At 42.3% G+C, this 72,089-nt stretch overlaps 5 non-coding genes across 5 annotated transcripts; all 5 read right to left on the bottom strand.

Moving 5' to 3' along the window:
• Positions 1-7,070: 7,070 nt before the first annotated feature.
• trnan-guu (transfer RNA asparagine (anticodon GUU)) lies at positions 7,071-7,144 on the bottom strand. Its single transcript has one exon. It is a non-coding gene; the product is annotated as a tRNA-Asn (tRNA).
• Positions 7,145-24,797: 17,653 nt separating this feature from the next.
• On the bottom strand, positions 24,798-24,871 carry trnan-guu (transfer RNA asparagine (anticodon GUU)). The gene has a single exon. It is a non-coding gene; the product is annotated as a tRNA-Asn (tRNA).
• Positions 24,872-28,262: 3,391 nt separating this feature from the next.
• Positions 28,263-28,336, bottom strand: trnan-guu (transfer RNA asparagine (anticodon GUU)). Its single transcript has one exon. It is a non-coding gene; the product is annotated as a tRNA-Asn (tRNA).
• A 26,106-nt stretch (positions 28,337-54,442) lies between these two features.
• On the bottom strand, positions 54,443-54,516 carry trnan-guu (transfer RNA asparagine (anticodon GUU)). The gene has a single exon. It is a non-coding gene; the product is annotated as a tRNA-Asn (tRNA).
• Positions 54,517-57,834: 3,318 nt separating this feature from the next.
• Positions 57,835-57,908, bottom strand: trnan-guu (transfer RNA asparagine (anticodon GUU)). Its single transcript has one exon. It is a non-coding gene; the product is annotated as a tRNA-Asn (tRNA).
• Positions 57,909-72,089: the final 14,181 nt, after the last annotated feature.

The raw sequence follows: 72,089 nt of genomic DNA, 5'->3' as shown, positions 1-72,089 counted from the left end.
CAGCAGCTTAGTCCTGACAATATCCATCCGATGGTATAAATAGTTGATCTTGTCCTTATTATGTTGGTAAGATTCCTGTAATTTTTCTGATCCATAATCTTCGTCGGCAGCAGAGGCATTAGAGGGAATCTCCTCGCTTTGTGAAATTGGAAACTTCCACGTGACGCGACGAACTTTGGAGGCCTGGGGATGATCCTGCACAAGCTGGACGTCCTCGGAATGAGGAGTCACAGCCGCAGCAGAGACCTGGGATTGTTCCTTTTCCAACACGTCCAACATTTCTGATCTGTTGGTGGGTTCCTCCAAACTTTCATTACTGCCAAAAGTAATGTTATATTTGTAGGACGCCTGAGATTGTTCTGTTTCAAACAGGTCATTTTCTAGGCTTGATGTTAAAATTTCTCGCCTGTTGGTGGGTTCCTTATAACTTTCATTACTGCCAAAAGTAATGTTATATTTGTTGGAGGCCTTGGCTTGTTTGTCGGTTTGTGAATTTGGAAACTTCCACGTGACGCGACGTACTTTGGAGGCCTGGGGATGATCCTGCACCAGCTGGACGTCCTCGGAATGAGGAGTCACAGCCAAAGCAGAGACCTGGGATGGTTCTTTTTCCTCTTCGTCATTTACTGTTTGAGGAGATGTGGAGTCCTCAGAGGCCTGGCATTGTTCTTTTTCCAACAGGTCATTTTCTGACCTGTTGATGGGTTCCTCATAACTTTCATTATCGCCAAAAGTAATGGTATATGTGTAGAAATCCTCAGGTAAATCGTCCTCTACCATGTCACACCACTGAAGTGGAGCAGATGATATCTTGGTTTGACTCATTTTGCTTGTTGTTTTTAAGAGTTTGTCAAAATTACTATTTAAGATAGTAATTAAGTGTTGATTTTTTTGACGATGTGAAAACCGTTTGCTGAGACTTTCAAATTTGCTTTGAAAACTGGACGTGTTTCTTCAGATAAACTCCTGTCGAACTGTGAAAAAGGAGTGAAAATGTCTGGCCTATATAACATTTGTGATGTCAAACAACATCAGTGGTGACATCAATTGTGATGTCAAACAACATCAGTGGTGACATCAATTGTGATGTCATCATCAGTGATGACCAGAAGACCAGAAGAGAGATTGTGATGTCATCAGTGATGACATCACAATTTAGTGATAAGACTAAAAAAGAGCAATGGCGTTCCGTTCTCAGCCACCATCTTGTGTGTTGTTTTGCTCTCTTGTTCAGTTTTATGATTATACATTTTTAAACTTTTTTCTGTGAAATCTCAAAATATTATTGTCCAGGTCAGTTTTAATGCATTCATTGTATGTTATGGTACTCACGACTGCTTTCTTCATGCCTCCACTGGAAAATTGGACCTCATTCTGTGATGATCTGCAGGTTTGAAGGCCTCTGTTCTGTCTCTCTTCTGGTCTGTGATTCCAACCACAGATTCTGAATGGAATTGAAGTCCGGATTCCAGAATGTTGATTTTTGTTCTCTGTTAATCACTTGACGACTTCAGCTGAATACTTCATGTCACTGTCACGTTGGAAGGTCCACTTCTGCCAGTTTTCAGCAACCAGTGTAATGTTTCCCACTAGCAGTGTTTTCCAAGACAGAATAATGTCAGTTTTTAAAATGTTTCCAAAATAAACCTTTTTCCACATTCAAACTGAAGCAGACACCCTTTCCACTTTTGAGATTAGGCTTAAAACTTTCCTTTTTGATAAAGCTTATAGTTAGGGATGGTTCAGGTGATCCTGAAACATCCCATAGTTAAGCTGCTGTAGGATTAGACTGCTGGGGTTCATCTGTCCCACCTTTCCTCACTTTGCTCTCTTTTTCCCCATTTAGAAAAGCCTCAAAATAAAAGTAATTTTTAGGTGGCTACAATAGAATAGAATAGAATAGAAAAATACTTTCATCCCCAATGAGGGAAATTGAAATTAGTCAAGAAGCTCATTAAAATATAAATACACAATGATTGTACATTAGACAACAACAACAATAATAATAATAATCATAATTATATTATAAATAATAATCAATCATAATAATAATCAATTAAATAAATTTGAGAAGAACATGTCAGCAGTCGCTGTTAAAAAGCCTTATGGCTGTGGGGACAAAGGACCTCCTGAACCTCTCAGTCCTGCAGCTCAGTGAGATGAGTCTCTCACTGCAGCTGCTCCTCTGTCCTGCCAGGATGCTGTGGAGAGGATGTTTATTGTTCTCCAAAACAGAATATGATTTCCTCCTCATCCTTTGCTCCACCACAGCACCGAGAGGGTCGAGCCTTCTGCCTACCACAGAACAAGCCTTTTTCACCAGTTTGTCCAGGCACCTACAGTTTTGTCTTAAGTGCAACTCCCCCAGCAGACAACAGCATTGAACAGTGCATTGGAGTGATCAAACATGCATATCATATCTCTACAGACATGAGCCGTCTCAGGAAGAAGAGACGGCTCAGGCCCATCTGAACACTGAACGCTAAGGACAAACTTTTTCCTTTGCGCCTTTGATTATGAGCGAATATATCCAACTAATGTGTGAGTCATTTTGTCATTATCACCCGTCTTGCATAGGTACTGTACTTTTCAGCAGCATTATATTTTTAAGATAATGCGTCATTTGGCAGGTCAGACTTGATAGTTTGTAGTATATTGGGTCCAAACTCTCTATCAAGGCAGACAGCATGAAGGTATGTTTACAGACTGTGTTTGGATCTAAATGTGTCTTTATTCTGTATGAACCTGCCATTGTCTCACTGCTCTTTGTATCAATAATGCAGATCAGGACCACTGAGCTCCTGCACGGAATCCCTGATTGTTCAGCAAACATTTAAAGTCAGAGTGAACATTCTCGGTTTCCCCAGTTGTCACTGTCAAGTACAGTCAAATGTGCTAAAGTTGATGTTTTCTTGGCACATTTACTTTTCACCAGGGGAGAAGTGCTGCTGAGCAGAATTTTTACTTCCATAAAGATTCAAGTTACATACACATAATTAATCTCTTGGTGACTGAATGATTAATAGAGGTCCATAATTCATGCATTACTTCAGAAAATTCCTAAGATTGCTGCAGAGCAGCATGATTCTCCAGAGAAACCTCATCTGAGCTGCACTGTCACCACTCCTGCAGCACTCTCTCCAGAAGATGGAGACCTTGTGCCAGTGTAGAGATTCCTGCCCGAGCACCAGAGATATCACAGTTAAAAGTCTCAGATGATAAGGAGTTGTTGGTGAAAATATAATGAAGCATCTCAAAAATGTTTTAACCACATTTTCACATTTTTCTGTGTAAAGGTTCGTTATAAAAGAAGAGTCCACAAAGCCTGAGTAACAGACCTGTGCTTCATCTTGACTTGAGGCATTTCAGGAGAAACTGTCTTGCAATTACAACCCCAGGGAGCTTCCCGCAGAATAAATCTGGTTTTAATTACTGTCAAAACACTTTCTTTCACTTCAAGAGACCACTGTAATATACACAGTCTCATGGAATACTAATAACCATTTGAATGATAAAGAATCAATGTAAGTAACTAAGATGACTTTATTAAGATTACTTTATTGTCATGTAGTCACACGAAATGACTCTCCGCATCAGACTCATCCAGGTTGGCACCTGTTGAACACACACATGCACGGGGTGACACACTCATGGAGACAGATGCCATACACTGGAGCGGTGGGGCAGCCAATTACAGCGCCCGGGGATAATGAAAATCATTATCCTCCCGAGACCCGGCAATTCATTTTTGTCCTCTGTGCAGGACATGAGTCTGAGACCTCTAAGTCAGGCATAACTTATAAAATCTATCTGAGTCCTACTGTCCCTCTCAGAGGACATCCTGGGCTCTGTTTTGATGCCCCAGTTGTGGGGATGTGGCCAACATATCACATGCACTGTGTTTTGAAAATGGCGGGAATTTCAACGTCCATGTTTTACAGAAACAAGAGAGGTTAGTTGACAATGTTTTGCAGATATCATGTTTCTATTGTTAAAAATCTATTTTTTCTTTAATATCAAAGTCTTTACTTCAATTTAGTAACAATTTTATGAAGACACAGTATTTTTAACCCTTTCAAAACATAACTTCTATGTAATGTCCTTTGTAGTGGACATCAGGACTTACTAACCCCCATTTCTAATACATCAGGGAGCAGAGGGCTAAGTGAGGCAGAGAAGATTTTGCTAAGAGTTGTGGAGGGAGATTCAGATTTGATGAGATGGATGAGGCCAAGAGAGAGGAGGAAGATGAAAGTTCAGAGGAGGATACTGCAGCTGTTGAGGAGCCTGAGCCTGAGCCTGAGCCGAGAAACACCCATTGTGTTTTGAAGTTTATTACAGTGTGTAGCAATGGAAATGAGAGCAGTTTTAGTTCACACTCTTGTTCTAACACACACACAGGCACAGTGCACAATCAGTTAAAAACTTGATATGGCAAACTACTGACCATATTGATTTAAATATTCAATAATACATCTGCTGAAAGAGCATTGAACTTATACCTCTCCTTTCTTTATCACTTAAGTTTCAACTCTATTGTGGAAGACAGTAATTCTAATGACAACACTGGACACATCCATCAGAACTGGAAGCCCTCTGACTACTTCCAACAGCACATCGATGACCAAGTTTTTAAAGAAATGTCAGAACGAACAAACAATCGGGAGATGTTGATCACTGGAGGAAGTCTAAAAACCACACCAGAGGAGCTGAAAACCTTCTTTGGCATGTCTATGTACATGGCATGCCTCGGATACCCTAGGATCCGGATGTACTGGGCGGCAAAGACAAGGGTCCCAGTTATAGCTGATGCAATGAGTCGAGACAGATTCTTCAAGATCAGGCAGTCCATCAAAGTCACAAATGATCTTGATGTCTCTGATGAGGAGAAGAAGCGCGATCCCCTCTGGAAGGTGAGACCTCTCTTAAACAGAGTGTCTGTTTAATCTGCCTAGGCCAGGGAAGGCATTTGTAGATGAGCAGATAATTCCATTCACAGGCCGGTGTCCTGTACGACAGTTTTTGCCCGGAAAACCAAACCCCACAGGACTGAAAGTATTTCTCCTTGCCAGTCCCAATGGTCTGGTACTGGAGTTCGAAGTGTACAAAGGCAAGAATACGTTTACTGTTGACCAACAACTTGGAATCAGAGGGAATGCAGTCTCCAGGTTGGCACAGTCTCTTTCAACAGGAACACACCTGTATTTTGACAGGTATTTCACCTCCATCAAGCTACAGGATAGCTTGAAAACAAATGGTCTCCTGGGTACGGGGACCGTTATGAAGAATTGAATCTCTGCACCATGCAAATCAAAGATGTCAGATGACACCAAACGAAACAACAAAAAACAAGGAAGAGGTAAATCTGAAATGGTTGTTAAAAAACCATCTGAGGTTGCCGTGACAAAGTGGCAGGATAACAAGGCAGTCTTGATGGCCTCCACTGTCCGTGGGATAGAGCCCCAGGACAGTTGCATGAGATGGTCAGCAAAAGAGAAGCTCCATGTTACTGTGCCTCGACCAGCTGTTGTAGCTGAATACAACAAAAACATGGGCGGCTACGATTTGTGCGACCGCATGATCAGCTTCTATCCTATGTCAAGCCGCACAAGAAAATGGATCCGTACAGTCCTGCATTTTGTTGACCTGGCAGCTGGATCGAGTACAGGTCAGACCACCAAGTCTCTGGAAAACCAGAGAAAGAGAGGCTGCAGTATTTCGACTTCAAGCTGCTGCTGGCTGAGGAGATGATTGCTCAGGCACAGGGAGATCACAAGGCTGACAATGTGGCCAGTGACGATGAAGAGATGAGTACTGATGAAGAGTACATTCCAACAAAGAAGAGGAGGCCTGTTGAACCTCAGCCCAATGCCAATGTCCAAAAATACGGGGCAGTCCACTTGCCAAAGATGGAGGAGGCTGCTCATTCATCACGGTGCAGAAGAGAGGGATGCAAAGGAAAAACATCTGTCAAGTGCATCAAGCATAACATGTTTCTGTGTGTTTCAAAGGCCAAAAACTGTTTCCTGTTGTACCATTCATGATACGCTGTGATTTGGAGCTGTATGTGATGCCGTAAATTTGAGTATTCAAACATTGTTGGGTGTTCTGCTAAGTTTAAATTCTTGTTCAAATGTTTATTGTGGGGAGTACCAGTAAGGATATTCCAGTAAATATGTGTTTATTTTGGTGCCATGTTTAACTAACCCTGTTTGGTAGTTTGAAGAGTTGACAGTGAGAAATTGCGATAGTATAGGTCAGACAGAAATGTGCTGATTTCCTCCCTCATGTAAAATAGCCTGATCATTCAGATGTCTTCATCTATTTTAATGTTTATGAAATAAGAAGATTTTTTAAAAGAAATCCACATGAAAATGAATTACATCATTACATTTTATATCAAACATTTTATATCAAACAAGACCCGATGTCCACCACAAGGGACAGTCCAGAAAAAATAAATAGACAATGTTTTTGAAAAAAAATTGTTGCAGTATGTTTCTTTCAACCACAATACTTAAATTATCATTAAAATATCAACAAAGCAAAATTGTTTTCCTCTTAGTCTCTCATGGCATACTAATAACCATTTGAATGATAAAGAATCAATGTAAGTACCTAAGATGACTTTATTAAGATTACTTTATTGTCATGTAGTCACACGAAATGACTCTCCGCATCTGACTCATCCAGGTTGGCACCTGTTGAACACACACATGCACGGGGTGACACACTCATGGAGACAGATGCCATACACTGGAGCGGTGGGGCAGCCACTTTCAGCGCCCGGGGAGCATGGGGGGTACGGAGCGGTGAGAGTAGGAATGGAAGTTATTGGAGGACCCACTCTAACCACAGAGCCTGATAGGTTGTGGGTACAGTGGGACACGTTACACCGGCGGCTTTGGATTTGCTACCAAACATACAACTGGTTGCTGATAGCAAAAATGTCAAGTTTGGTTGTGAAGGACGAGGCCGCAGCCCGTAGAAAGAGATATATACGCAGACAATGTTCTGAAGACATGGCAGCAGTATATCTGAGTTACCAACGATCTGTTGGTAAACACACTCGTCCCTGGGTGGGGTCGATCCACCAACCTTTCGGTTAACAGCCGAACGCGCTGGCCGATTGCGCCACAGAGACTCTGTCAGCAACTCACTGAACAATGCATAATATTAAAACATATCACCGAATTGTCATCACCACAGAGACCATTTCCGTTCATGGCTTCCAGCTGTGTGAGGAGCATTACTGCCATCTACTGGACTGACTATTAAGCTGCTGGAGTTTTTCCTGCCGCAGCCTCTCAGGCACTGATAATGGTGCCTTTTTCTCTTCTTCTGTGATTATATTTGCAGAATACTTTACAGAGTCCTCTTAGTCTCTATTCAGGTGTTGGTCCTCTCTATCTTTCATCCAGTTTGTTTGTCTCAGTACATGAAGACAGTCTGAGAGGTGAAAAGGTCAGAGGTCAGTCTGGATGTGCAGGAAAAGCAGCCTCATGGAGATTCAGGGTTCTGTTAAATAACTACTGAAGTTTGCCCTCCTGTTATTGGATTATGTTAAATAAAGACAAGTGAGTATAACCAGCAGAGCTACTGCATGTACTACTACTCCTATCACTTCCATTGCAGCGTAGAGTCCGATCCCTCCTGAAATGTCTGGCTGTGGACTCTCAGTCGGTCTCTGAGGTTGGGAGTGATCAGCAGCTGCTGTAAAGGACAAAACATGAAGGTGATTTATGGAAATAGAAAACATTTCCCTCATCATTAGTAGCTGTTAGTAATTCTTCATGTGCTGTCAGAGAAACTGTTGTTCTGCTGCATTTTGTCTGTTTTCTCTTCATTTGCTTTGAGTTTTGGATTTTGTGTTAACAGCTGACAGAATAAAATGTTGTGGATACTGTTCATATGTATGAGTCTATATGAACAACAAAACAACACAAACAGAGACAGTTGGTTCTCAGCTACTTTAAACTCTGAGCTGGATAAACTGTGTTAGTTCTGTAGTGGTTCTTCATGGCTAACTACTGGAACATCTGAGCTTTAAATCTCATGTTAACTCTCAGCAGGAAAAAACTCCAAATGAACAAGAACCAGCAGTAAAAATCTTAAGGAGATTAAATCTACGATGTGAACTCACCAGTGACGCTGAGTCGACATCTTCCAAAGCTGAAGACACAATCAGTCTTCACTTCATACACATACAGACCAGAGTCCTCAGTCCTGAGCCTGGACACATGAAGTCTGATTCGTCCTTCTCTGAGGGCGTCTTTGTCACTCTGGACTCGTCCTGCAAACTGTTCATCCTGAGACTCTGACACCTCAACACCTTCATGAACATGATACAGGAATAAGACTCTGTGATCAGTTATCAGGTTCCAGATGATATACAGGGAGCTCCAGGAGCTGTCAGCTTTGGTTGTGAACATCCACTCCAGAGTGATGTTGTGCTTCTCCTCTGCCTGATAGGAGCTCTGTGGCACATTCACTTCAAATGTTGCTGCTGAGGAGACAGAGAGGGAAAGAGAGGAGCAGACACTCTTTCACATGTGATAGCAATAATCTGCATTATCTAAGCAAACACAGAAGATGATCAAAGCAAGGCCGTAACTACCATAGAGGACACCAAGGTCGTGTCCTCGGTATTTAAAAAAAAATTGTTTTGCTTAAATTGTGGTGATTTTATATTTGAATAGCCAAGAGTAGCACGACTGTTTAATAGAACAGTGGCCCAGTTTGGGCATATGTGCTGCGCGTCATCAACATCATATGGTCTATATGGTAACTACCACACACATGTCGGACTTCAGTCACTGGAAGAGGAGCTCATTAAACTAAAAATGTAGGTGGAGAGCAGTTTAAGTTGTAGATGACTGTGAGAAAAAAATGCATTTTAATGTGGAGATATTTTTTTTGCAGCCCAGCGTACTACTCAGATAGGAAGGACACATCAAATCAAAGTTTAATTTTGGATAACTCAGTCAGTACCGGTCGTCGATCAATTTCCACCGGTTGAGTCAACATTCATTTTGCGACTGATTGAAAATTAAAAGTTTATTCAGTGTTGATTTCCCAATGTTGGATGCTGAACCTGTTATATATTTCTGCCGGATGCCGGAGCACAACGCAGGAACACTGCACAGAGCAGGTCGTGCCGGACAGGAACTCGTATGCAGAAACAAAATAAAACATCCGGTTAATTTTCAAAATAATAATAATAATATAATAATAAATACTTTTCTGTGGTAACTTGCCCTTACTTCATGAGTCACCATCATGGTCCTTCAAAAAGCCTAATTTTTACCTCAAATTTCAAAAGCTCCGCACTGCCCAAGGTTTTTTAAGATTTCTGACACATCTGAAAATATGATGATGAAATGGCGTCTTGTTTTTTATTTCTATCAGTTTAGTATTTGACTGTGTTTATAGATTCAAGAGTTTTATTTGTCACATACATAATCATACATAATACAATGTGCAGTGAAATTTTCTTTTTACCTGCTACCAAGAATTAAGGATAAGAATTTAAATAGAAATATGTCGAATAAAAAAAAAAACGTGGCACAGTAATTCCACACAAAACAATAAAATAAGAAAAATGCTTCAGTAAAAGTGTAGGATATTAAAATAAAAGTGTAAAAATTTACAATATTAACAAAATTATTGATGTAAGCATTACGGTGCAGGTGAGTGAGATAGTCGAGTTTTTTATATTCTTCACTAAAGGGAAAACAGGATAGGGAGGAAAAGGCTGAGCCAAACCAAGCTCATCTTTGGGCCAAGCAGCAAGAAGAGGAGCAGAGATAGAGGGAGAGCAGCTACTATAAAAGGAAGAGACTATGCCAGACCTGTATACGTTTTAAAAGTCAGCTGTTTAATGCATGATAATTGAAGTATTGTGTAAGATTCACAGATTAGGCACTATCATCAACATGATAGTGTAATAGGGCTTGGGTATCTATTTTAAATACTGAAGGAAGTATGAAGCATTTGTTTACAGTATATTATCCCTCTGTCCCAGGACAATTCATTTCTTTTTATTCCTAATCCATGACTTGATGAAATTCATTCTCCAGTTTTAAATCATTTAGGATGAGGCTGATGTTCTCTGATAACAAACAAAACAAATAAACCTAAAGGTCATTATGATGTTGTTATTGTTCCTTTAAGACTCTGATGGCCAGATTTAAATTAAGGAAAATAAAAAAACTTCCAGGGGAGCCGGCCCCTGAACCCGAATAGAAGTTCTGACTTATGACCTCAGTATTTTTTGGGCCCTGGTGGTAGTCCACTTCCAGCTCCACCTCCACCTCCACGGCCCTTGAAGAAGGCTCCGTACCCCCCATGCTCCCCGGGCGCTGTAATTGGCTGCCCCACCGCTCCAGTGTATGGCATCTGTCTCCATGAGTGTGTGACCCTGTGGATGTGTGTGTTCAACAGGTGCCAACCTGGATGGGTCAAATGCGGAGGAGTAATATTAAATTAAATAATTTTAGTTATTTACATTGATCCTCTATCATTCAAATGGTTATTAATATGCCATGAGACTAAAGTGAAAGAAAGTTTACCAGTTTTGACAATAATTAAAACCAGATTCATTCTGCGGGAGGCTCCCTGGGGTTATAATTGCAAGACAGTTTCTCCTGAAATGGCTCAAGTCAAAATGAAGCACAGGTCTGCTCCTCAGGCTTTGTGGACTCTTCTTTTATAACAAACCTTTACACAGAAAACTGTGAAAATGTGGTTCCTCCTCTCCAGTACCCCCGAATAGACCTTACCAGGGAGGCTGAGGAGTGTGATCCCGTTATTCCTGTCTGACACACATATTCTTACAATTTGGATTTATTGAAGTCTGTTAAAAATGAGAAATGTGTTTTTATGTCCAACAACGTTCTTTTAAATATTTGATGCTAATGATAAAAGCTCCATGATGTCAGATTTTATGTTCAAAGCAGAACATGTGAAACAGCATAAAAAGTCAACGTTGACTTAACAGCATACATGTGTAACTGTGCTGTCGACACAGTGATGTAAACACCAGATAAAGAGAGAGAATGAGCTTTTTACTGTCGGACTGTGTTGACTAAAGTGAGGACAGAAAACAACAGACTGAGCGAACAAGGAGAAAATCAGGAGCCTGCAGGGAAATCTTGCCCCACAGCTGAAAGTTTCTCCTTTAAACAGAGAAGTTTCAGTATTTTTCTGTTTTCACCACACTGCTGAATGAGTTCAGGTGTTGATGCTGATCAGTGTTTCCTGAATCTTTCTGTTCTGTTGAAGAGTACTTTTTGTTGTAAATGATGTTGTCAGATTGATGAATAAAATCTACTCTTTGTTCCACCGTCTTTATGTAGAAAGTCCAAGATCTTTAATCCTTCCGCAGGCAAGAGGAAACATGGCTCTGATGAGGCTAAAGAACACGAGCAACAATTTACTAAAAGTTTATTGAACTTTTTGCATCGTTTCATTCCAACAAATACTCCTGCAGTTAAAGTGTTCCACACATACGTTATCTAACTTTTTAAACAAAATCACATGTATACATATATTTAATTTCTATTGAGAAATGCAGCAGAGCACCAGAGTTTCCTCATGTGTAAGAGGATGGAGGTGAGTTTGATGGGTCAAACACACAAAAAACACCTGAGCAGTCAGATCAAGCAGCTTTAAGCAGCTTGGTGGTTTTACTCTCTTTGGCTCCACTTTCTCAAGATGTCCTCTGCTGCGTCCAGAGTGGAGTCCTCCTGTTAGACACTAATTCATATGCTGATGTACATTCCAGCTGTCGTGACACTAAACAGGGAAACTCATCTTTTAACACCAGTAAAATCTATTCATGGTTCAAATGTTTTGACCTGTTTTGACTCCCCCTGTAAGCATGTAGTGTTCTAACCCTTCACACTGTGCGGTCAATGCTTGTTCCTTTCAAAAAGGAGTGTATCAACTCTATGTAAGCACAGTGCATAAATATGTACAATAAAAGGGGAAATCAAACCCTCAACAATATCAAAAATACCTTCTTTGTCTTTGGAAGAATAACTTTTGATGAAAATGACCTTTTAATTGTTTCTTATTTTGGTAAAAGAATCCAAACAAGTGCGTAATTTTTTTTTTCACGTTTTATTTGATTTAAACACGTAAATCAATGTAATAATAATTTGTGTAGGATCTTATTCATATTCTTATTTGAATGACACAATAATGCTCTGAACAGTTGTGAGAACAATGCACTGATACTTTCAGTCAGTGCAGTTGTTCAGGATGAAAAGATAGAGCCGTACAAAAGATAGATACATTTGAAGTATTTTTATTGATGTTACTGTAACAGGATGTATAGAGATTTCATTGGGTGACTAGTCTTGTGAGCGAAACTAAACGCTGCTGCTACTTTCTCTCTTGATGTTGTTGTCTTTGTATTGTCGGCGATGTTTAGGCGTCATATATTTTTTGAAGCGCCTCCACACTGAAGGCAGCTCTGGTCTTTCTTCTGAGGGGTTAAACTTGTCCACTGCTTGTTCTGGTGCTGCAAGTTGAAGAGACAAGTCTTCTGTGGCATGTGAGGGGTTTGATGTTGGAGAGTCCTCTGACTGTTTAGAGGCTGGTTCTATTTCGATGACAATGAAAGTTCTTTCTTGATTTTGCTTTGGAAGTGGTTCCTGGACAACGAAAGGTGATGAAATGTCTTCCGTGTCTTGAGGTTCCTGCATGACTTCAGGCTGGTCGTTCTTTATAATGGTCTCTACCGTCTTTTTGTTTTTGCGCCGACGCTTTTTAGAAGAAACTTTCTCCTTTGGTGGCTCTGAGACATCTTTTGGTTGTGGGACTAATTCCATTTCGATGTCACTCACCAGCTCTGGGACCACGTCTGGTTGTGGCACTCCAGCCTGATGAGCCAAATCTGATGGAATCACTTCCTGTGAGTCTTCAGAAGCCCTTTCTATTTCCTTTTCTTCCACGGGTTCAGAAATCTTCTCAGGTTCCTGGACAACGAAAGGTGATGAAATGTCCTCCGTGTCTTGAGGTTCCTGGATGACTTCAGGCTGGTTCTTTACAATGGTTTCTGGCATCTTTTTGTTCTTGCGCCGACGCTTCTTTGATGTAACGTTCTCTTTTGGTTGCTCAGGGATCTCTTGTGGTTCTGTTTTGTTGACTCCATCCACTTCTGGATTCGATACTTCCACTTGTGAAGCCAGCTCTTCTACAGTTATGTTCTTTGGTGGAAGACGTATCTGATCTAAATGGAGTTCTGGGAGGATGTACAGCTCTGTTTTTTCTTCTGGCTTGATGATGACAGATAGAAATACAGCCTTCATAAGTTCTGCCACCTTCTTTTTCTGTGTCTTTGTTGCCTCCTCCTGTGCCTTTAGTTTGGAGGCAAGATCAATATTGGAGGCAGTCTTTTCTTTGAGTTGTTCTTTCAAGCTCTCTACCTCTCTTACAACTGACTGATATTCAGTTTCAGATACTGGGGGTTTCAGTGTTTCAATCAATTGTGCAATTACGTCATTGCATTCCTTGAGCTCCTGCTCACACTTTTCACGGAGATGACGCTCACACGTCAAACAGTTTTCCAGGTCCTTGAGTTTTTCCTCAGAAATGGAGCAGCTATTCTCTGCTGCGACTCTTCTGTCTTTTTCTCGTGTTAGAAAGAAATTCTTTTTCAGCAGCTTAGTCCTGACAATATCCATCCGATGGTATAAATAGTTGATCTTGTCCTTATTATGTTGGTAAGATTCCTGTAATTTTTCTGATCCATAATCTTCGTCGGCAGCAGAGGCATTAGAGGGAATCTCCTCGGTTTGTGAAATTGGAAACTTCCATGTGACGCGACAAACTTTGGAGGCCTGGGGATGATCCTGCACCAGCTGGACGTCCTCGGAATGAGGAGTCACAGCCGCAGCAGAGACCTGGGATTGTTCCTTTTCCAACACGTCCAACATTTCTGATCTGTTGGTGGGTTCCTCCAAACTTTCATTACTGCCAAAAGTAATGTTATATTTGTTGGAGGCCTGGGCTTGTTTGTCGGTTTGTGAATTTGGAAACTTCCACGTGACGCGACGTACTTTGGAGGCCTGGGGATGATCCTGCACCAGCTGGACGTCCTCGGAATGAGGAGTCACAGCGGCAGCAGAGACCTGGGATGGTTCTTTTTCCTCGTCGTCATTTACTGTTTGAGGAGACGTGGAATCCTCAGAGGCCTGGCATTGTTCTTTTTCCAACAGCTCATTTTCTGACCTGTTGGTGGGTTCCTCATAACTTTCATTATCGCCAAAAGTAATGGTATATGTGTAGAAATCCTCAGGTAAATCGTCCTCTACCATGTCACACCACTGAAGTGGAGCAGATGATATCTTGGTTTGACTCATTTTGCTTGTTGTTTTTAAGAGTTTGTCAAAATTACTATTTAAGATAGTAATTAAGTGTTGTTGTTAAGAGTTTGTCAAAATTACTATTTAAGATAGTAATTAAGTGTTGATTTTTTAGACGATGTGAAAACCGTTTGCTGAGACTTTCAAATTTGCTTCGAAAACTGGACGTGTTTCTTCAGATAAACTCCTGACGAACTGTGAAAAAGGAGTGAAAATGTCTGGCCTATATAACATTTGTGATGTCAAACAACATCAGTGGTGACATCAATTGTGATGTCAAACAACATCAGTGGTGACATCAATTGTGATGTCATCATCAGTGATGACCAGAAGACCAGAAGAGAGATTTTGATGTCATCAGTGATGACATCACAATTTAGTGATAAGACTAAAAAACAGGAAGACTAAAAAAGAGCAATGGCGTTCCGTTCTCAGCCACCATCTTGTGTGTTGTTTTGCTCTCTTGTTCAGTTTTATGATTATACATTTTTAAACTTTTTTCTGTGAAATCTCAAAATATTATTGTCCAGGTCAGTTTTAATGCATTCATTGTATGTTATGGTACTCACGACTGCTTTCTTCATGCCTCCACTGGAAAATTGGACCTCATTGTGTGATGATCTGCAGGTTTGAAGGCCTCTGTTCTGTCTCTCTTCTGGTCTGTGATTCCAACCACAGATTCTGAATGGAATTGATGTCCGGATTCCAGAATGTTGATTTTTGTTCTCTGTTAATCACTTGACGACTTCAGCTGAATACTTCATGTCACTGTCACGTTGGAAGGTCCACTTCTGCCAGTTTTTCAGCAACCAGTGTAATGTTTCCCACTAGCAGTGTTTTCCAAGACAGAATAATGTAAGTTTTTAAAATGTTTCCAAAATAAACCTTTTTCCACATTCAAACTGAAGCAGACACCCTTTCCACTTTTAAGATTAGGCTTAAACCTTTCCTTTTTGATAAAGCTAATAGTTAGGGATGGTTCAGGTGATCCTGAAACATCCCATAGTTAAGCTGCTATAGGATTAGACTGCTGGGGTTCATCTGTCACACCTTTCCTCACTTTGCTCTCTTTTTCCCCATTTAGAAAAGCCTCAAAATAAAAGTGATTTTTAGGTGGCTACAATAGAATAGAATAGAATAGAATAGAATAGAATAGAATAGAATAGAATAGAAAAATACTTTATTCATCCCCAATGAGGGAAATTCAAATTAGTCAAGTAGCTCATTAAAATATAAATATTTACAATGATTGTATATTAGACAACAACAACAACAATAATGATAATCATAACTATATTATAAATAATAATCAATCATAATAATAATCAATTAAATAAATTTGAGAAGAACATGTCAGCAGTCACTGTTAAAAAGCCTTATGGCTGTGGGGACAAAGGACCTCCTGAACCTCTCAGTCCTGCAGCTCAGTGAGATGAGTCTCTCACTGCAGCTGCTCCTCTGTTCTGCCAGGATGCTGTGGAGAGGATGTTTATTGTTCTCCAAAACAGAATATGATTTCCTCCTCATCCGTTGCTCCACCACAGCACCGAGAGGGTCGAGCCTTCTGCCTACCACAGAACAAGCCTTTTTCACTAGTTTGTCCAGGCACCTACAGTTTTTGTCTTAAGTGCAACTCCCCCAGCAGACAACAGCATTGAACAGTGCATTGGAGTGATCAAACATGCATATCATATTGTGGAGTAAGTTTACCAGGCCCCAAAAGTTATAGAATAAAAAAGCATGCTGTCGAAAAATTGAGGCATGCTGTCGAAAATTAAGGCATGCTGTCGACAATTAAGGCATGCTGACGAAGGCATGCTGTCGAAAATTAAGGAATGCTGTTGAAGGATAATATATGGAAAGTACCAACGTTTAGCTCTATGTAAGGACGAGTCAGGCATTAGGGTCATGGAAAGTACCTAAGGTCAGTGTCGAGTCACGCATCAATGCAAACATTGTAAAACAGAAAAAATGGATGTAGAGGGGAAGTCAGGAGTAGGGGGAAGGACTATCGCATGAATAAAGGTTTTAAAAAAGGCATGACGAAGGGCCCTGCCACGGGTAAGCTAATTGATTAAAACATAACGGTGGAAGATTGGGGAAAACACGCCATATGAAAGGAGGGGCCCGGGGAGGAGCGTCCACAGGCCCAACTTGTATAAAAGACGGGCCCGGGATACTTCTCATGTATGGTCGAATTGTAACTCTGCAATAAAACCATCATTGGACCGCGAACCAGCTGAATCTGTCTCATCTTTGACACTCTGTGACTTCTCATCTTTAACTACTGAGTATAGCACATTAGGTAATTTGGACTCCACAAAAGTCACAACAATTGGCGAGCCAGCTTTCCAGGAGGAAGTGACGACACCGGAAGGCCACGGGCGCTGGTTGGAGGCCAGGAACCCCAAAAGGGCCCACATATCCACCAGGTGAGATACCAATTCCTTTTTATTTTTTCCAAATTTATGGGGATCCAGCCTCCACCTAAGCTCCAGTGGTCAGAAGGTATTAAAACACTATCCTAAAAACAACCTAGTAACATTGAATGTGCATATGAGCAGAAGTAACAGCTGGTGATCGGTCCACGTATGAATGATTGTGTGAAAATATGACAAGTGTGGGATGGATAAGCTCCAACAATGCATATTTAACCTATTGATCTGTCTATGGGCTGTTATGTCACGTACAGGTCTTGGAGTTGTAAGTTATGTGCTGGTGAGGTATATGAAGGGTGAAGGAGGAAAGTTTAATCAGACAGCCCCACTGACTGTCTGATCAAGAAGGTCGCAGTAAGTCCGTAAAGAAAGCAACAAGAAGACGTGTGGAAACTTTGTAGGATAATCGTGTTTTTGTCTATGTTTTTGATTAAATAATTATATTGGTGACTAAGATGCTAAGGTAAAGCATAAGGATAAAAGTACCGCCTGTGGAGACGTCAACCACCGTGCCTTCTCGAGGGGTGGTCCAAGGCAGGGAAAAAACTGTAGAAAACAGTAAAGTACAGTGAGTACAAAAAATAACTGTTAAAGGAAGAGACTTGCAGTTAACAAAAGGATTGATGTTTTCCAAAAAAGTGTTGTAAAATGTACCTATGTTATTGTTAATGTGTAATTAATTAACAAAGTTAAAGTATAATTGGAATAGTTGCTAAAAGTGCAAACTAGGCATAGATGAAAGGTGTCAATGTTGTAAGAATAGTGCATAAGCATAAATAAATAAGATATGGTCGCTAGAAACGTCGTGGTGTAACGGATTGACACACGATAGGTGATATTATCTCTAAAAGTTCCAATTAAGCATAAAGCAGTGAAAATAATTATTAGTAGAATAACGAAATTGTAACAAAAATTGGGAAATACCAAAGTGCAGATATCAGCTCTGTATTGAGTAGAGCAGGGGCAGTGGGAAAGAAAGCAGGTGTAAGAAAGTAGGTGATAGAAGAAAAAGTTAATAAGTGACCTCACTACCCCGGAGATTGCTGTGAACTGCCATAAAACATGGGAGCCAACAAAAGTAAGCAGGAAAATGAGATAACGCCTGCAAAACTAGTCATGGTCATCCATCCAACAAACGGGCGCAAAATTCTCCGATGTATGAAAAGTTGGCACAGGATAACATCTGGTAAAAATCGATGGCCTCTCGAAGGCAGCTTTGATCCAAGATGTTGTGATGAGGTGGAGGAAGAGTTAAGAAATAAAGACAAAAAGTACGATGTAACACACATGAAGAAAAAACAGAAGAATGCTGAGCAGAGAGACATCCTGCAGTACTTCAGAGTAGAAGCCAGCAGAAACCCCATGATAAATAAAAACACAGGCCCCAGACCACCACCTTACAACCCTGGTAGAGCGGGACAATTTGTGCAGCTAGAGCAGAACGGAGCAGGGGGAGTAATTACAGGAACAATAAAGATCATAGTAAATGAGGAAGAGGAAGAAGAAGAAGTTAGGCCACCCAGACACAGGAAGGCAGGTGCCTCATCATCATCTCGTTACCACTCAGAAAGTAGGCCACGCAGGCAGAGGGAGACAAGTGAATCATCATCTCATCAGTATGCAGATGAGGGAACACATAAGAAATCAACACACAAGACACAGAGGGAGGTAGATGTAGAGGCAGAACCTAGGAAAACAGGATCTGGGAAGGATAGTTGCAACTGGAAAAAGAAAACAATGTCAGAAGAAGAAAAAGACCAAGCAATGATTGACCGACTAATGACAGAGAGTCAACAGGGTGCGACCGGGCCAATACCGGAAAGGTCAGAAGAACAGGAAAAGGAAGAGGGATCAGAACTTTCGATTGGCAAAGGTGAGGCCAGAGACTCACAGGATGAAGGCGAAGGGTCAGACATACCAGCAGATGATGAAGATGAAGACGAGGAATACGAACAGGAACGTGAGAACCTGAAAAGTCAGTAGGCGTGCGGCAAAGAATGTTCACCACCCCCACGCTCTAAGACCACAGAGACAACTTATGATCTTGACTTACTGATGGAGACAGGAAACAAAAGTGAGAGGATGGAGTTGCGCAATCGAAGACGTCAGCAGAACTCACAGCGACAACCCCCTCTGGAATGCACCCACTGCTGGCCAAAGGACCCAATAACAGCTTCAGGTATGTGCCATGGTCATTTATGGATATGATGACACTTGCAAGTAAACTAACTCCTTTAACAGACGGAGCTGACAAATGGATCGAGAAGCTTGAAGAACTCACTGGAGGACTTAAGCTGGCGGGTGGTGACATCAAGGCACTGCTGATAAAGACAGCAGGACAGGCAGCCGCCACAGAAGTATTCAGGATGGCTGGATATATCAGGTTGGCTACCACACACAAATATGATGCGATAACTTTCGACCTGATACGACCGCAAATGTGGCGGGCCCTACGAGAAAAGTACCCTTCACGCATGGATCCAGCTAAATTGGAGAAAGAATGTTTGAAGGATAGTGACAGCCCTTCACAGTTCCTGCATAACTATCAGAGAATGTGGAAGGCGGAGACGGGAAGTGAGTGGGACAGTAATGAATCAACAAAAGCTCTGTTTATGTTGTATGTGAAAAACGCCATGCCAAAAGAAGTACAAGATAAGTTGAATGCAGTGGTGGGACTGATGAAAATGGACTGGCCAGTTTTCTCTGAGCATATAATACACTATGTGAAGGCACACAGGGCTGAGAAACAGGCCCTGGATGATCAGAGTAAGATGCTGGCTACTAAACTGACTCAGCTACAAATAGGTGAACTGGCAAAGCAGAAGAAGGAGAGGGAGAGACCAAAGCCTCAAGCAGCAGTAAGTGTGGCCGCTCCAGTGGAAGGAGGACCAACACAAGGAGGGGTAATGCAGGCACCCGTCATTACACCCACCATGTCATCACCTCATGTTCAACCAACATCTGCTGTGCCTAATGTTTATCCCACAGCTCCACCAGCAGGTCAATTCCAGAATCAGCAGATCCCTCCAATCCATGTGCACCTCAACCAAGGGGGAGGCATCCAGCAGCCTGCAGCAGGAAGAGGACGTGGTGGCCCTCCCATGTGAGGTAGATGGAGGAGGCCCCAAGGACCGTCTGGGGGACCCCCACCCGGGCAATATCAACCACAGCCACAGGTAGCCTCAACGGCACCCTCATTCCAATCAAGACTGCAGTGCTGGGGGTGCGGACAGACGGGACACATGCAGAGGAACTGCCCTATCAATCCATGGCCAGAGCCCCAACAACCGGGTTCAGGACCCCCAAGCACTGGGACAGGTGCTAATCCTCAGAACAATGGACCATGGATGGGTCCATTAGCACATTGGCCCAGAGAAACCTGATGGGGAGGTGATTTTACCAATTTTAACACAACACCCACATGCTGAACTCACAATAGATGTAACTGTATATAACCAGCATCACCAGTTCATGATAGACACAGGAGCCACATACTCCTGTATAGGAAAAGACAGAGCCAGCCTTCCCCTCTCAGCTTCGAAGATTCGAACAGTAGGTTTCTCTGGGAAAACACAAATAATACCAATGACTGAACCGGTTCCGTTGAAAATAGGAGAAAAGACAATTTATTCTTCTCTTTTATATTCAGCAGATCTCCACAGATGCCAACTAACAACCCAGAGGCCTAAGTTTTCTGGATGAAGCTGATAACACCAGACTCTTTTCTTCATCATGAATGGGAAGCAAGGAGACCACTGGTAATGAATCACTATGATATGGCTAAAGAGCCAACACTCCCACTCCATTGCACCATGTTTTACGACAAAGATCAAGTTCACGAGGACTATGGGAAAAGTTGTGATGAAAACATCAACAACAAAGCACTGATTGTCCAGTACGAAGACATCATAGTAGGACCTCAAGGGGCAGCTGCAGCTGTGAAGTTTGCAGGAAAAGATGTCAGTGACTGGTTTCAAGTCCCCAACTCCACACCTCAAGTCACTCTTTTGATTGCTGACAAGTATTATTCACATGACTTGGGCCCCATGGTTCAAGCCGCAAGACAAATCAAAGATTGGACTCCAACAGACTGTCACCAGATTAGTGTCTCCGCAGATGGACAATTTTTCAAAATCACTTTCACCTATGCAGATGAGGTGATAGCAGAAAGGGTTAAGGTATCCAGAGACAGAGTTGGGCTTATGGTGACAACTGAAGAACACTTGACACTATTAGAACAAGTCCCATCCCAAGTATGGTCCCAACACAAGACAGATGTAGGGATAGTGAAATCAGCTGAACCACAGCGATTCCACTTGAAACCAGGCATCAGATTGCCATATCAAAAGCAATATCCCCTCAGACAGTAAGCCATAGACGGTATAAATCCCATCATAACAGGATTAGTGGAGGCAGGGGTCCTGATAAAAACGAACAGTGCATGCAATACCCCCATCTTTCCCATAAGGAAACCAAATGGTGATGAATACAGACTAGTGCATGATTTAAGGCTAATCAATGCTATTGTTGCAGAAGAAGTGCCCATCGTGCCTGATCCACACACATTGTTGTCCAACATACCACCAGGCACAAAATGGTTCACGGTGATAGACCTGTGCTCTGCATTCTTCAGTGTACCAGTGCATCCAGATTCCCAATATTTGTTTGCATTCACATTCAAGGGTCAACAATACACCTACACTCGCTTGCCACAAGGATTTGTACACTCTCCCTCCATCTTCAATCGCGTTCTTGCACATGATCTCAGTCACTTGGACATACAGTCCACCACCTTAATGTATGTGGATGACATTTTGATTTGCTCTGACTCAAAAGAACAGTGCGAGAAAGATTCCATCGCTGTATTGACAGCTCTGGCGGAAGGAGGACACAAAGTGAGTAAGAAGAAGCTGCAGTTCTGCCAAACAACGGTTGAGTATTTGGGCAGACAGCTAAGTGGGGACAAAAGACAAATTGCACCGTCCCAGCTTGAAGCCATCAGTAAAACGCCTAAACCGCCTAAAAACTGTTGGTCACATGTTGTCTTTCCTTGGTATGGCAGGTTACAGCAGGCCCTGGATTTGTGATTAAGCTCTCAAAACGGCACCATTAAGAGCTTTGATCCGTGCAGCGGGACAAGGACAACAGTCGACCCAGCTGCAATGGACTGATGAGGCAGAAGGGGCTTTCCAGCTGCTGAAAAATGATCTCCAGACTGCTCTAGCCAATCCAGACTATGGCAAACCGTTCCATCTGTATGTGGCAGAAAAGCAAGGGTATGCATGTGCAGTATTGATGCAAGAAACCCCCACAGGTAAACAACCAATTTCGTACTACAGCACAAAATTAGATGGTGTGGAAGAAGGGCTGCCACCCTGTTACCAGGGACTGGCAGCGGCCGCTTTTGCATACAAGAAGGCCTCTGTCATTACTATGGGCCATCCAATATTCTTGTACACTTCACATCAGCTGCATGCAATGCTCACAAGCCCACGCTTTGTGATAACCCAAGCACGACGAACGGGTTATGAGATCCTGCTTTCAGGACCTGACTTGACGGTACTGCGATGCACTACCATAAACCCGGCCACAAGAATGGTATTGCCAACAGAAGGTGAGCCCCATGATTGTCTCAAGGAGACGGACACCTTCATGAAAGTCAGGGATGATTTATTCAATCACCCTATTCCGTCTGACCTGACCTTGTTCGTTGATGGCTCATGTGTCAGGGGCGAGACAGGGAACAAGGCTGGGTATGGAATCATCCAGCTTAATCCTGATGGCTCCTTCACCAAACTACTATCAGTGAGTCTGGACCAGCCTTGTTCTGCCCAATTAGCTGAGATTAAAGCACTGACAGCAGCTTGTAAATTAGCAGCTGACAAAAGGGCAACAATCTACACAGATAGTGGATATGGCTATGGAGTGTGCCATATAAACGCCAGTATCTGGAAGCAAAGAGGGTTTGTGCGTACTGATGGCACCCCTGTGGCACATGGACAAGCAGTGATCGAACTAATACAGGCCATACAACTTCCAACCTCGTTAGCCATAGTTAAATGTGCAGCACATCAAAACAACACCTCACCCATTGCGGTAGGCAACAATTTGGCAGACGAGGCAGCTAAAGAAGCGACAGGACAGGTAGTGCAGGGACCAATTCTGTTTGAGGAAGATTGTGCACCTATAACAAACCTAGCATCATTGATAGAAGCACAAAACAAGGTCTCGGAAGCAGAAAAATGCCTGTGGGTTCAAAGGGGAGCTGTTCGAACTTCACACCCCCATCTGGGGTTGTGGCGGGGATTCTGCGGGCATTTTGTTTTGCCACTATCTCTGCTGCCTATTGCTATCAAAAAGATGCATGAACCTGATCATTGTTCTAGGGCCCAAGTTATCAGAAAGCTGCAAGCTGTGTGGTGGTCGCCATACATGACACCGAGGGTTGATAGAGAACTTGCCATGTGTCCTCACTGTCCAAAGTACAATGTCCGCAAAATGTTTACCCAGCCTTTGGCTCACATTCCCATGCCAGATGGTCCTTTTCGACATCTGGTTATGGATTATGTGGATATGATTGATCGGATACAAGGAAAAAGATACATGCTGGTTGTTGTTTGCAGGTTCAGTAGGTGGATCGAGGCCTGCCCCACCTCCAAGGCTGATCACAAGGCTGCAGCAAAATTTCTGTGTAGAGAGGTGTTTCCCAGGTTTGGCATGCCAGACACCATCTCATCTGATAATGGTCCGCATTTTGTTTCAAAGGTGACACAAGAAATGTTTAAAATCCTGGGTATCAAGCAGAAGTATGGATGTGTTTATCACCCACAGTCTCAGGGGTCTGTGGAGCGAGCCAATGGTGTCTTGAAAACCAAAATAGCTAAAATCATGGCTGATTGCAATGGCAAACTAACATGGGTAGACGCACTTCCCCTGGCATTGATGGCAATGCGCTCCCAAACTAACCGACTAACGCATCTAACTCCTCATGAGATGCTTACAGGGCGTCCTATGCCTCTCCCACAAACTAGAGGACCACTGGAGAGGCCTGCCATGGCTCAGCTGGAACGTGAGTTGGGAGATTATTTACGTGCATTAACTCAAATCCACAGACTTGTGTTCCAAAAGGTGAAAGAAGCCCACGGCAAAGACGAGACACACATTCCCCTTGACGTTCGTGACGTCCAAATTGGTGACCTGGTGTTCATACGGGTGTTTAGGCGACAGTGGAACGAACCACGTAGGGAGGGACCCTTTAAGGTTGTGCTCACTACTCCCACTGCTTTGAAGGTTGAAGGTAAGCCCTTCTGGTTCCACAAGAATCACTGCACCCGCTATAGGCCACCAGACCCACCTGGACACTTTCCAGAACCGTCGGGGTCTGAGCATGCTGAAAGGGCAGAATAAATCTGATTTATTTATTGTCAAAACAGCTCAACTTTATTTCACTTCAAGAGACCACTGTAATATACACAGTCTCATGGAATACTAATGACCATTTGAATGATAAAGAATCAATGTAAGTAACTAAGATGACTTTATTAAGATTACTTTATTGTCATGTAGTCACACGAAATGACTCTCCGCATCAGACTCATCCAGGTTGGCACCTGTTGAACACACACATGCACGGGGTGACACAGTCATGGAGACAGATGCCATACACTGGAGCGGTGGGGCAGCCAATTACAGCGCCCGGGGAGCATGGGGGGTACGGAGCGGCGAGATTAGGAATGGAAGTTATTGGAGGACCCACTCTAACCACAGAGGCTGATAGGTTGTGGGTACAGTGGGACACGTTACACCGGCGGCTTTGGATTTGCTACCAAACATACAACTGGTTGCTTAGCAGTCGATAGAAAAAATTTCCTACTCGGTTGTAAAGGACGGGGCCGGAGCCCGTAGAAAGAGATATATACGCAGACCTTGTTCTGAAGACATGGCAGCAGTATGTCTGAGTTACCAACGATCTGTTGGTAAACACACTCGTCCCTGGGTTGGCTCGAACCACCAACCTTTCGGTTAACAGCCGAAGGCGCTGGCCGATTGCGCCACAGAGACTCGATGGACAGTGTAATAATTGTGTCTGAAAATCATTATCCTCCCGAGACCCGGCAATTCATTTTTGTCCTCTGTGCAGGACATGAGTCTGAGACCTCTAAGTCAGGCATAACTTATAAAATCTATGTGAGTCCTACTGTCCCTCTCAGAGGACATCCTGGGCTCTGTCTTGATGCCCCAGTTGTGGGGATGTGGCCAACACATCACATGCACTGTCTTTTGAAAATGGCGGGAATTTCAACGTCCACGTTTTACAGCAACAAGAGAGGTTAGTTGACAATGTTTTGCAGATATCATGTTTCTATTGTTAAAAATCTATTTTTTCTTTAATATCAAAGTCTTTACTTCAATTTAGTAACATTTTTATGAAGACACAGTATTTTTAACCCTTTCAAAACATAACTTCTATGTAATGTCCTTTGTAGTGGACATCAGGACTTACTAACCCCCATTTTTAATACATCAGGGAGCAGAGGGCTAAGTGAGGCAGAGAAGATTTTGCTAAGAGTTGTGGAGGGAGATTCAGATTTGATGAGATGGATGAGGCCCAGAGAGAGGAGGAAGATGAAAGTTCAGAGGAGGATACTGCAGCTGTTGAGGAGCCTGAGCCTGAGCCTGAGCCTGAGCCTAGAAACACCCATTGTGTTTTGAAGTTTATTACAGTGTGTAGCAATGGAAATGAGAGCAGTTTTAGTTCACACTCTTGTTCTAACACACACACAGGCACAGTGCACAATCAGTTAAAAACTTGATATGGCAAACTACTGACCATATTGATTTAAATATTCAATAATACATCTGCTGAAAGAGCATTGAACTTATACCTCTCCTTTCTTTATCACTTAAGTTTCAACCCTATTGTGGAAGACAGTAATTCTAATGACAACACTGGACACATCCATCAGAACTGGAAGCCCTCTGACTACTTCCAACAGCACATCGATGACCAAGTTTTTAAAGAAATGTCAGAACGAACAAACAATCGGGAGGTGTTGATCACTGGAGGAAGTCTAAAAACCACACCAGAGGAGCTGAAAACCTTCTTTGGCATGTCTATGTACATGGCATGCCTCGGATACCCTAGGATCCGGATGTACTGGGCGGCAAAGACAAGGGTCCCAGTTATAGCTGATGCAATGAGTCGAGACAAATTCTTCAAGATCAGGCAGTCCATCAAAGTCACAAATGATCTTGACGTCTCTGATGAGGAGAAGAAGCGTGATCCCCTCTGGAAGGTGAGACCTCTCTTAAACAGAGTGTCTGTTTAATCTGCCTAGGCCAGGGAAGGCATTTGTAGATGAGCAGATAATTCCATTCACAGGCCGGTGTCCTGTACGACAGTTTTTGCCCGGAAAACCAAACCCCACAGGACTGAAAGTATTTCTCCTTGCCAGTCCCAATGGTCTGGTACTGGAGTTTGAAGTGTACAAAGGCAAGAATACGTTCACTGTTGACCAACAACTTGGAATCAGAGGGAATGCAGTCTCCAGGTTGGCACAGCCTCTTTCAACAGGAACACACCTGTATTTTGACAGGTATTTCACCTCCATCAAGCTACAGGATAGCTTGAAAACAAATGGTCTCCTGGGTACGGGGACCGTTATGAAGAATTGAATCTCTGCACCATGCAAATCAAAGATGTCAGATGACCCCAAACGAAACAACAAAAAATAAGGAAGAGGTAAATCTGAAATGGTTGTTAAAAAACCATCTGAGGTTGCCGTGACAAAGTGGCAGGATAACAAGGCAGTCTTGATGGCCTCCACTGTCCGTGGGATAGAGCCCCAGGACAGTTGCATGAGATGGTCAGCAAAAGAGAAGCTCCATGTTACTGTGCCTCGACCAGCTGTTGAAGCTGAATACAACAAAAACATGGGCGGCTACGATTTGTGCGACCGCATGATCAGCTTCTATCCTATGTCAAGCCGCACAAGAAAATGGATCCATACAGTCCTGCATTTTGTTGACCTGGCAGCTGGATCGAGTACAGGTCAGACCACCAAGTCTCTGGAAAACCAGAGAAAGAGAGGCTGCAGTATTTCGACTTCAAGCTGCTGCTGGCTGAGGAGATGATTGCTCAGGCACAGGGAGATCACAAGGCTGACAATGTGGCCAGTGACGATGAAGAGATGAGTACTGATGAAGAGTACATTCCAACAAAGAAGAGGAGGCCTGTTGAACCTCAGCCCAATGCCAATGTCCAAAAATACGGGGCAGTCCATTTGCCAAAGATGGAGGAGGCTGCTCATTCATCACGGTGCAGAAGAGAGAGATACAAAGGGAAAACATCTGTCAAGTGCATCGAGCATAACATGTTTCTGTGTGTTTCAAAGGCCAAAAACTGTTTCCTGTTGTACCATTCATGATACGCTGTGATTTGGAGCTGTGTGTGATGCCGTAAATTTGAGTATTCAAACATTGTTGGGTGTTCTGCTAAGTTTAAATTCTTGTTCAAATGTTTATTGTGGGGAGTACCAGTAAGGATATTCCAGTAAATATGTGTTTATTTTGGTGCCATGTTTAACTAACCCTGTTTGGTAGTTTGAAGAGTTGACAGTGAGAAATTGCGATAGTATAGGTCAGACAGAAATGCTCTGATTTCCTCCCTCATGTAAAATAGCCAGATCATTCAGATGTCTTCATCTATTTTAATGTTTATGAAATAAGAAGATTTTTGAAAAGAAATCCACATGAAAATGAATTCGGTATTAAAACATTACATCATTACATTTTATATCAAACAAGACCCGATGTCCACCACAAGGGACAGTCCAGAAAAAATAAATAAACAATGTTTTTGAAAAAAAAATTGTTGCAGTATGTTTCTTTCAACCGCAATACTTAAATTATCATTAAAATATCAAAAAAGCACTTTTTCCCTCTTAGTCTCTCATGGCATACTAATAACCATTTGAATGGTAAAGAATCAATGTAAGTAACTAAGATGACTTTATTAAGATTACTTTATTGTCATGTAGTCACACGAAATGACTCTCCACATCTGACTCATCCAGGTTGGCACCTGTTGAACACACACATGCACGGGGTGACACACTCATGGAGACAGATGCCATACACTGGAGCGGTGGGGCAGCCACTTCCAGCGCCCGGGGAGCATGGGGGGTACGGAGCGGCGAGATTAGGAATGGAAGTTATTGGAGGACCCACTCTAACCACAGACCCTGATAGGTTGTGGGTACAGTGGGACACGTTACCCCGGCGGCTTTGGATTTGCTACCAAACATACAACTGGTTGCTGATAGCAAAAATGTTTAGTTTGGTTGCGAAGGACGAGGCCGCAGCCCGTAGAAAGAGATATATACGCAGACAATGTTCTGAAGACATGGCAGCAGTATGTCTGAGTTAGCAACGATCTGTCGGTAAACACACTCGTCCCTGGGTGGGCTCGAACCACCAACCTTTCGATTAACAGCCGAACGCGCTGGCCGATTGCGCCACAGAGACTCTGTCAGCAGCTTAAGTAACAATGCATAATATGAAAACATATCGCCGAATTGTTATCACCACAGAGACCATTTCCGTTCATGGCTTCCAGCTGTGTGAGGAGCATTACTGCCATCTACTGGACTGACTATTAAGCTGCTGGAGTTTTTCCTGCCGCAGCCTCTCAGGCACTGATGATGGTGCCTTTTTCTCTTCTTCTGTGATTATATTTGCAGAATACTTTACAGAGTCCTCTTAGTCTCTATTCAGATGTTGGTCCTCTCTATCTTTCATCCAGTTTGTTTGTCTCAGTACATGAAGACAGTCTGAGAGGTGAAAAGGTCAGAGGTCAGTCTGGATGTGCAGGAAAAGCAGCCTCATGGAGCTTCAGGGTTCTGTTAAATAACTACTGAAGTTTGCCCTCCTGTTATTGGATTATGTTAAACAAAGACAAGTGAGTATAACCAGCAGAGCTACTGCATGTACTACTACTCCTATTACTTCCATTGCAGCGTAGAGTCTGATCCCTCCTGAAATGTCTGGCTGTGGACTCTCAGTCGGTCTCTGAGGTTGGGAGTGATCAGCAGCTGCTGTAAAGGACAAAACATGAAGGTGATTCATGGAAATAGAAAACATTTCCCTCATCATTAGTAGCTGTTAGTAATTCTTCATCTGCTGTCAGAGAAACTGTTGTTCTGCTGCATTTTGTCTGTTTTCTCTTCATTTGCTTTGAGTTTTGGATTTTGTGTTAACAGCTGACAGAATAAAATGTTGTGGATACTGTTCATATGTATGAGTCTATATGAACAACACAACAACACAAACAGAGACAGTTGGTTCTCAGCTACTTTAAACTCTGAGCTGGATAAACTGTGTTAGTTCTGTAGTGGTTCTTCATGGCTAACTACTGGAACATCTGAGCTTTAAATCTCATGTTAACTCTCAGCAGGAAAAAACTCCAAATGAACAAGAACCAGCAGTAAAAATCTTAAGGAGATTAAATCCACGATGTGAACTCACCAGTGATGCTGAGTCGACATCTTCCAAAGCTGAAGCCACAATCAGTCTTCACTTCACACACATACAGACCAGAGTCCTCAGTCCTGAGCCTGGACACATGAAGTCTGATTCGTCCTTCTCTGAGGGCGTCTTTGTCACTCTGGACTCGTCCTGCAAACTGTTCATCCTGAGACTCTGACACCTCAACACCTTCATGAACATGATACAGGAATAAGACTCTGTGATCAGTTATCAGGTTCCAGATGATATACAGGGAGCTCCAGGAGCTGTCAGCTTTGGATGTGAACATCCACTCCAGAGTGATGTTGTGCTCCTCCTCTGCCTGATAGGAGCTCTGTGGCACATTCACTTCAAATGTTGCTGCTGAGGAGACAGAGAGGGAAAGAGAGGAGCAGACACTCTTTCACATGTGACAGCAATAATCTGCATTATCTAAGCAAACACAGAAGATGATCAAAGTATTTGGACTTGATAAAGTAAAGCTGGAAACTAACCACAGACACATGAAGTGAGGATGATGAGCAGCAGGATGTTGCAGATCATCTTCTCCCTGTGAGAGGAGACGTCGTTGAGCATTCAAAGTTGTGGGTCGAGGGAACACGTTGCTCTGCAATTCACCGTGTCCTCTGTATTTTTTAAATAAAAAAAAAATTGCTTAAATTGTGGTGATTTTATATTTGAAGAGCCAAGAGTAGCGCTGTTTAATAAAACAGTGGCCCAGTTTGGGCATACGTGCTGCGCGTCATCAACAACCTGCACTGTCTATATGGTAACTACCACACACAAGTGGAACTTTGATGTTGTTACCGTGAGTGAGTCAGTCAGTCTCACCAGTCACTGCAAGAGGAGCACATCAAGCTAAAAATGTAGGTGGAGAGCAGTTTAAGTGGCAGATGACTTTGAGAAAAAAATGCATTTTAATGTGGAGATATTTTTATTGCAGCCCAGCATACTACTCAGATAGGAAGGACACATCATATCAAAGTTTCATTTTGGTTAAATTTCCACCGGTTGAGTCAACATTCATTTTGCGACTGAAATGTCAGCGACGTCTTCGATTGAAAATTAAACGTTTATTCAGTGTTGATTTAAATCATTTTCTGTGGTAACTTGCCCTTACTTCATGAGTCACCATAATGGTCCTTCAAAGAGCCTCAGAATGCCCCATTTTTACCTCAAATTTCAAAAGCTCTGCACCGCCCTCAGGGTTTTTTAAGATTTCTGTCACATCTGAAAACATGATGTTGAAATGGTGTGTTGTTTTCATTTCTATCAGTTTAGTATCTGACTGTGTTTATATTCTTCACTAAAGGGAAAACAGGATAGGGAGGAAAAGGCTGAGCCAAACCAAGCTCATCTTTGGGCCAAGCAGCAAGAAGAGGAGCAGAGATAGAGGGAGAGCAGATACTATAAAAGGAAGAGACTATGCCAGACCTGTATACGTTTTAAAAGTCAGCTGTTTAATGCATGATAATTGAAGTATTGTGTAAGATTCACAGATTAGGCACTATCATCAACATGATAGTGTAATAGGGTTTGGGTATCTATTTTAAATACTGAAGGAAATATGAAGCATTTGTATACAGTATATTATCCCTCTGTCCCAGGACAATTCATTCCTTTTTATTCCTAATTCATGACTTGATGAAATTCATTCTCCAGTTTTACTCATTTGCAAATCATTTAGGATGAGGGTGATGTTCTCTGATAACAAACAAAACAAAATAGGCCTACAAGTCATTATGTTGCTTTTGCTCCTTAAGAGTGACCAGATTTAAATAACAGAATTAAAAAGATTTCCAGGGAAGCATGCCCCTGAACCCGCCTAGGAGTTCTGACTCATGACCTCAGTATTTTTTGGGCCCCCTGATCACATTCATATTATTCTGTTAGTATCTTTACCTCATATATTTGTATTTATCTTTGTACATTTTTCCTTTGCATATCCCCCCAACTTGTTTCCTTCATCAGAATTTCTCTTTTACTAGGTAAACTTGTTAGACAGCACTGCATACATTTTCATTGCTATGCTGATGATACCCAAATAAAGAGTTGGTCTTAATTCAAACAAAACTGAAGTTGTTGCCTCTGGGCCTGAGTGCTTCAGGATCAAACAGTTGCTCTAGATGACATTTGGCTTCTGGTACTACAGTGAGGAACGTTGGACTTATTTTTGACCAGGATCTGTCCTTTGACGCACATATAAAACAGGTTTCTAGGACTGCTTTCTTTCACCTTCGTGGTATTGTCAAAACTAGAAACATCCTGTCTCAGAGTGATGCAGAAAAACTGCTCCATGCATTTGTTACTTCAAGATTGGACTACTGTAATTCTTTATTAGTGGGCTGTCCCACAAATTCTCTGAAAAGCCTCCAGCTGATCCACAATGCTGCAGCCAGAGATCTGATGAGAACTAACAGGAGAGATCATGTTTCTCCAGTTTTAGCTTCTCTTCATTGGCTCGCTGTTAAATTCAGAATAAAATCTAAAATTCTTCTCTTCACACTCTAATGACCAAGCTCCATCATATCTTAAAGATGACATAGTTTGATATTTTCCCAACAGAGCACTTTGCTCTCAGACTACAGGTTTACTTGTGGTTCCCAGAGTTTCTAAAAGTAGAATGGGAGGCAGAGCCTTCAGTTATCAGGCCCCTCTCTATGGGACCAGCTGCCAGTATCTGTTAGGGAAGAAGACACTCTCCCTACCTTCAAGATGAGGATTAAACCCTTCTTTATTGATAAAGCTTATAGTTAGGGATGGCTCAGGTGACCCTGAAACATCCCACCCATAGTTAATCTGCTATAGGCCTAAACTACTAAGGGATCTCCTATCCCCATGATGCACCTTTCTTCACTAATCTCTTTACTATCCTTTTCCACAAGTTATAATTGTCTCCAATTTGGGTTTATCTTATCCCAGGCCAGGTATTGAGGTACTTGTCCCCTCTTTTCTGTCCTTTCCTGAGGTTTTTTTTCTTCTTTCGACAGTCGCCTCATGTATGCTGAGGATGGGAGACTGGGTCAAAATGTTTTTATTTAATTTGTTGGCTTCCTTAGCTGGGGCAACTTTTTTGAACTGGCATTGTATAAATTGCTCTAATCTGTGTAATTATGAATTTGATTCGATTTTAATATTAATGTATTAATATAGGCTTTAATTGGACTATTTCTGCCTATATCTTTCCTTTTTGATAAAGCTTATAGACACTCTCTCCCCTGTGTTTCCCTATTCCAACAGGTATCCTTTGAATGGTGTTATGGTGTTTTTCCCCCCTCTTTTCTGTCCTCTCAAACCCCAGCTGGTCGAGGCGGATGGCCACCCTTCCTGAGTCTGGTTCTGTCAGAGGTTTCTTCCTGTTAAAAGGGAGTCGTTCCTTTCCACAGTCGCCACAGGCACGCTCAGGACTGGAGATTGGACTGAAGACAAGTTTCGGTGCAATCTGTTGGTTTCCTTAGCTAGGATATTGTTTTTGAATTGGCTCTACGTGAATGAATTGGATTGTTTTAAAATTAATTAATTGGATTTCATTGGATTATGATTACAATGAATTGATTTCCAGTTGGCTTGAATTGGACTATGTTAATTAAGTTCCTTGAGATGACATTTGTTGTAATTTGGCGCTATATAAATAAAACTGAATTGAATTTAAATGAATTCCCTCTCGCCCGATGACTGCTGAGATAGGCTCCAGCCCCCCCGTGACCCTACTGACAGGTTAAGTGGGTATAGAAAATGGATGGATGGACTTGGAGATGGACTCTTAGAGATAAAACTTGTTTTGATTAGGAGCTTGGTAAATAAAACTGACAGGACAAGCCTGCAGCTGCAAGTTCAGCAAATATCCAGTAGGTGGCAGACTAACTCTATAGCAGATGCTTCATTTTTCACAAGAACATCTTGTTTGGTCAGTTAAGTACTGAAAAGTCATTGATTTGGGGCTTTTGAAACTGTTATTTTTCACACAAAGGATTTTTCTGATGTGAAAGGTTATAGTAGAGGTCGGTTAAAAAACCTTTTTCAAAGAATTTGAGCTCATTCAAGGATAGTATGATGAGGGGCTGATATACTAACCTTTCCATATACATATATATATATAATTATTTCACTGATGTTAATTTGTTTAAAATCTGATAATTTCTAACATTGGAATCGGCCCACAATTTCACGATCGGTGCCTCCAAAATAAGTTCTTTCCTATACTCACATGAGTGAAGTGCACAGTGAATTAGAAGTTACTGAAGTTTTTGTGGCCTGTCAGAGGGAGCATCGGGCCCAGTATTCATTGTAAATGCCTTGTGATACGTCTTCGTAACACGTTTTATATAGAACAACCTGTCACTAAAGGAGCTCCACAGTTTGTCTGTCGTACTGCTTTGGTGGAGGTTGTGGGCCTTATAAATAAATTATATTCATATGTTTATAAACTCTAAAGATATAGTGATTAAAAGAGGTTGACAACGCCACCTAGGTTTGAGAGCCCAAGACTCTAAAGATACGTACAGGTTCTTAATCAAAACCAGGTTTGAGCAGACTTAAAAAAACAGGAGTCTAACCGGTATTTTACTAGATTTATTGTCATAAAATAGGTAACCCAGCCCAAAGTCTCCTCCAAGGATCCCACAGCCTCTGGATCATCTCACTCTCCAACCGGGTCAAGTGACAGACCTTAAACTCTGGTGGTGGAACAAGCCCTCAGTCACTCCAAAACACAAGAGTGAGGAAATATCAGTACTCACTGGAAGTCCACCTCCACGGCCCTTGAAGAAGGCTCCGTACCCCCCATGCTCCCCGGGCGCTGTAATTGGCTGCCCCACCGCTCCAGTGTATGGCATCTGTCTCCATGAGTGTGTGACCCTGTGGATGTGTGTGTTCAACAGGTCCCAACCTGGATGGGTCAAATGCGGAGGAGTAATATTAAATTAAATCATTATAGTTATTTACATTGATCCTCTATCATTCAAATGGTTATTAATATGCCATGAGACTAAAGTGAAAGAAAGTTTACCAGTTTTGACAATAATTAAAACCAGATTCATTCTGCGGGAGGCTCCCTGGGGTTATAATTGCAAGACAGTTTCTCCTGAAATGCCTCAAGTCAAGATGAAGCACAGGTCTGCTACTCAGGCTTTGTGGACTCTTCTTTTATAACAAACCATTACACAGAAATCTGTGAAAATGTGGTTCCTCCTCTCCAGTACCCCCGAATAGACCTTACCAGGGAGGCTGAGGAGTGTGATCCCGTTATTCCTATCTGACACACATATTCTTACAATTTGAATTTATTGAAGTCTGTTAAAAATGAGAAATGTGTTTTTATGTCCAACAACGTTCTTTTAAATATTTGATGCTAATGATAAAAGCTCCATGATGTCAGATTTTATGTTCAAAGCAGAACATGTGAAACAGCATAAAAAGTCAACGTTGACTTAACAGCATACATGTGTAACTGTGCTGTCGACACAGTGATGTAAACACCAGATAAAGAGAGAGAATGAGCTTTTACTGTCCGACTGTGTTGACTAAAGTGAGGACAGAAAACAACAGACTGAGCGAACAAAGAGAAAATCAGGAGCCTGCAGGGAAATCTTGCCCCACAGCTGAAAGTTTCTCCTTTAAACAGAGAAGTTTCAGTATTTTTCTGTTTTCACCACACTGCTGAATGAGTTTAGGTGTTGATGCTGATCTTTCTGTTCTGTTGAAGAGTACTTTTTGTTTTAAATGATGTTGTCAGATTGCTGAATAAAATCTACTCTTTGTTCCATTGTCTTTATGTAGAAAGTCCAAGATCTTTAATCCTTCCCCAGGCAAGAGGAAACATGGCTCTGATGAGGCTAAAGAACACGAGCAACAATTTACTAAAAGTTTATTGAACTTTTTGCATCGTTTCATTCCAACAAATACTCCTGCAGTTAAAGTGTTCCACACATACGTTATCTAACTTTTTAAACAAAATCACATGTATACATATATTTAATTTCTATTGAGAAATGCAGCAGAGCACCAGAGTTTCCTCATGTGTAAGAGGATGGAGGTGAGTTTGATGGGTCAAACACACAAAAAACACCTGAGCAGTCAGATCAAGCAGCTTTAAGCAGCTTGGTGGTTTTACTCTCTTTGGCTCCACTTTCTCAAGATGTCCTCTGCTGCGTCCAGAGTGGAGTCCTCCTGTTAGACACTAATTCATATGCTGATGTACATTCCAGCTGTCGTGACACTAAACAGGGAAAATCATCTTTTAACACCAGTAAAATCTATTCATGGTTCAAATATTTTGACCTGTTTTGACTCCCCCTGTAAGCATGTAGTGTTCTAACCCTTCACACTGTGCGGTCAATGCTCGTTCCTTTCAAAAAGGAGTCTATCAACTCTATGTAAGCACAGTGCATAAATATGTACAATAAAAGGGGAAATCAAACCCTCAACAATATCAAAAATACCTTCTTTGTCTTTGGAAGAATAACTTTTGAAGAAAATGACCTTTTAATTGTTTCTTATTTTGATAAAAGAATCCAAACAAGTGCGTAATTATTTTTTTTTCACGTTTTATTTTATTTAAACACATAAATCAATGTAATAATAATTTGTGTAGGATCTTATTCATATTCTTATTTGAATGACACAATACTGCTCTGAACAGTTGTGAGAACAATGCACTGATACTTTCAGTCAGTGCAGTTGTTCAGGATGAAAAGATAGAGTCGTACAAAAGATAGATACATTTGAAGTATTTTTATTGATGTTACTGTAACAGGATGTATAGAGATTTCTAAAGAAACTAAACGCTGCTGCTACTTTCTCTCTTGATGTTGTTGTCTTTGTATTGTCGGCGATGTTTAGGCGTCATATATTTTTTGAAGCGCCTCCACATTGAAGGCAGCTCTGGTCTTTCTTCTGAGGGGTTAAACTTGTCCACTGCTTGTTCTGGTACTGCAAGTTGAAGAGACGAGTCTTCTGTGGCATGTGAGGGGTTTGATGTTGGAGAGTCCTCTGACTGTTTAGAGGCTGGTTCCATTTCGATGACAATGAAAGTTCTTTCTTGATTTTGCTTTGGAAGTGGTTCCTGGACAACAATCGGTGATGAAATGTCCTCCGTGTCTTGAGGTTCCTGGATGATTTCAGGCTGGTCGTTCTTTATAATGGTCTCTACCGTCTTTCTGTTTTTGCGCCGACGCTTTTTAGAAGAAACTTTCTCTTTTGGTGGCTCTGAGACATCTTTTGGTTGTGGGACTAATTCCATTTCGATGTCACTCACCAGCTCTGGGACCACGTCTGGTTGTGGCACTCCAGCCTGATGAGCCAAATCTGATGGAATCACTTCCTGTGAGTCTCCAGAAGCCCTTTCTATTTCCTTTTCTTCCACGGGTTCAGAAATCTTCTCTGGTTCCTGGACAACGAAAGGTGATGAAATGTCCTCCGTGTCTCGAGATTCCTGGATGATTTCAGGCTGGTTCTTTACAATGGTTTCTGGCATCTTTTTGTTCTTGCGCCGACGCTTCTTTGATGTAACGTTCTCTTTTGGTTGCTCAGGGATCTCTTGTGGTTCTGTTTTGTTGACTCCATCCACTTCTGGATTCGATACTTCCACTTGTGAAGCCAGCTCTTCTACAATTATGTTCTTTGGTGGAAGACGTATCTGATCTAAATGGAGTTCTGGGAGGATGTACTGCTCTGTTTTTTCTTCTGGCTTGATGATGACGGATAGAAATACAGCCTTCATAAGTTCTGCCACCTTCTTTTCCTGTGTCTTTGTTTCCTCCTCCTGTGCCTTTAGTTTGGAGGCAAGATCAATATTGGAGGCAGTCTTTTCTTTGAGTTGTTCTTTCAAGCTCTCTACCTCTTTTACAACTGACTGATATTCAGTTTCAGATACTGGTGGTTTCAGTGTTTCAATCAATTCTACAATTACGTCATTGCATTCCTTGAGCTCCTGCTCACACTTTTCACGGAGATGACGTTCAGACGTCAAACAGTTTTCCAGGTCCTTGAGTTTTTCCTCAGAAATGGAGCAGCTATTCTCTGCTGCGACTCTTCTGTCTTTTTCTCGTGTCAGAAAGAAATTCTTTTTCAGCAGCTTAGTCCTGACAATATCCATCCGATGGTATAAATAGTTGATCTTGTCCTTATTATGTTGGTAAGATTCCTGTAATTTTTCTGATCCATAATCTTCGTCGGCAGCAGAGGCATTAGAGGGAATCTCCTCAGTTTGTGAAATTGGAAACTTCCACGTGACGCGACGAACTTTGGAGGCCTGGGGATGATCCTGCACCAGCTGGACGTCCTCGGAATGAGGAGTCACAGCCGCAGCAGAGACCTGGGATTGTTCCTTTTCCAACACGTCCAACATTTCTGATCTGTTGGTGGGTTCCTCCAAACTTTCATTACTGCCAAAAGTAATGTTATATTTGTAGGACGCCTGAGATTGTTCTTTTTCAAACAGGTCATTTTCTAGGCTTGATGTTAAAATTTCTCCCCTGTTGGTGGGTTCCTTATAACTTTCGTTACTGCCAAAAGTAATGTTATATTTGTTGGAGGCCTGGGCTTGTTTGTCGGTTTGTGAATTTGGAAACTTCCACGTGACGCGACGTACTTTGGAGGCCTGGGGATGATCCTGCACCAGCTGGACGTCCTCGGAATGAGGAGTCACAGCCACAGCAGAGACCTGGGATGGTTCTTTTTCCTCTTCGTCATTTACTTTTTGAGGAGACGTGGAGTCCTCAGAGGCCTGGCATTGTTCTTTTTCCAACAGCTCATTTTCTGACCTGTTGGTGGGTTCCTCATAACTTTCATTATCGCCAAAAGTAATGGTATATGTGTAGAAATCCTCAGGTAAATCGTCCTCTACCATGTCACACCACTGAAGTGGAGCAGATGATATCTTGGTTTGACTCATTTTGCTTGTTGTTTTTAAGAGTTTGTCAAAATTACAATTTAAGATAGTAACTAAGTGTTGTTTCTAAGAGTTTGTCAAAATTACTATTTAAGATAGTAATTAAGTGTTGATTTTTTAGACGATGTGAAAACCGTTTGCTGAGACTTTCAAATTTGCTTCGAAAACTGGACGTGTTTCTTCAGATAAACTCCTGACGAACTGTGAAAAAGGAGTGAAAATGTCTGGCCTATATAACATTTGTGATGTCAAACAACATCAGTGGTGACATCAATTGTGATGTCATCATCAGTGATGACCAGAAGACCAGAAGAGAGATTTTGATGTCATCAGTGATGACATCACAATTTAGTGATAAGACTAAAAAACAGGAAGACTAAAAAAGAGCAATGGCGTTCCGTTCTCAGCCACCATCTTGTGTGTTGTTTTGCTCTCTTGTCCAGTTTTATGATTATACATTTTTAAACTTTTTTCTGTGAAATCTCAAAATATTATTGTCCAGGTCAGTTTTAATGCATTCATTGTATGTTATGGTACTCACGACTGCTTTCTTCATGCCTCCACTGGAAAATTGGACCTCATTGTGTGATGATCTGCAGGTTTGAAGGCCTCTGTTCTGTCTCTCTTCTGGTCTGTGATTCCAACCACAGATTCTGAATGGAATTGAAGTCCGGATTCCAGAATGTTGATTTTTGTTCTCTGTTAATCACTTGACGACTTCAGCTGAATACTTCATGTCACTGTCACGTTGGAAGGTCCACTTCTGCCAGTTTTCAGCAACCAGTGTAATGTTTCCCACTAGCAGTGTTTTCCAAGACAGAATAATGTCAGTTTTTAAAATGTTTCCAAAATAAACCTTTTTCCACATTCAAACTGAAGCAGACACCCTTTCCACTTTTAAGATTAGGCTTAAAACTTTCCTTTTTGATAAAGCTTATAGTTAGGGATGGCTCAGGTAATCCTGAAACATCCCATAGTTAAGCTGCTATAGGATTAGACTGCTGGGGTTCATCTGTCACACCTATCCTCACTTTGCTCTCTTTTTCCCCATTTAGAAAAGCCTCAAAATAAAAGTGATTTTTAGGTGGCTACAATAGAATAGAATAGAATAGAATAGAAAAATACTTTATTCATCCCCAATGAGGGAAATTCAAATTAGTCAAGTAGCTCATTAAAATATAAATATTTACAATGATTGTATATTAGACAACAACAACAACAATAATGATAATCATAATTATATTATAAATAATAATCAATCATAATAATAATCAATCAAATAAATTTGAGAAGAACATGTCAGCAGTCACTGTTAAAAAGCCTTATGGCTGTGGGGACAAAGGACCGCCTGAACCTCTCAGTCCTGCAGCTCAGTGAGATGAGTCTCTCACTGCAGCTGCTCCTCTGTCCTGCCCTGATGCTGTGGAGAGGATGTTTATTGTTCTCCAAAACAGAATATGATTTCCTCCTCATCCTTTGCTCCACCACAGCACCGAGAGGGTCGAGCCTTCTGCCTACCACAGAACAAGCCTTTTTCACTAGTTTGTCCAGGCACCTACAGTTTTTGTCTTAAGTGCAACTCCCCCAGCAGACAACAGCATTGAACAGTGCATTGGAGTGATCAAACATGCATATCATATTGTGGAGTAAGTTTACCAGGCCCCAAAAGTTATAGAATAAAAAAGCATGCTGTCGAAAAATTGAGGCATGCTGTCGAAAATTAAGGCATGCTGTCGACAATTAAGGCATGCTGACGAAGGCATGCTGTCGAAAATTAAGGAATGCTGTCGAAGGATAATATATGGAAAGTACCAACGTTTAGCTCTATGTAAGGACGAGTCAGGCGTTAGGGTCATGGAAAGTACCTAAGGTCAGTGTCGAGTCACGCATCAATGCAAACATTGTAAAACAGGAAAAATGGATGTAGAGGGGAAGTCAGGAGTAGGGGGAAGGACTATTGCATGAATAAAGGTTTTAAAAAAGGCATGACGAAGGGCCCTGCCACGGGTAAGCTAATTGATTAAAACATAACGGTGGAAGATTAGGGAAAACACGCCATATGAAAGGAGGGGCCCGGGGAGGAGCGTCCACAGGCCCAACTTGTATAAAAGACGGGCCCGGGCTACTTCTCATGTATGGTCGAATTGTAACTCTGCAATAAAACCATCATTGGACCGCGAACCAGCTGAATCTGTCTCATCTTTGACACTCTGTGACTTCTCATCTTTAACTACTGAGTATAGCACATTAGGTAATTTGGACTCCACAAAAGTCACAACAATTGGCGAGCCAGCTTTCCAGGAGGAAGTGACGACACCGGAAGGCCACGGGCGCTGGTTGGAGGCCAGGAACCCCAAAAGGGCCCACATATCCACCAGGTGAGATACCAATTCCTTTTTATTTTTTCCAAATTTATGGGGATCCAGCCTCCACCTAAGCTCCAGTGGTCAGAAGGTATGTATTAAAACACTATCCTAAAAACAACCTAGTAACATTGAATGTGCATATGAGCAGAAGTAACAGCTGGTGATCGGTCCACGTATGAATGATTGTGTGAAAATATGACAAGTGTGGGATGGATAAGCTCCAACAATGCATATTTAACCTATTGATCTGTCTATGGGCTGTTATGTCACGTACAGGTCTTGGAGTTGTAAGTTATGTGCTGGTGAGGTATATGAAGGGTGAAGGAGGAAGGTTTAATCAGACAGCCCCACTGACTGTCTGATCAAGAAGGTCGCAGTAAGTCCGTAAAGAATGCAACAAGAAGACGTGTGGAAACTTTGTAGGATAATCGTGTTTTTGTCTATGTTTTTGATTAAATAATTATGTTGATGACTAAGATGCTAAGGTAAAGCATAAGGATAAAAGTACCGCCTGTGGAGACGTCAACCACCGTGCCTTCTCGAGGGGTGGTCGAAGGCAGGGAAAAAACTGTAGAAAACAGTAAAGTACAGTGAGTACAAAAAATAACTGTTGAAGGAAGAGACTTGCAGTTAACAAAAGGATTGATGTTTTCCAAAAAAGTGTTGTAAAATGTACCTATGTTATTGTTAATGTGTAATTAATTAACAAAGTTAAAGTATAATTGGAATAGTTGCTAAAAGTGCAAACTAGGCATAGATGAAAGGTGTCAATGTTGTAAGAATAGTGCATAAGCATAAATAAGTAAGATATGGTCGCTAGAAACGTCGTGGTGTAACGGATTGACACACGATAGATGATATTATCTCTAAAAGTTCCAATTAAGCATAAAGCAGTGAAAATAATTATTAGTAGAATAACGAAATTGTAACAAAAATTGGGAAATACCAAAGTGCAGATATCAGCTCTGTATTGAGTAGAGCAGGGGCAGTGGGAAAGAAAGCAGGTGTAAGAAAGTAGGTGATAGAAGAAAAAGTTAATAAGTAACCACACTACCCCGGAGATTGCTGTGAACTGCCATAAAACATGGGAGCCAACAAAAGTAAGCAGGAAAATGAGATAACGCCTGCAAAACTAGTCATGGTCATCCATCCAACAAACGGGTGCAAAATTCTCCGATGTATGAAAAGTTGGCACAGGATAACATCTGGTAAAAATCGATGGCCTCTCGAAGGCAGCTTTGATCCAAGATGTTGTGATGAGGTGGAGGAAGAGTTAAGAAATAAAGACAAAAAGTACGATGTAACACACATGAAGAAAAAACAGAAGAATGCTGAGCAGAGAGACATCCTGCAGTACTTCAGAGTAGAAGCCAGCAGAAACCCCATGATAAATAAAAACACAGGCCCCAGACCACCACCTTACAACCCTGGTAGAGCGGGACAATTTGTGCAGCTAGAGCAGAACGGAGCAGGGGGAGTAATTACAGGAACAATAAAGATCATAGTAAACGAGGAAGAGGAAGAAGAAGAAGTTAGGCCACCCAGACACAGGAAGGCAGGTGCCTCATCATCATCTCGTTACCACTCAGAAAGTAGGCCACGCAGGCAGAGGGAGACAAGTGAATCATCATCTCATCAGTATGCAGATGAGGGAACACATAAGAAATCAACACACAAGACACAGAGGGAGGTAGATGTAGAGGCAGAACCTAGGAAAACAGGATCTGGGAAGGATAGTGGCAACTGGAAAAAGAAAACAATGTCGGAAGAAGAAAAAGACCAAGCAATGATTGACCGACTAATGACAGAGAGTCAACAGGGTGCGACCGGGCCAATACCGGAAAGGTCAGAAGAACAGGAAAAGGAAGAGGGATCAGAACTTTCGATTGGCAAAGGTGAGGCCAGAGACTCACAGGATGAAGGCAAAGGGTCAGACATACCAGCAGATGATGAAGATGAAGACGAGGAATACGAACAGGAACGTGAGAACCTGAAAAGTCAGTAGGCGTGCGGCAAAGAATGTTCACCACCCCCATGCTCTAAGACCACAGAGACAACTTATGATCTTGACTTACTGATGGAGACAGGAAACAAAAGTGAGAGGATGGAGTTGCGCAATCGAAGACGTCAGCAGAACTCACAGCGACAACCCCCTCTGGAATGCACCCACTGCTGGCCAAAGGACCCAATAACAGCTTCAGGTATGTGCCATGGTCATTTATGGATATGATGACACTTGCAAGTAAACTAACTCCTTTAACAGACGGAGCTGACAAATGGATCGAGAAGCTTGAAGAACTCACTGGAGGACTTAAGCTGGCGGGTGGTGACATCAAGGCACTGCTGATAAAGACAGCAGGACAGGCAGCCGCCACAGAAGTATTCAGGATGGCTGGATATATCAGGTTGGCTACCACACACAAATATGATGCGATAACTTTCGACCTGATACGACCGCAAGTGTGGCGGGCCCTACGAGAAAAGTACCCTTCACGCATGAGTGGGACAGTAATGAATCAACAAAAACTGGCTACTAAACTGACTCAGCTACAAATAGGTGAACTGGCAAAGCAGAAGAAGGAGAGGGAGAGACCAAAGCCTCAAGCAGCAGTAAGTGTGGCCGCTCCAGTGGAAGGAGGACCAACAGAAGGAGGGGTAATGCAGGCACCCGTCATTACACCCACCATGTCATCACCTCATGTTCAACCAACATCTGCTGTGCCTAATGTTTATCCCACAGCTCCACCAGCAGGTCAATTCCAGAATCAGCAGATCCCTCCAATCCATGTGCACCTCAACCAAGGGGGAGGAATCCAGCAGCCTGCAGCAGGAAGAGGACGTGGTGGCCCTCCCATGCGAGGTAGATGGAGGAGGCCCCAAGGACCGTCTGGGGGACCCCCACCCGGGCAATATCAACCACAGCCACAGGTAGCCTCAACGGCACCCTCATTCCAATCAAGACTGCAGTGCTGGGGGTGCGGACAGACGGGACACATGCAGAGGAACTGCCCTATCAATCCATGGCCAGAGCCCCAACAACCGGGTTCAGGACCCCCAAGCACTGAGACAGGTGCTAATCCTCAGAACAATGGACCATGGATGGGTCCAGCAGCACATTGGCAATAGGGAGGCCCAGAGAAAGCTGATGGGGAGGTGATTTTACCAATTTTGACACAACGCCCACATGTTGAACCCACAATAGATGTAACTGTATATAACCAGCATCACCAGTTCATGATAGACACAGGAGCCACATACTCCTGTATAGGAAAAGACGGAGCCAGCCTTCCCCTCTCAGCTTCGAAGATTCGAACAGTAGGTTTCTCTGGGAAAACACAAATAATACCAATGACTGAACCGGTTCCGTTGAAAATAGGAGAAAAGACAATTTATTCTTCTCTTTTATATTCAGCAGATACACCAATTAATCTCCTGGGAAGAGATGTGTTGTGTAAGCTTAATGCAAAAATCAAATGTACTCCTGATGGCATCTATTTTGAGGTGACAGACGACCAGTCGGATAAATCTGATAACATGTCTGTTCCTATGATGCCACTAACAACTCCTACAGGATCTCCACAGATGCCAACTAACAACCCAGAGGCCCAAGTTTTCTGGATGAAGCTGATAACACCAGACTCTTTTCTTCGTCATGAATGGGAAGCAAGGAGACCACTGGTAATGAATCACTATGATATGGCTAAAGAGCCTACACTCCCACTCCATTGCACCATGTTTTACGACAAAGATCAAGTTCACGAGGACTATGAGAAAAGTTGGGATGAAAACATCAACAACAAAGCACTGATTGTCCAGTACGAAGACATCATAGTAGGACCTCAAGGGGCAGCTGCAGCTGTGAAGTTTGCAGGAAAAGATGTCAGTGACTGGTTTCAAGTCCAGAACTCCACACCTCACGTCACTCTTTTGATTGCTGACAAGTATGAATCACATGACTTGGGCCCCATGGTTCAAGCCGCAAGACAAATCAAAGATTGGACTCCCACAGACTGCCACCAGATTAGTGTCTCCGCAGATGGACAATTTTTCAAAATCACTTTCACCTATGCAGATGAGGTGATAGCAGAAAGGGTTAAGGTATCCAGAGACAGAGTTGGGCTTATGGTGACAACTGAAGAACACTTGACACTATTAGAACAAGTCCCATCCCAAGTATGGTCCCAACACAAGACAGATGTAGGGATAGTGAAATCAGCTGAACCACAGCGATTCCACTTGAAACCAGGCATCAGATTGCCGTATCAAAAGCAATATCCCCTCAGACAGGAAGCCATAGACGGTATAAATCCCATCATAACAGGATTAGTGGAGGCAGGGGTCCTGATAAAAACGAACAGTGCATGCAATACCCCCATCTTTCCCATAAGGAAACCAAATGGTGATGAATACAGACTAGTGCATGATTTAAAGCTAATCAATGCTATTGTTGCAGAAGAAGTGCCCATCGTGCCTGATCCACACACATTGTTGTCCAACATACCACCAGGCACAAAATGGTTCACGGTGATAGACCTGTGCTCTGCATTCTTCAGTGTACCAGTGCATCCAGATTCCCAATATTTGTTTGCATTCACATTCAAGGGTCAACAATACACCTACACTCGCTTGCCACAAGGATTTGTACACTCTCCCTCCATCTTCAATTGCGTTCTTGCACATGATCTCAGTCACTTGGACATACAGTCCACCACCTTAATGTATGTGGATGACATTTTGATTTGCTCTGACTCAAAAGAACAGTGCGAGAAAGATTCCATCGCTGTATTGACAGCTCTGGCGGAAGGAGGACACAAAGTGAGTAAGAAGAAGCTGCAGTTCTGCCAAACAACGGTAGAGTACTTGGGCAGACAGCTAAGTGGGGACAAAAGACAAATTGCACCATCCCAGCTTGAAGCCATCAGTAAAACGCCTAAACCTCAAACTGTTGGTCACATGTTGTCTTTCCTTGGTATGGCAGGTTACAGCAGGCCCTGGATTTGTGATTACGCTCTCAAAACAGCACCATTAAGAGCTTTGATCCGTGCAGCGGGACAAGGACAACAGTCGACCCAGCTGCAATGGACTGATGAGGCAGAAGGGGCTTTCCAGCTGCTGAAAAATTATCTCCAGACTGCTCTAGCCAATCCAGACAATGGCAAACCATTCCATCTGTATGTGGCAGAAAAGCAAGGGTATGCATGCGCAGTATTGATGCAAGAAACCCCCACAGGTAAACAACCAATTTCGTACTACAGCACAAAATTAGATGGTGTGGAAGAAGGGCTGCCACCCTGTTACCAGGGACTGGCAGCGGCCGCTTTTGCATACAAGAAGGCCTCTGTCATTACTATGGGCCATCCAATATTCTTGTACACTTCACATCAGCTGCATGCAATGCTCACAAGCCCACGCTTTGTGATAACCCAAGCACAACGAACGGGTTATGAGATCCTGCTTTCAGGACCTGACTTGACGGTACTGCGATGCACTACCATAAACCCGGCCACAAGAATGGTATTGCCAACAGAAGGTGAGCCCCATGATTGTCTCAAGGAGACGGACACCTTCATGAAAGTCAGGGATGATTTATTCAATCACCCTATTCCGTCTGACCTGACCTTGTTCGTTGATGGCTCATGTGTCAGGGGCGAGACAGGGAACAAGGCTGGGTATGGAATCGTCCAGCTTAATCCTGATGGCTCCTTCACCAAACTACTATCAGTGAGTCTGGGCCAGCCTTGTTCTGCCCAATTAGCTGAGATTAAAGCACTGACAGCAGCTTGTAAATTAGCAGCTGACAAAAGGGCAACAATCTACACAGATAGTGGATATGGCTATGGAGTGTGCCATATAAACGCCAGTATCTGGAAGCAAAGAGGGTTTGTGCGTACTGATGGCACCCCTGTGGCACATGGACAAGCAGTGATCGAACTAATACAGGCCATACAACTTCCAACCTCGTTAGCCATAGTTAAATGTGCAGCACATCAAAACAACACCTCACCCATTGCGGTAGGCAACAATTTGGCAGACGAGGCAGCCAAAGAAGCGACAGGACAGGTAATGCAGGGACCAATTCTGTTTGAGGAAGATTGTGCACCTATAACAAACCTAGCATCATTGATAGAAGCACAAAACAAGGTCTCGGAAGCAGAAAAACGCCTGTGGGTTCAAAGGGGAGCTGTTCGAACTTCACACCCCCATCTGGGGTTGTGGCGGGGATTCCGGGGGCATTTTGTTTTGCCACTATCTCTGCTGCGTATTGCTATCAAAAAGATGCATGAACCTGATCATTGTTCTAGGGCCCAAGTTATCAGAAAGCTGCAAGCTGTGTGGTGGTCGCCATACATGACACCGATGGTTGATAGAGAACTTGCCATGTGTCCTCACTGTCCAAAGTACAATGTCCGCAAAATGTTTACCCAGCCTTTGGCTCACATTCCCATGCCAGATGGTCCTTTTTGACATCTGGTTATGGATTATGTGGATATGATTGATCGGGTACAAGGAAAAAGATACATGCTGGTTGTTGTTTGCAGGTTCAGTAGGTGGATCGAGGCCTGCCCCACCTCCAAGGCTGATCACAAGGCTGCAGCAAAATTTCTGTGTAGAGAGGTGTTTCCCAGGTTTGGCATGCCAGACACCATCTCATCTGATAATGGTCCGCATTTTGTTTCACAGGTGATACAAGAAATGTTTAAAATCCTGGGTATCAAGCAGAAGTATGGATGTGTTTATCACCCACAGTCTTAGGGGTCTGTGGAGCGAGCCAATGGTGTCTTGAAAACCAAAATAGCTAAAATCATGGCTGATTGCAATGGCAAACTAACATGGGTAGACGCACTTCCCCTGGCATTGATGGCAATGCGCTCCCAAACTAACCGACTAACGCATCTAACTCCTCATGAGATGCTTACAGGGCGTCCTATGCCTCTCCCACAAACTAGAGGACCACTGGAGGGGCCTGCCATGGCTCAGCTGGAACGTGAGTTGGGAGATTATTTACGTGCATTAACTCAAATCCACAGACTTGTGTTCCAACAGGTGAAAGAAGCTCACGGCAAAGACGGGACACACATTCCCCTTGACGTTTGTGACGTCCAAATTGGTGACCTGGTGTTCATACGGGTGTTTAGGCGACAGTGGAACGAACCACGTAGGGAGGGACCCTTTAAGGTTGTGCTCACTACTCCCACTGCTTTGAAGGTTAAAGGTAAGCCCTTCTGGTTCCACAAGAATCACTGCACCTGCTATAGGCCACCAGACCCACCTGGACACTTTCCAGAACCGTCGGGGTCTGAGCATGCTGAAAGGGCGGCGCACAGCCTCCCTCAGGACACCGGTTCCAGTCCGTCGCTGACCTCCTCAAGTTCTGAATCACTATCACCACATGGTCAGAGGAGGTCAGCCCGTTTGTCAGCCCGTCGGCACAGACCGCAATCCAGTGACTCAGAGCATTCACGTGCTGCTGAGACGCCTGACAGGCCCAGTAACCCTCTTACTGACGCAGGTGCTCCTGCAAGTCAGGTGGTGCCTCAAGACGGCACACCAGCACCTGAAGAGCACCATTCGCAACACACACAGGGCTCTGATGGCGGTGTGGCCCGTTCATCAGATGGCCCGTCACATGCATGCCCATCGCCACTTTCACCGCAAGAGGAAGTACCAGGCCGGTCTGACCCACAAACTTTCACATATCCGCCCACGCCGGGAGCGGACTGGTTTACCTCTGATTCAGATTAGCTGCATGTTGGTGTTAACCCTCTGTGGGTTAACAACGGGGGAAATTATAGTAACCACCACTGCTAATCCTCACACAGTCACCCCGCGACACACATTAGACACATGCGCTTTGGCAATGACCACATTAGCCACTAACAGAGGGATAATAGATAGTGATAATGGGGAAATTAAATACATAATGCATGTCAAAGCAGATATATATGATTATGTGTTAACAGAAGAAATAGGGGCCGAGTCAATGGGTAACCATTGGCTGGGATATCCCCAAAACGCGGACTGCAGTGGGGAGGGGACGGTGACCATTCAGGTAAGATGCACTGAGACAATGTGTAAAAACACACTAACAGGACAGAGCATGTCAGTAGAAGAAGCCAGAATCAACGTAAGATTGATGAATAAAAGACAAAGACGGGATTTGAACAAATTAAGAACAGCACATTGGAACACAAATTTGTTCCAACAATGGATACAGTATTCAATAAGCGATATGTTTGCAGCAAGAAGGCAGGAAAAACGAGACTGCATTGCCTGCTATAATGCTAAAAAACTGCCCCAAGTTCAAATATTACCAGGGAGTAAGATAGGGGATTGTCCAGACATTTCCAAATGTTTTCCCCACTGTACTATGCACATGGCAGGGGGACTGTCGGGGTGGAGTGGAAACAAGAAGGTCTGCCCCAAAAAGCTTGCTTTTGATGATTATGACACAATGGCAGTACTTCCCCCAGTGGTGCGCAAGCCTGACGACCTTATCTTTCCTTTCTGCATAGCACGAGGAGACGAATTGGAGGAGGTTACGCAGAGAGCATCTGCAGTGATGACGGATGCGGAGGGATTGGTGAGATGCAGCAGATTAACATGGTACCCGAAACTAACCACAGGAAATGCCACAGGAACCATCAAAATATGTGAGACCAGTCCGAAAGCCCGAATACAATGTAAGCAAATAGTACCAAACGGGGGACATGTGATTTATGAACAAAATTCGTCATATATAGCCCAGTACAGACTGCTGGATTTGGGAAAGGGAACAGAACCATTGGGAGATATCTTTTGGACTTGTGAGAGTAACGCCACTATGTTGCCACACCTACCGGCCAATTGGACGGGCATATGTGCTCCAATAATGTTAACAGGACATTTATCCTTAATTACACAAGAATCAAATGAAACTAAAATACACCTTAGGAGCAAACGAAGTGCTCCTGACTCCTACCCAGATAAGGACTGGGACGTTTGGAAAGCATGGGATTGGAGAGCATCCAATGAAGTTTATATTACCTGGGATCAGATCCCCTTGGGTGTTCCTGATGATAACACTGCTATAGGAGAAGCCTGGATAGAGTCTGGGAGGGGATTAGGCTCGGTTCCGTTTGCAGGAACTATAGCAAACGCCCAATACATAGCTAGAAACAGTCGGTGGGTCAATCTCCTTTGGTTTAATCAACAGAGATTTATGAATTCACTGTCAAAGGGGTGGCGCTAGTACGGGAACAATTACATGCAACGTCATTAATGACCTTACAAAATAGATTTGTGATAGAAACACGCATGGCAGAGGATCAGGGAGTTTGTGATGTAATTGGGGAAGAATGTTGCACCTTGATTCCAATGCACACAGGCACCAACGGTAGTTTGACAGGAGTCCTGAAAGAAATGAAGCTGCTGCGAGATGAACATGTGAAAAATTCCAATTGGAATACACAAATTACAAGCTTTTGGGACTGGCTAGGTAAATTAGGATGGCTAAAATACCTAAAAATGGCCGGAATTGTTTTTGGTGGTGCTGCTGGTGATCTGCTGTGTCATACCTTTGCTCCGCCTCCTAGTATCACGTCTTTTTGTTAGCATAACTGGACAATTCCCTGTAGTGCTGCTGCAAAGCCACCCAGACGTGGAAGAACGTATAGGGCTGTATGAAATATAGGACAATAGGTAGGAAGGTAGATGGTCGCCGCCTGCTCCCCACAAGGTACGTGTTGTAAATACTCACATACGTGTTGTAAATACTCACATACATGTTGTAAATATTCACGTACATGTTGTCGATCGTCATATATACAAAGGAAGGCAAGTCTCTCGTATACATGTTATACTTATATAACCACTAAAACCTATCATGTCTCCATCACAGACTGTTGGAAATGGTGGAAGCTTTCTTTACCCGACCACATGTGGCCGTGGATGATTGGTTTGGTCACAGTTCTAGCAGAGGGGACTACACACACACACCCGTAGGAACACACCCACCCCTAGCTGCCAACCCATTTGTTCTAAATAGGCACCTTGGTGACTCCCAGCAGGACGAAAGGCACTTCGACCTGCCGTCAGGGGGGCCTGAGTGGAGCCAGTCCCAGACACCTCCAAGGGGGAATACAGCGAGACCAGCAGCAGATCTATCCGACATCCAATGGCCACCAGCTTTCCGCAGACCTCCGTCCAACCCGCAAAGTCCAGACGATCCAGAGGATCGAGGGCATCCTTCGGAGATCCACATCAACCAACCAGCAGTTGCGATCCAACCGATGGCAAGACCTCCATCTGTCAGACCGACCTATCTTCAAGTCGGCCCGGGTGATAGGGCTCATATCTCAGCATTCCTGACCCGGCCTTTCGATCAGTACATACAACTCAGTGATCTTCGGGGTGAGATTGGGACCATGACAAAAACAGTCTACTCTGCGCTGCGAGCAGGTCTCACTCCTATGGCCCGCAAACAGATCCAGAAAGTCAGAAGCTCAGCTCATAGAGGCAAGTACAAACAGAACCTGACTAGGGCAAGAGCAGAGCAAGAGCGACTGACTCAGCAATTGGTCCTTGCCCAACAGACAGCCAACTCTCTGCAAAGGCAGATGGATCGGACCCAGGCTGATTATGATCGGGCTCAGCTAACCCTAACTCAACTGCAACAAGCCAATGCCTCTCTTCTCACATTTTGTCAAAACAGACTGCGGCGACAAACCACTGCAGTCAATGGAAGAGAAGCCATACTGAGAAGGGGGGTGGGGGAACCCACCTTACCCCAGGAAGGACCGGCTGCAGGATTAAGACAATAGAAATGGGACTATCTGAAAGAGGATGTATAACATATTACGATGGATTAAAGGAATCAAAGTAATTAAGGCAAAGGTAGTAAATACAGATATACACTTAGTGCTTGGTTATGGATAAAGGGAATAATGATTAATATTAGTAAATCGGTAACCTTGCTGTGTAGGCATGGTTCAATGATGCATTCACAAGTGCATACGCACTGTGAATAAGTATATTGCTACATAGCACTATGTTGTGATGCTCTATAGCAATATACATACGGAAGTAGTGTGGGTGTGAACCCTCGGTTGTAAGCTTAGCCTGCGTCACAGGCACAGGCCTGATGGGTGCTTTTAAATTGGTACAATTTAAGCATTGTCCTAGTGGCAATGAAGCTAGTGAAAACAATAATTAAAAATCTTTCTATAAAAAAAGTTTCAGAGGATTAACCCTCATACGTGTGCCAAGGGTTTGCCCTTAGAACAAACCAAAGGTAACTGGCTGCGTGAGCAGAAATGGACATGGTTTGGTGTGTGCTGTTGCAACTATCATTATGTCACAAGTATATTTACCCTGCATGTTCACGTGTGATTTTTATGGTACGATTAGTTTAGTGTTGACATGTTGTACTGCTGATGTTGCCACCTGGCGAGGGCTTTACCTCTCACAATTTACATGTGAGAGGATGTTTCCCTGGCCATGTCTGCAAGGTTCAGCTAGGAGCCGTCAGGGACGATCACGAGAGCCATCTGGATGGGCCAGTCCCAGGATGGATTTTAAGGTGAAGTCGTCCAGCTGTCCTTACAGCTGGAACTTCATCTTCTCGTGATCCTCACTGTGGGATGCATATGTGCTGACTACTTACTGTTGGTGTGGTGTTTTTACCTCTATCATATAACCAGTGTGCTGTACTTCATTACTCTGTGTGTGCACGATATCTACTGGAACGTGGTTTTCTTTGATGGGTGGTCCTTATCAGAACCACAGGGGGGAAATGTGAAGTAAGTTTACCGGGCCCCAAAAGTTATAGAATAAAAAGGCATGCTGTCGAAAAATTGAGGCATGCTGTCGAAAATTAAGGCATGCTGTCGACAATTAAGGCATGCTGACGAAGGCATGCTGTCGAAAATTCAGGCATGCTGTCGACAATTAAGGCATGCTGGCGAAGGATAATATATGGAAAGTACCAACGTTTAGCTCTGTGTAAGGACGAGTCAGGCGTTAGGGTCATGGAAAGTACCTAAGGTCAGTGTCGAGTCACGCATCAATGCAAACATTGTAAAACAGGAAAAATGGATGTAGAGGGGAAGTCAGGAGTAGGGGGAAGGACTATTGCATGAATAAAGGTTTTAAAAAAGGCATGACGAAGGGCCCTGCCACGGGTAAGCTAATTGATTAAAACATAACGGTGGAAGACACTCTGTGACTTCTCATCTTTAACTACTGAGTATAGCACATTAGGTAATATGGACTCCACAAAAGTCACAACAATATCTCTACAGACATGAGCCGCCGTCTCAGGAAGAAGAGACGGCTCAGGCCCATCTGAACACTGAACGCTAAGGACAAACTTTTTCCTTTGCGCCTTTGATTATGAGCGAATATATCCAACTAATGTGTGAGTCATTTTGTCATTATCACCCGTCTTGTATAGGTACTGTACTTTTCAGCAGCATTAGATTTCTAAGATAATGCGTCATTTGGAAGGTCAGACTTGATAGTTTGTAGTATATTGGGTTCCAACTCTCTATCAAGGCAGACAGCATGAAGGTATGTTTACAGACTGTGTTTGGATCTAAATGTGTCTTTATTCTGTATGAACCTGACATTGTCTCACTGCTCTTTGTATCAATAATGCAGATCAGGACCACTGAGCTCCTGCACGGAATCCCTGATTGTTCAGCAAACATTTAAAGTCACAGTGAACATTCCCGGCTTCCCCAATTGTCACTGTCAAGTACAGTCAAATGTGCTAAAGTTGATGTTTTCTTGGCACATTTACTTTTCACCAGGGGAGAAGTGCTGCTGAGCAGAATTTTTACTTCCATAAAGATTCAAGTTACATACACATAATTAACCTCTTGGTGACTGAATGATTAATAGAGGTCCATAATTCATGCATTACTTCAGAAAATTCCTAAGATTGCTGCAGAGCAGCATGATTCTCCAGAGAAACCTCATCTGAGCTGCACTGTCACCACTCCTGCAGCACTCTCTCCAGAAGATGGAGACCTTGTGCCAGTGTCGAGATTCCTGCCCGAGCACCAGAGATATCACAGTTAAAAGTATCAGATGATAAGGAGTTGTTGGTGAAAATATATTGAAGCATCTCAAAAATGTTTTAACCACATTTTCACATTTTTCTGTGTAAAGGTTCGTTATAAAAGAAGAGTCCACAAAGCCTGAGTAGCAGACCTGTGCTTCATCTTGACTTGAGGCATTTCAGGAGAAACTGTCTTGCAATTACAACCCCAGGGAGCCTCCCGCAGAATAAATCTGATTTTAATTATTGTCAAAACAGCTCAACTTTCTTTCACTTCAAGAGACCACTGTAATATACACAGTCTCATGGAATACTAATAACCATTTGAATGATAAAGAATCAATGTAAGTAACTAAGATGACTTTATTAAGATTACTTTATTGTCATGTAGTCACACGAAATGACTCTCCGCATCTGACTCATCCAGGTTGGCAGCTGTTGAACACACACATGCACGGGGTGACACACTCATGGAGACAGATGCCATACACTGGAGCGGTGGGATAGCCACTTCCAGCGCCCGGGGAGCATGGGGGGTACGGAGCGGCGAGATTAGGAATGGAAGTTATTGGAGGACCCACCCTAACCACAGAGGCTGATAGGTTGTGGGTACAGTGGGACACGTTACCCCGGCGGCTTTCGATTTACTACCAAACATACAACTGGTTGCTTCGCAGTCGATAGAAAAAATTTCCTACTCGGTTGTAAAGGACGGGGCCACAGCCCAAAGAAAGAGATATATATGCAGACCGTGTTCTGAAGACATGGCAGCAGTATGTCTGAGTTACCAACGATCTGTTGGTAAACACACTCGTCCCTGGGTGGGCTCGAACCACCAACCTTTCGGTTAACAGCCGAACGCGCTGGCCGATTGCGCCACAGAGACTCTGTGAACAGCATAACAGGCATACCTTATAAAATCTATCTGAGTCCTACTCTCCCTCTCAGAGGACATCCTGGGCTCTGTTTTGCTGCCCCAGTTGTGGGGATGTGGCCAACACATCAGATGCACTGTCTTTTGAAAATGGCGGGAATTTCAACGTCCATGTTTTACAGCAACAAAAGAGGTTAGTTGAAAATGTTTTGCAGATATCATGTTTCTATTGTTAAAAATCTATTTTTTCTTTAATATCAAAGTCTTTACTTCAATTTAGTAACATTTTTATAAAGACAGTATTTTTAACCCTTTCAAAACATAACTTCTATGTAATGTCCTTTGTAGTGGACATCAGGACTTACTAACCCCCATTTTTAATACATCAGGGAGCAGAGGGCTAAGTGAGGCAGAGAAGATTTTGCTAAGAGTTGTGGAGGGAGATTCAGATTTGATGAGATGGATGAGGCCCAGAGAGAGGAGGAAGATGAAAGTTCAGAGGAGGATACTGCAGCTGTTGAGGAGCCTGAGCCTGAGCCGAGAAACACCCATCGTGTGTTATGGATCAGGAGCAATGTGTAAGCTCGGGTTTTGAAGTTTCTTACAGTGTGTAGCAATGGAAATGAGAGCAGTTTTAGTTCACACTCTTGTTCTAACACACACACAGGCAAAGTGCACAATCAGTTAAAAACTTGATATGGCAAAATACTGACCATATTGATTTAAATATTCAATAATACATCTGCTCAAAGAGCATTGAACTTATACCTCTCCTTACTTTATCACTTAAGTTTCAACCCTATTGTGGAAGACAGTAATTCTAATGACAACACTGGACACATCCATCAGAACTGGAAGCCCTCTGACTACTTCCAACAGTACATCGATGACCAAGTTTTTAAAGAAATGTCAGAACGAACAAACAATCGGGAGATGTTGATCACTGGAGGAAGTCTAAAAACCACACCAGAGGAGCTGAAAACCTTCTTTGGCATGTCTATGTACGTGGCATGCCTCGGATACCCTAGGATCCGGATGTACTGGGCGGCAAAGACAAGGGTCCCAGTTATAGCTGATGCAATGAGTCGAGACAGATTCTTCAAGATCAGGCAGTCCATCAAAGTCACAAATGATCTTGATGTCTCTGATGAGGAGAAGAAGCGTGATCCCCTCTGGAAGGTGAGACCTCTCTTAAACAGAGTGTCTGTTTAATCTGCCTAGGCCAGGGAAGGCATTTGTAGATGAGCAGATAATTCCATTCACAGGCCGGTGTCCTGTACGACAGTTTTTGCCCGGAAAACCAAACCCCACAGGACTGAAAGTATTTCTCCTTGCCAGTCCCAATGGTCTGGTACTGGAGTTTGAAGTGTACAAAGGCAAGAATACGTTCACTGTTGACCAACAACTTGGAATCAGAGGGAATGCAGTCTCCAGGTTGGCACAGTCTCTTTCAACAGGAACACACCTGTATTTTGACAGGTATTTCACCTCCATCAAGCTACAGGATAGCTTGAAAACAAATGGTCTCCTGGGTACGGGGACCGTTATGAAGAATTGAATCTCTGCACCATGCAAATCAAAGATGTCAGATGAAACCAAACGAAACAACAAAAAACAAGGAAGAGGTAAATCTGAAATGGTTGTTGAAAAACCATCTGAGGTTACCGTGACAAAGTGGCAGGATAATAAGGCAGTCTTGATGGCCTCCACTGTCTGTGGGATAGAGCCCCAGGACAGTTGCATGAGATGGTCAGCAAAAGAGAAGCTCCATGTTACTGTGCCTCGACCAGCTGTTGTAGCTGAATACAACAAAAACATGGGCGGCTTCGATTTGTGCGACCGCATGATCAGCTTCTATCCTATGTCAAGCCGCACAAGAAAATGGATCCGTACAGTCCTGCATTTTGTTGACCTGGCAGCTGGATCGAGTACAGGTCAGACCACCAAGTCTCTGGAAAACCAAAGAAAGAGAGGCTGCAGTATTTCGACTTCAAGCTGCTGCTGGCTGAGGAGATGATTGCTCAGGCACAGGGAGATCACAAGGCTGACAATGTGGCCAGTGACGATGAAGAGATGAGTACTGATGAAGAGTACATTCCAACAAAGAAGAGGAGGCCTGTTGAACCTCAGCCCAATGCCAATGTCCAAAAATACGGGGCAGTCCATTTGCCAAAGATGGAGGAGGCTGCTCATTCATCACGGTGCAGAAGAGAGGGATGCAAAGGAAAAACATCTGTCAAGTGCATCAAGCATAACATGTTTCTGTGTGTTTCAAAGGCCAAAAACTGTTTCCTGTTGTACCATTCATGATACGCTGTGATTTGGAGCTGTGTGTGATGCCGTAAATTTGAGTGTTCAAACACTGTTGGGTGTTCTGCTAAGTTTAAATTCTTGTTCAAATGTTTATTGTGGGGAGTACCAGTAAGGATATTCCAGTAAATATGTGTTTATTTTGGTGCCACGTTTAACTAACCCTGTTTGGTAGTTTGAAGAGTTGACAGTGAGAAATTGCGATAGTATAGGTCAGACAGAAATGTGCTGATTTCCTCCCTCATGTAAAATAGCCAGATCATTCAGATGTCTTCATCTATTTTAATGTTTATGAAATAAGAAGATTTTTTAAAAGAAATCCACATGAAAATGAATTCGGTATTATAACATTACATCATTACATTTTATATCAAACAAGACCCGATGTCCACCACAAGGGACAGTCCAGAAAAAATAAATAGACAATGTTTTTGAAAAAAAATTGTTGCAGTATGTTTCTTTCAACCACAATACTTAAATTATCATTAAAATATCAAAAAAGCAAAATTTCTTTCCTCTTAGTCTCTCATGGCATACTAATAACCATTTGAATGATAAAGAATCAATGTAAGTACCTAAGATGACTTTATTAAGATTACTTTATTGTCATGTAGTCACACGAAATGACTCTCCGCATCTGACTCATCCAGGTTGGCACCTGTTGAACACACACATGCACGGGGTGACACACTCATGGAGACAGATGCCATACACTGGAGCGGTGGGGCAGCCACTTCCAGCGCCCGGGGAGCATGGGGGGTACGGAGCGGCGAGATTAGGAATGGAAGTTATTGGAGGACCCACTCTAACCACAGAGCCTGATATGTTGTGGGTACAGTGGGACACGTTACACCGGCGGCTTTCGATTTGCTACCAAACATACAACTGGTTGCCGATAGCAAAAATGTTCAGTTTAGTTGTGAAGGACGAGGCCGTAGAAAGAGATATATACGCAGACAATGTTCTGAAGACATGGGAGCATTATGTCTGAATTACCAACGATCTGTTGGTAAACACACTCGTCCCTGGGTGGGCTCGAACCACCAACCTTTCGGTTAACAGCCGAACGCGCTGGCCGATTGCGCCACAGAGACTCTGTCAGCAATGAATTAACAATGCATAATATTAAAACATATCACCGAATTGTTATCACCACAGATACCATTTCCGTTCATGCCTTCCAGCTGTGTGAGGAGCATTACTGCCATCTACTGGACTGATTATTAAGCTGCTGGAGTTTTTCCTGCCGCAGGCTCTCAGGCACTGATAATGGTGCCTTTTTCTCTTCTTCTGTGATTTTATTTGCAGAATACTTTACAGAGTCCTCTTAGTCTCTATTCAGATGTTGGTCCTCTCTATCTTTCATCCAGTTTGTTTGTCTCAGTACATGAAGACAGTCTGAGAGGTGAAAAGGTCAGAGGTCAGTCTGGATGTGCAGGAAAAGCAGCCTCATGGAGCTTCAGGGTTCTGTTAAATAACTACTGAAGTTTGCCCTCCTGTTATTGGATTATGTTAAATGAAGACAAGTGAGTATAACCAGCAGAGCTACTGCATGTACTACTACTCCTATCACTTCCATTGCAGCGTAGAGTCCGATCCCTCCTGAAATGTCTGGCTGTGGACTCTCAGTCGGTCTCTGAGGTTGGGAGTGATCAGCAGCTGCTGTAAAGGACAAAACATGAAGGTGATTTATGGAAATAGAAAACATTTCCCTCATCATTAGCAGCTGTTAGTAATTCTTCATCTGCTGTCAGAGAAACTGTTGTTCTGCTGCATTTTGTCTGTTTTCTCTTCATTTGCTTTGAGTTTTGGATTTTGTGTTAACAGCTGACAGAATAAAATGTTGTATATACTGTTCATATGTATGAGTCTATATGAACAACACAACAACACAAACAGAGACAGTTGGTTCTCAGCTACTTTAAACTCTGAGCTGGATAAACTGTGTTAGTTCTGTAGTGGTTCTTCATGGCTAACTACTGGAACATCTGAGCTTTAAATCTCATGTTAACTCTCAGCAGGAAAAAACTCCAAATGAACAAGAACCAGCAGTAAAAATCTTAAGGAGATTAAATCCACGATGTGAACTCACCAGTGACGCTGAGTCGACATCTTCCAAAGATAAAGCCACAATCAGTCTTCACTTCACACACATACAGACCAGAGTCCTCAGTCCTGAGCCTGGACACATGAAGTCTGATTCGTCCTTCTCTGAGGGCGTCTTTGTCACTCTGGACTCGTCCTGCAAACTGTTCATCCTGAGACTCTGACACCTCAACACCTTCATGAACATGATACAGGAATAAGACTCTGTGATCAGTTATCAGGTTCCAGATGATATACAGGGAGCTCCAGGAGCTGTCAGGTGTGGTTGTGAACATCCACTCCAGAGTGATGTTGTGCTTCTCCTCTGCCTGATAGGAGCTCTGTGGCACATTCACTTCAAATGTTGCTGCTGAGGAGACAGAGAGGGAAAGAGAGGAGCAGACACTCTTTCACATGTGATAGCAATAATCTGCATTATCTAAGCAAACACAGAAGATGATCAAAGTATTTGGACTTGATAAAGTGAAGATGGAAACTGACCACAGACACATGAAGTGAGGATGATGAGCAGCAGGATGCTGCAGATCATCTTCTCCCTGTGAGAGGAGACGTCGTTGAGCATTCAAAGTTGTGGGTCGAGGGAACACGTTTCTCTGCAATTCACCGTGTCCTCAGTATTTTTTAAATAAAAAAAAATTTGCTTAAATTGTGGTGATTTTATATTTAAAGAGCCAAGAGTAGCGCTGTTTAATAGAACAGTGGCCCAGTTTGGGCATACGTGCTGCGCGTCATCAACAACCTGCACTGTCTATATGGTAACTACCACACACAAGTCGAACTTTGATGTTGTTACCGTGAGTGAGTCAGTCAGTCTCACCAGTCACTGCAAGAGGAGCACATCAAGCTAAAAATGTAGGTGGAGAGCAGTTTAAGTGGTAGATGACTTTGAGAAAAATGTGGAGATATTTTTATTGCAGCCCAGCGTACTACTCAGATAGGAAGGACACATCAAATCAAAGTTTAATTTTGGTTAAATTTCCACCGGTTGAGTCAACATTCATTTTGCGACTGAAATGTCAGCGACGTCTTCGATTGAAAATGAAACGTTTATTCAGTGTTGATTTAAATCATTTTCTGTGGTAACTTGCCCTTACTTCATGAGTCACCATAAAGGTCCTTCAAAAAGCCTCAGAATGCCCCATTTTTACCTTAAATTTCAAAAGCTCTGCGCCGCCCTCAGGGTTTTTTAAGATTTCTGTCACATCTGAAAACATGATGTTGAAATGGTGTGTTGTTTTCATTTCTATCAGTTTAGTATCTGACTGTGTTTATATTCTTCACTAAAAGGCTGAGCCAAGCCAAGCTCATCTTTGGGCCAAGCAGCAAGAAGAGGAGCAGAGATAGAGGGAGAGCAGCTACTAGAAAAGGAAGAGACTATGCCAGACCTGTATACGTTTTAAAAGTCAGCTGTTTAATGCATGATAATTGAAGTATTGTGTAAGATTCACAGATTAGGCACTATCATCAAAATGATAGTGTAATAGGGCTTGGGTATCTATTTTAAATACTGAAGGAAATATGAAGCATTTGTTTACAGTATATTATCCCTCTGTCCCAGGACAATTCATTCCTTTTTATTCCTAATTCATGACTTGATGAAATTCATTCTCCAGTTTTACTCATTTGCAAATCATTTAGGATGAGGGTGATGTTCTCTGATAACAAACAAAACAAAATAGGCCTACAAGTCATTATGTTGCTTTTGCTCCTTAAGAGTGACCAGATTTAAATAACAGAATTAAAAAGATTTCCAGGGAAGCATGCCCCTGAACCCGCCTAGGAGTTCTGACTCATGACCTCAGTATTTTTTGGGCCCCCTGATCACATTCATATTATTCTGTTAGTATCTTTACCTCATATATTTGTATTTATCTTTGTAAATTTTTCCTTTGCATATCCCCCCAACTTGTTTCCTTCATCAGAATTTCTCTTTTACTAGGTAAACTTGTTAGACAGCACTGCATACATTTTCATTGCTATGCTGATGATACTCAAATAAAGAGTTGGTCTTAATTCAAACAAAACTGAAGTTGTTGCCTCTGGACCTGAGTGCTTCAGGATCAAACAGTTGCTCTAGATGACATTTGGCTTCTGGTACTACAGTGAGGAACGTTGGACTTATTTTTGACCAGGATCTGTCCTTTGACGTACATATAAAACAGGTTTCTAGAACTGCTTTCTTTCACCTTCGTGGTATTGTCAAAACTAGAAACATCCTGTCTCAGAGTGATGCAGAAAAACTGCTCCATGCATTTGTTACTTCAAGATTGGACTACTGTAATTCTTTATTAGTGGGCTGTCCCACAAATTCTCTGAAAAGCCTCCAGCTGATCCAAAATGCTGCAGCCAGAGATCTGATGAGAACTAACTGGAGAGATAATGTTTCTCCAGTTTTAGCTTCTCTTCATTGGCTCCCTGTTAAATTCAGAATAGAATTTAGAATACTTCTCCTCGCATATAAAACCTCTTAATAACCAAGCACCATCATATCTTAGATATTTTATGGTGCCCTATTTTCCAAACAAAGCACTTTGCTCTCAGACTACAGGTTTACTTGTGGTTCCCAGAGTTTCTAAAAGTAGAATGGGAGGCAGAGCCTTCAGTTATCAGGCCCCTCTCTGTGGAACCAGCTGCCAGTTTGGGTTCAGGAAGCAGACACCCTCTCTACCTTTAAGATTAGACACCTTTAAGAAGGCTTATAGGGATGGCTCAGGTGACCCTGAAACATCCCATAGTTAGCTGCAAGTTCAGAAAGTATCCAGCAGGTGACAGACTAGCTCCACAGCAGACATTTTTCACGAGAGCATTTTTGTCCAGTTAAGTACTGAAAAGGCAATGATTAGAAAACAGTTTAAGAGGCTAAAATGGCTTCTGATACTGTTATTTTTCACACTGTTGATTTTCATGTTGTGAAAGGTGATAGTGAAGGTCGGTAAATACATCTGTATGAAGGAATTTGTGCTCATTCAAAGATGGTATGATGGAGGGATGATATATTAACTTTTTCGTTATTTATGAATACACCTTTAATTGTTTCACTCTTATTAAAAGCTTTCGGCCTAATTGTTTTTAACATTAGTTTTGGTTAAAATTTTCATAATCAGGACACCCCCAGTACATATACTTGCAAATAAAATATCTATATACACTGTAAAGATCCAATAGCTGCCCTGACATACATACATTAGTTAACTTAACTAGGTTATCAACAATATACACTTATGACTGGTATTTATGAAGTAACAGTTAATTGAATGGTGAAAAATGCAAAAATACTTTGTGTTTAGAGTGAAGATGACTTTATTTAGAGTTAAGCTCCCTTGCAACAATAAGTAGCCAACACACTCTCACTTCCACTGCACATTCAAATAAGAAGTGTGCATGCGCGGTAGCAACATTCAGTCTCTCCAGCTCAGCAATACCAGACCAGCACACAGACCGGGGCACTGAGGGGAGCCTGCTGACTCGACTTTGGCGCTGTCTTGTTGATTCTTTTGAAGAAGAAGAATAGGGTAAAAATGTATTCTCCAGTCAATAACTTGTTTTGCTGCACTGTCAAATAATGCAGTGAGACTTGTTTCGTATAGACTTCCACAGACATTTTTGTACTGTAGCTTTTAAATGCTGCATTATCGAGAGCTTCATTTGCTCATCATCCACTTCTAGAAACCAGATGTGATGGCAATGCACAGCATTGTCCTCTGAGGCCTCCCTGTTCTACTTGGTGATGACCCCAGTGACTTCTACACCACCTCCTTCGGAAGTTTTCATGGGAGCATCTTAAAGGAGCACACAGAGTTATGGGGAATTTTGACTTGTAATTACCAGTGTCTCAATGAGAGTGAGATAAAAACAAAAAACAGATCCATGACTTAAGTACAAACATTGGCATGCTTGGCTTGCTAACTGACAGTTTGGTGTATGCCAGCACGGAGAAGTTACCAGCCTAGCTCCTGTGAAGTGAGAGGAATACAGGTTTCATCTGTAAAACTTTATTATTTTAAGTGAAAGACATTGTATATATTATTTTAGTGGTTTCTGTTTGATTTTGAATGATGCAGTTTAGAGAGACAGTAAATCCAGGGGGAGGACACAGCCTCATTATGCTCTACCAGCTGAGGTGCCAGAGCCCTCCTGACCTCGCCTATTTGATTTAAGATTTATAAAAGAAAAAAAAGTGTTATGTTTTAAATGCAGATGCATTTGGTTTTTCTGGAAGTTTACCTGGTAGAGATGTATTAAATATCAAGGCTGAGTCCAAACCAAAGCATCTGGGGTTTGATTTGAAAGGAGCGATTTGGTGCATGTTTCCTCCTCTCTCCCACCTGCTTTTTCTGTCTCTACTCTCACTATCAAATAAAGCAGAAATGCCTGAAATTAAGGTTTATTGTGTGTATAATCCAGTGGTTGGCTTCCAGCTGTTACCATTGCAACTTAGCTTGGCGAAAATCATGACAGTGATTATTTTGTTGACTTTTACCGAGTATGCAACTGACTTCTATCCACTGCCATTGTTTGTGCTGAACTAAGCCGCGATGTTAAGAGCTGTAAGCCAGCTACTGGATGTACAGACACAAAAAAGATACTGATCATGTTGTCTTACTGTGAAAATGATGGAGAAAGGGTTAACTCCCAAATGGTCGGATTACTCCTTTAATGCACAAGACAGGAAGGCAGTGTCGGCAGGACAGATGAAATGGTGACAGCTTATAACATTTCCCTGTTGTAATGTCATTTTTTTGCTCGGTTTCATCACAGGATTGTGACACTGATGAGATCTGGGCACAAGTATCTGTCGGGGTGCTGACTGTTGTCCGTGAAGATGTGCAACTCACTCCAAATCCCACCTTCACCCAGTGTCGACTGCCATCATTGCTGAGGGAGCTATTGTAATGGATGATCTCCAGAACCTACCTGAGGCACATTGCCTCTTGTTTGGACTCTCATATGCTTTACATTTGGACGACTCTAAAGCCATGAAAAACACTTTTGGCTGTAGATGTACGTATATTCATTCACACATATGTGAGATCCTTTGACAGTCATTACCCTCTCAGTTTTTTGCGCTCATTGAATGAAGCCACTTTACACTTATCAGCATGCTTAAAAAAACGTTTTTTTATATACTTTTTTTAGTGATTTTTGAGTAACATTATTCATGGATACAAAAGTGCACTTGTCAGCATATTGGTTCTTTACCACAGGTGGTCTATAAACTGTTAGTTATTACAGTTTCAAAGCTGTGTTTACTGTATTATTATTGTATTAAACTGTGTTTTTGGATGTTATTAAAGACAATCTTTAAAAAAAAGTAGTTATAAAAGGAAGAAAAATAAAAAACAATTGATATAACTGAACTTTCAACTGTGTTATCACCTTGAGTTATTACGTTTAATTGTAATTCAGATTATTTTAGGAGATTGGAACCTGTCTTTCATTCCTTTTTTGATATTTGAGGCAGATTGCTAAGTAAGTCAGATTGCTGTTTAAGTATATATAGCTTAGAAATGCTAAGTTAGTCCAACTTAGATACGTGTGTTATATTGACTAAACAGAGTAAATTTCACATGCAATGATTTAGTAGATTAAAATAGTAATTCTGAGTTGGTCTTTACTAAGTCGAGTGTACATCTAAAGTAAGTTCGATCAAGTATACTCTACTTAACCTATTTTTTTAAGTGCAATCTGTTTGCATACTTGTTTAGGTAATGATAACTAACTGGATTTTACAGTGTAGGTGCTTGCAGTGGTTTCCAGCATGGAAATCACAAAAGAGTATGGTTGTCTCTCAGAAATGTTGTGCTGTGATTCATTTGTGTGTTCATTATATCCAAGCAGATGAAAAATGACTCCAGCAGTTTATTGTTTTCTCTCTCCCACCTGCTTTCGACTTTCAGTCACAGTCTGGGTTTTAAACACTACGCATTATTCTATTTAAAATGCCTTCTTTTTTTTAATCAAAACTGTTTTGTGCAATATGTTCTGCTACACTTTTCATGAGAATATAATTACAGATAGTTCACAACTTTCTTTAGTGAACACACCATGTTGGACCAACACATGACAGAAAGCAACATTTCTTTCAACCGATTAAGAAGCCTATTCACAAGTTCAATGAACACACAAAGTTGAATTAAAACTCTCTCTCTCTAAAAATGACCCAAGAGAAAAAAAAAATAATTATAATCATCATGGTCATCATGTAGTTATTAATAAGTTATTTGTTTATCATAACTAAAATGGATTTATTCTACATCAAACTGAAAGCAAAACTTGTCAAAGCACACGATCAATGGAATTTTTGCCAGCAACCCTTTTTCTTTTAGGAGTGTTCTGCATAGTTAGCTTTCAACAATTATAGAGCAAAGACTTGAGACACTGCATTAATAACTGAGGTATAAATTCACTTGAGGCCAATCAGAAGCTTGGCTATAAGTCTATCAACTCTGCACAGTCGTGAGGTGATATTTGTTTTTTTCATAGGGGCACGTGACAGATGTTAGTACCCTAGTGAGTAATTAAAGGTAACATATAATTCTACATTAAGGTCACTTGGAGGCACTGTTGTCACATTTATGCCAAACGTGTATTGGAGGAAGTGTTCCTGTTGCACATCCTGTCTTTTGTGTTTATCAGTTTTTTTTGTTTCTTTTACAAATAATAACTCAGAATTTTATATTCCACACTTTTATCCGATCTGTCTGTGCTATGAGGGTCACTTTGTGCCAAAATGTTTTCACATGTGCTCGGCTTATGCCTACTGAACATAGGACAAACAGGAGGGGGGGCCGGAGCCTATCCCATCAGTCAATGGGTGAGAGGCGGGGTACACCCTGGACAGGTGGCCAGTCCATTACAGGGCCACACAGAGACAAACGAGACAAACAATCACAGACACGCTCACTCCTAAGGACAATTTTAGAGACAACAATTAACCTAACTTGCACGTTCTTGGATGGTGGGAAGAAGCCGGAGTACCGGAGAGAACCCATGAATACACAGGGAGAACATGCAAACTCCACACAGAAAGGCCCCAGCCGGGAGTGACTTAAAACCTTAAAAGTGAAATTTTTCTAAAATCTTATTATGTCTCGAGTGAGCCTGTAATTCAAAATTGGACAATTGTAATTCTTTATTATTGGGCTGTCCCACAAATTCTCTGAAAAGCCTCCAGCTGATCCAAAATGCTGCAGCCAGAGTTCTGATGAGAACTAACTGGAGAGATCATGTTTATCCAGTTTTAGCTTCTCTTCATTGGCTACCTGTTAAATTCAGAATAAAATCTAAAATTCTTCTCTTCACACTTTAATGACCAAGCTCCATCATATCTTAAAGATCTCATAGTTTGATATTTTCCCAACAGAGCGCTTTGATCTCAGACTGCAGGTTTACTTGTGGTTCCCAGAGTTTCTAAAAGTAGAATGGGAGGCAGAGCCTTCAGTTATCAGGCCCCTCTCTATGGGACCAGCTGCCAGTATCTGTTAGGGAAGAAGACACTCTCCCTACCTTCAAGATAAGGATTAAACCCTTCTTTATTGATAAAGCTTATAGTTAGGGATGGCTCAGGTGACCCTGAAACATCCCACCCTTAGTTAAGCTGCTATAGGCCTAAACTACTAAGGGATCTCCTATCCCCATGATGCACCTTTCTTCACTAATCTCTTTACTCTCCATTTCCACAAGTTATAATTGTCTCCAATTTGGGTTTATCTTATCCCAGGCCAGGTATTGAGGTACTTGTCCCCTCTTTTCTGTCCTTTCCTGAGGTTTTTTTTCTTCTTTCGACAGTCGCCTCATGTATACTGAGGATGGGAGACTGGGTCAAAATGTTTTTATTTAATTTGTTGGCTTCCTTAGCTGGGGCAACGTTTTTGAACTGGCATTGTATAAATTGCTCTAATCTGTGTAATTATGAATTTGATTCGATTTTAATATTAATGTATTAATATAGGCTTGAATTGGACTATGTCTGCCTACATCTTTCCTTTTTGATAAAGCTTATAGACACTCTCTCCCCTGTGTTTCCCTGTTCCAACAGGTATCCTTTGAATGGTGTTATGGTGTTTTCCCCCCCTCTTTTCCCTCTTTTCTGTCCTCTCAAACCCCAGCGGGTCGAGGCGGATGGCCACCCTTCCTGAGTCTGGTTCTGTCAGAGGTTTCTTCCTGTTAAAAGGGAGTCGTTCCTTTCCACAGTCGCCACAGGCTCGCTCTGGACTGGAGATTGGATTGAAGACAAGTTTCGGTGCAATCTGTTGGTTTCCTTAGCTAGGATATTGTTTTTGAATTGGCTCTACGTGAATGAATTGGATTGTTTTAAAATTAATTAATTGGATTTCATTGGATTATGATTACAATGAATTGATTTCCAGTTGGCTTGAATTGGACTATGTTAATTAAGTTCCTTGAGATGACATTTGTTGTAATTTGGCGCTATATAAATAAAACTGAATTGAATTTAAATGAATTCCCTCTCGCCCGATGACTGCTGAGATAGGCTCCAGCCCCCCCCCGTGACCCTACTAACAGGTTAAGTGGGTATAGAAAATGGATGGATGGACTTAGAGATGGACTCTTAGAGATAAAACTTGTTTTTATTAGGAGCTTGGTAAATAAAACTGACAGGACAAGCCTGCAGCTGCAAGTTCAGCAAATATCCAGTAGGTGGCAGACTACCTCTATAGCAGATGCTTAATTTTTCACAAGAACATCTTGTTTGGTCAGTTAAGTACTGAAAAGTCATTGATTTGGGCATACTTTAACATGTTAAAGGGGCTTTTGAAACTGTTATTTTTCACACAAAGGATTTTTCTGATGTGAAAGGTTATAGTAGAGGTCGGTTAAAAAACCTCATTCAAGGATAGTATGATGAGGGGCTGATATACTAACCTTTCCATATATATATATAATTGTTTCACTGATGTTAATTTGTTTAAAATCTGATAATTTCTAACATTGGTATCGGCCCACAATTTCACAATCGGTGCCTCCAAAATAAGTTCTTTCCTATACTCACATGAGTGAAGTGCACAGTGAATTAGAAGTTACTGAAGTTTATGTGGCCTGTCAGAGGGAGCATCGGGCCCAGTATTCATTGTAAATGCCTTGTGATACGTCTTCGTAACACGTTTTATATAGAACAACCTGTCACTAAAGGAGCTCCACAGTTTGTCTGTCGTACTGCTTTGGTGGAGGTTGTGGGCCTTATAAATAAATTATATTCATATGTTTATAAACTCTGAAGATATAGTGATTAAAAGAGGTTGACAACGCCACCTAGGTTTGAGAGCCCAAGACTCTAAAGACACGTACAGGTTCTTAATCAAAACCAGGTTTGAGCAGACTTAAAAAAACAGGAGTCTAACCGGTATTTTACAAGATTTATTGTCAAAAATAGGTAACCCAGCCCAAAGTCTCCGCCAAGGATCCCACAGCCTCTGGATCATCTCACTCTCCAACTGGGGCAAGTGACAGACCTTCAACTCTGGTGGTGGAACAAGCCCTCAGTCACTCCAAAACACAAGAGTGAGGAAATATCAGTACTCACTGGTAGTCCACCTCCACCTCCACGGCCCTTGAAGAAGGCTCCGTACCCCCCATGCTCCCCGGGCGCTGTAATTGGCTGCCCCACCGCTCCAGTGTATGGCATCTGTCTCCATGAGTGTGTGACCCTGTGCATGTGTGTGTTCAACAGGTGCCAACCTGGATGGGTCAAATGCGGAGGAGTAATATTAAATTGAATAATTTTAGTTATTTACATTGATCCTCTACCATTCAAATGGTTATTAGTATGCCATGAGACTAAAGTGAAAGAAAGTTTACCAGTTTTGACAATAATTAAAACCAGATTCATTCTGCGGGAGGCTCCCTGGGGTTATAATTGCAAGACAGTTTCTCCTGAAATGCCTCAAGTCAAGATGAAGCACAGGTCTGCTACTCAGGCTTTCTGGACTCTTCTTTTATAACAAACCATTACACAGAAATCTGTGAAAATGTGGTTCCTCCTCTCCAGTACCCCCGAATAGACCTTACCAGGGAGGCTGAGGAGTTTGATCCCGTTATTCCTGTCTGACACACATATTCTTACAATTTGAATTTATTGAAGTCTGTTAAAAATGAGAAATGTGTTTTTATGTCCAACAACGTTCTTTTAAATATTTGATGCTAATGATAAAAGCTCCATGATGTCAGATTTTATGTTCAAAGCAGAACATGTGAAACAGCATAAAAAGTCAACGTTGACTTAACAGCATACATGTGTAACTGTGCTGTCGACACAGTGATGTAAACACCAGATAAAGAGAGAGAATGAGCTTTTTACTGTCCGACTGTGTTGACTAAAGTGAGGACAGAAAACAACAGACTGAGCGAACAAAGAGAAAATCAGGAGCCTGCAGGGAAATCTTGCCCCACAGCTGAAAGTTTCTCCTTTAAACAGAGAAGTTTCAGTATTTTTCTGTTTTCACCACACTGCTGAATGAGTTCAGGTGTTGATGCTGATCCGTGTTTCCTGAATCTTTCTGTTCTGTCGAAGAGTACTTTTTGTTGTGAATGATGTTGTCAGATTGGTGAATAAAATCTACTCTTTGTTCCACCGTATTTATATAGAAAGTCCAAGATCTTTAATCCTTCCCCAGGCAAGAGGAAACATGGCTCTGATGAGGCTAAAGAACACAAACAACAATTTACTAAAAGTTTATTGAACTTTTTGCATCGTTTCATTCCAACAAATACTCCTGCAGTTAAAGTGTTCCACATATACGTTATCTAACTTTTTAAACAAAATCACATGTATACATATATTTAATTTCTATTGAGAAATGCAGCAGAGCACCAGAGTTTCCTCATGTGTAAGAGGATGGAGGTGAGTTTGATGGGTCAAACACACAAAAAACACCTGAGCAGTCAGATCAAGCAGCTTTAAGCAGCTTGGTGGTTTTACTCTCTTTGGCTCCACTTTCTCAAGATGTCCTCTGCTGCGTCCAGAGTGGAGTCCTCCTGTTAGACACTAATTCATATGCTGAGGTACATTCCAGCTGTCGTGACACTAAAAAGGGAAACTCAGCTTTTAACACCAGTAAAATCTATTCATGGTTCAAATGTTTTGACCTGTTTTGACTCCCCCTGTAAGCATGTAGTGTTCTAACCCTTCACACTGTGCGGTCAATGCTTGTTCCTTTCAAAAAGGAGTGTATCAACTCTATGTAAGCACAGTGCATAAATATGTACAATAAAAGGGGAAATCAAACCCTCAACAATATCAAAAATACCTTATTTGTCTTTGGAAGAATAACTTTTGAAGAAAATGACCTTTTAATTGTTTCTTATTTTGATAAAAGAATCCAAACAAGTGCGTAATTTTTTTTTTTTACGTTTTATTTTATTTAAACACATGAATCAATGTAATAATAATTTGTGTAGGATCTTATTCATATTCTTATTTGAATGACACAATAATGCTCTGAACAGTTGTGAGAACAATGCACTGATACTTTCAGTCAGTGCAGTTGTTCAGGATGAAAAGATAGAGTCGTACAAAAGATAGATACATTTGAAGTATTTTTATTGATGTTACTGTAACAGGATGTATAGAGATTTCATTGGGTGACTAGTCTTGTGAGCGAAACTAAACGCTGCTGCTACTTTCTCTCTTGATGTTGTTGTCTTTGTATTGTCGGCGATGTTTAGGCGTCATATATTTTTTGAAGCGCCTCCACATTGAAGGCAGCTCTGGTCTTTCTTCTGAGGGGTTAAACTTGTCCACTGCTTGTTCTGGTACTGCAAGTTGAAGAGACAAGTCTTCTGTGGCATGTGAGGGGTTTGATGTTGGAGAGTCCTCTGACTGTTCAGAGGCTGGTTCCATTTCGATGACAATGAAAGTTCTTTCTTGATTTTGCTTTGGAAGTGGTTCCTGGACAACAATCGGTGATGAAATGTCCTCCGTGTCTTGAGGTTCCTGGATGACTTCAGGCTGGTCGTTCTTTATAATGGTCTCTACCGTCTTTTTGTTTTTGCGCCGACGCTTTTTAGAAGAAACTTTCTCTTTTGGTGGCTCTGAGACATCTTTTGGTTGTGGGACTAATTCCATTTCAATGTCACTCACCAGCTCTGGGACCACGTCTGGTTGTGGCACTCCAGCCTGATGAGCCAAATCTGATGGAATCACTTCCTGTGAGTCTTCAGAAGCCCTTTCTATTTCCTTTTCTTCCACGGGTTCAGAAATCTTCTCTGGTTCCTGGACAACGAAAGGTGATGAAATGTCCTCCGTGTCTTGAGGTTCCTGGATGACTTCAGGCTGGTTCTTTACAATGGTTTCTGGCATCTTTTTGTTCTTGCGCCGACGCTTCTTTGATGTAACGTTCTCTTTTGGTTGCTCAGAGATCTCTTGTGGTCCTGTTTTGTTGACTCCATCCACTTCTAGATTCGATACTTCCACTTGTGAAGCCAGCTCTTCTACAGTTATGTTCTTTGGTGGAAGACGTATCTGATCTAAATGGAGTTCTGGGAGGATGTACGGCTCTGTTTTTTCTTCTGGCTTGATGATGACGGATAGAAATACAGCCTTCATAAGTTCTGCCACCTTCTTTTCCTGTGTCTTTGTTTCCTCCTCCTGTGCCTTTAGTTTGGAGGCAAGATCAATATTGGAGGCTGTCTTTTCTTTGAGTTGTTCTTTCAAGCTCTCTACCTCTTTTACAACTGACTGATATTCAGTTTCAGATACTGGTGGTTTCAGTGTTTCAATCAATTGTACAATTACGTCATTGCATTCCTTGAGCTCCTGCTCACACTTTTCACGGAGATGACGCTCACACGTCAAACAGTTTTCCAGGTCCTTCAGTTTTTCCTCAGAAATGGAGCAGCTATTCTCTGCTGCGACTCTTCTGTCTTTTTCTCGTGTTAGAAAGAAATTCTTTTTCAGCAGCTTAGTCCTGACAATATCCATCCGATGGTATAAATAGTTGATCTTGTCCTTATTATGTTGGTTAGATTCCTGTAATTTTTCTGATCCATAATCTTCGTCGGCAGCAGAGGCATTAGAGGGAATCTCCTCGCTTTGTGAAATTGGAAACTTCCAGGTGACGCGACGAACTTTGGAGGCCTGGGGATGATCCTGCACCAGCTGGACGTCCTCGGAATGAGGAGTCACAGCCGCAGCAGAGACCTGGGATTGT

The sequence above is a fragment of the Leuresthes tenuis genome, unplaced genomic scaffold, assembly GCF_036924035.1.
Source record: "Leuresthes tenuis unplaced genomic scaffold, fLeuTen1.0.hap1 SCAF_17, whole genome shotgun sequence".
Classification (NCBI taxonomy): domain Eukaryota; kingdom Metazoa; phylum Chordata; class Actinopteri; order Atheriniformes; family Atherinopsidae; genus Leuresthes; species Leuresthes tenuis.
Note: the sequence above shows the minus strand (reverse complement) of the source record. Positions and strands in the feature narration are given on the sequence as shown.